A 72089-nucleotide genomic window follows, 5' to 3' on the forward strand; every position below is an offset into this window, starting at 1 on the left:
GGCTCACCACCACCTTCTCAAGGGCAATTAGGGATGGGCTACAAATGCTGGCTTAGCCAGCGAAGCCCACATCCCGTGAATGAATAAAAAAATCAATTCATCTCATTGCTCTTTGTGAGATCTTGCTGTGTGCAAGATGGCCACCGCCTTAGCTGCCATTGCAACAACAGATCTCAAAGTGATCTTGTATGTCAAGGGGGCACTGCGATGTGATAAGCGACCATTCTAAGTGCATGTTTCTCCATTTCTGTCTTAGCCCTTAGCCCCAAGGTGAAAGATCAATGCTGTACAGGTAGCTACCAGCAGCATGCCACAAAGGTCTCTAGATAAGTAAGAAGAGAAGTATGAACATGCATTGGAAATTACTAGACGAATGAAACATTGGCAAATGATAGACCACCAGCACAATATACCGGTCAAAACTGTTATGGTACATGTTTTATTCAGTGCTCACAGGGAGTGTAACAGTGCCATTGAAGACACAGAAACAGTTAAAGGTAACAGCACAATGAAGTTCCCCAGCAATATAAACATGCTAGACTCCAAACCAGATGGTGGCAGGTCCAGGCTTTCCCATCTAAACTCCCCTACCTCCTAATTGGATGGGTTTAATGCCTAGTCGTGGCTGGACCATGACGGGCTAAATGAGAAATATGCGTTCTGGGCCTCTACCAAGGTCAAGCACCCTTCCCACTCTCCCACCCTTGGCCATTTGAGCTGGGTGACGGTAGTCGTGCCATTAGGTCCCAATCCCAGATGGTGGAGGACACTTCGGGGGGTTGAACAAGAACGAGAAAAAGGTTTAATCCCATCCAGCTTTTGTGGGGCACCCTGATTGGCTTTTGCACCCCCAGAGGCAAGAGAGGATGGAAAGCAGCAATGGTGGGTTTGGGGTCGGGGGGTGGAGGGGTGATGGGGGAAGGTGTCCCTGCTTCTGATTAATGTCTGGTGACCCAACACTGGATGAGGGGAGGATTGGACCCAATTGAAGAGGCTCCATTCCTTCCATCTCCTGTCATGCTCAGGAAACCCGCTGACCGTTCTCTATCGGACACCAAAGTTGGCTACTTGGTGAAGTACTGAACAAATAGCAAGTAGCTGGAGTAGCAGTGCCATGTGAGTCAGCACCCTTTGATAGAGTGTGGGGGGAGGGGGGGGACATTTTGGGAAGGCGGGGGCTGGTGGTGGCGATTAGCAGGGAGATACTTAATCAAACCTGCAGAGTCCCAGAGTGCTCTGGAATGGAAATGTGCAATGTGTGCTATGCTCTGTTTGTGAAGTCATATCTCTCTCTCGTTCATAGGAGCTGTAAAATTTGAACCATTAGTTGGTCAAATAAAACTCAGAATTTGAGCAGGAAATCTTGCAGAAATGAAAGATAATTTTGATTTTTTTGCCTCGTTTCCAATAAGAATCTATATTGAGATGTTTTAAGTGTTTTGATGATTCTTGTTATAATATTTCAATCCTGATTTTCCCCTCCCCACGTTTAGGCTTCTTTTTCCTGTAAGTTCTTGCCTGCAAGCTCCAGGGGCACTACCAGGACACTTCCAGGCCCCTTAGAAGTTGCTTGGCTTGGAGGCCTGCCTGTTGTAATATGGTCACTGCTTAAATCTGCAGCAAAGGTTACCTATAAAACATTAATGTTGCAGCCTCCCTTTTACTTCTTTAATGAACCAGACACAAAATACAGCATAGGCTGAAAGAACAAGCTACTCTCACTGCATAAGTACATAAGAAATAGGAACAGGAGTAGGCCATTTGGCCCCTTGAGCCTGCCCTGCCATTCAATATGGCTGATCATCGACTCTAACTCCGCTTACTCGCCCGCTCTCCACATCCGATTCCCTGAGAGGCCAAAAATCTATCTCAGCCTTAAATATATTCAACGATGGAACAAACACGTTGCTCCTCTGAGGTAGAGAATTCCAAAAATTCGCAACCCTTTGCGTGAAGAAATTTCTCCCCATCTCAGTCCTAAATGATTGGACCCTTATCCTGAGACTGTGCCCCCGTGTTTTAGATTCCCCGACCATCGGAAACAATCTCTCAACATCCACCCTGTAAAGCCCCTCAAGAATCTTGTATGTTTCATTTTTTGTCATATTTTTTCATACTTTTCACTGAGGGATAGCCTGATTGAGGTGTACAAGATTATGAGGGGCCTAGATAGAGGAGATAGGGATGTCCTGTTTCGCCTAGTGGACAGGTCAATTACCAGGGGGCATAGATTTAAGGTGATTAGTAGAAGGATTAGAGGGGACCTTAGGAAAAATTTCTTTACCCAGAGGGTGGTGGGTGTTTGGAATTCGTTGCCTGATTTTTGAGGCAGAAACCCTCAACTCATTTAAGAGATACCTGGATCAGCACCTAAAGTGCTGTAACCTGCAAGGCTATGGACCGGGTGCTGAAAGGTGAGATTAGAATCGGCGGCTAGTTTTTCATGTTTTTACTTTCTCGGCCAGGGCAGACACGATGGGCTGAATGGCCTCTTTCTGTGCCGTAATTTTTCTATGGTTTCTCTCTTTCTTTACACCCTTATATTTTCTTCTCTCCTCAAGGTTAGACTTATCCAGGGATACAACTTCAGGAGTATCCTTCACATTTTCCCAATTGACCTTTCCTTATAAGTGTGGGCGGGTAAATCAACCACATATGGCATCAAACCAAACCTGTTCCTGTCATAACGATGTCCCTACTGAAGACCTTAATCATGATATCCTTATCCCTCCCTAACCCTAGGGAGGTCTGAGGCTATCTGTAGAGTGCATCCCAGCTGAGATCAGGGATTGAACGCAGGCTCTTCCAGCTCTGTGTTGCTTAACGCAATCTCAGAGGCCTGTCCTCGCCTTATGAGGCACTAACATTTAATCTTTCAAAATAAAACCTTACAGCCATTAAAGTTAACCGCCGTGAAATAACTTATACCGCAAAAATGAAATAATCTCTCCTATTCAGAAAGGTTTTGGAAATCAGGAAGCCATCCCTTGAAAACAGGTCCACCTGGGGCCGAATGGCCTACTCCAGTTCATACGTATATGATTTACTATTCCCAATAGCATTTTACAGTGTTTTACGTCTTAAAAAAAAAGAACGATATAAGCAGTAAATAAAATTAGGTAAGGCTGTCATTTTGCGCTACCATTTTATTTGGTGAGTGCTGTACAAATTGTTTATTCATTATATGGTAAATGAAACCTTTTCACTGGAAGAGTGTAATGGGGAAGGGTGTGCTGCACAGGTATTAACAGTCCTTGGCCCACTTTATTTGGGGGATGAAGCTCCTCATCTTTCAATTCCATCTAATCAGCAAATAAACATCAAAACATTACTGCAATCAGGTATCATTTCTTACTTTCCCTTGTGTCATCTTATTTCGGGCAAAGATGCTTACTCATCAGAACTGTTACTGCTGGAGATTGGAAGCTTTTATTCCTGTTTTTGTTACCCCGGGGAGGATTACTACTTGTAACACCGTCATAAGTGCATCGAAAAAAAACATGTTTACAACATAAACAAACACATGAGGGAGAGAGGACTAGAAGGACACACTGATAGGGTAAACTGGAAAGGAGGTGGGAGGAGGTTCATGAGGAGGAGCATAGACACCAGCATGGACTGGTTGGGCCAAATGGCCTGTTTCTGTGCTGTTCATTCCGAGTAATTCTATGTACTCGTGTCAATGCGCATGCAGCCTCTGACAAGATGAAGTACTGCCATGTGGGCAGAGCATGTTGAGATGTTGATTAAAGTTCCCTCTGCTCATCCCAATAATGCATTATCCCTGGTCTTAGAGAAACGTCTCTCCTACTGCACCAACATGAGCTTTTCCATCTTTCTGTGCCACCTGGTCATTATGATCCGTGGGTGACAATACCAACTTGTACCAAGTTAAGGGTAGACTTCTAAGTGGACTGAGCTAGGTGGAGCCTGCCCTAACCCATTTCTCATTGGACCCTGGAGTGAAGAAAGAGAGTGAGGCTTTTATCCTCTGGACTTGAGCCACGATTGTCAGAGGTGAAAACAAGGAATGTCTAACCCAATGTACCTTCCAGTCCCGCGCCACCCACACTACCTTCAATAAAGTCCCTTTCACGAGATATCACTCTGCCTGCAATATTAAACGACCCATTTAGAATGGAGGAGGGTTTCATAAATGAAAAGGAAATGATGTCGAATGGATGAGTACAGCCAATGGTGTAATACATTGGAAGTGTTGGATTGGGAGAGGGGGGTGGGGGGAGGGGGCATGGGGTAATTAGGCTTGGCTTCAGGGAGAAGAAATTCTGCCCCCTTCATATTCCAGTACTGAAGCTTCATCTTTCTGTCCCAAAGTCCCAACCCCATCAAAAGCAGAGTGCTTCAAACTTGTGGGATCACCACGTTGTTGAAAGAAGCCTGTGCAGATTTACATTTTCAATTGTTCAGATGGATGAACATGAAGGGATACAGCACTTGTTATCCTGATTTCTTCCAAAAAAGGTTTTTGTTTTCTTTAATAGATATATATACATATATATATATATATATATATATATACACATATATATATATATATATATATTTATTTAAAGCAATTCTGTAAATTCAGGTACAACAAATCTTAATATTTAGTACAGAAAAAAAATAAATGGAAAGGATTTAGCTTCCTTGTCAAATGGAGCCACATCCTCAACACCAAAGGGTAGCGTCTTATATCCATTCAACTCTGGGCAACCACCATCCAAATTTAGAGGGAGACAAAGCAAAAGCCAACGAGTTAAACCAGAACAGCACAGACTCCTGCGTCCATCCTATCTGGATCCATGGCTTAAGTATAAAGCATCCTCCATCTCCTCGAGACAGAAAAACAAACACCTTAGTGTAAGCTGTACTAGGGTAGCAATATAATCTGTAAACATATACTTCCAGAAATTAATATACGTCAATTATATAAGGGCTGTGTATTGTCCAAATGATAGGTAGACACATAAAAAGAATTATTCCATTACGAATCTTTTCATACAATTATCTGGCCTCCAGTTTTTGGTACTTGGATGAATTAAGCTCTGGGTTTTATACCATGTTCATCCTTTGCGATTATGCAATGCATATTATTCAGCTGGGGTCCGGTCACAATGAAACCTCATTAAAAGGTGGGTGAGGCCAGCTTTGTTTTAGGGTTTGAGGAATATGCCTGTGTCGACGCAGAAAACGTCTGGAACCACCATTGCTTTGTTAACCATCGCTCGTCCTCACCAGATAGAGGAATTCCTCTAGGAAACAATGGTGCGATCAAGAGTTTTAGGGTTGTTCCCAGGGGCACAGTTAGCAGCAGGTATGTCAAAATTGACTCCGGGAATGTTTTGTTAAAATATTATTTCCGAGTGCTCTCTCCAATGTAATTCCTGCTGCCTGTAGGTCGTGCGGGAACCCTTATCCACGTCATCCCGTGTTGCCGATTCATTTCCATTGGGCGTATTATTCCAACGATTTCCAATTATATTCCAATGGTCCAAAACAGAATGCCATCCAATAAATCCGTGGTCTGCCTAAGCACATAGTAACAGTATTAATCGCTTGTAATTTTAAAAATTGATTTTTTTTTTGTTGTTTTTTAAAAATTTTTTTGGTCCCTACTGGATTGACGGCAGTGTTAGAATGTTTTTGCCCTTTTCATTACTGGGGGTAGCGGGCTCAACGGATGATGAGGACCAGGGCCGCCAGGAGGGTGAGCCATCCAGCCCTAGGGCAGGGGCTGTTTCCCCCTCCAGCGGGCTGCTGGATTCCGGGTGGGGGCTCCAAATGCGTGCGGCGGGTGCACTTAATCCGTGGCCTGCGCCTGGGCGGGAAGGGGCGGATGGTCTGAGGCTTCTGCCCAGCGTCAGGCAGGTAATCGCTGCCCCACATCCCATCAGGCACCCCATCCGCTGATTTCTTTGGGGCGCCCTCCCCCAGGTAGGTTTTGTCCGCGTCGTCACGCTGGCTGGTGCCGTTCTTGCCGGGCAGCGTGTGTTCCGACCCCGGCCCCAGGCCCCGCGAAGAGTGCCCAGGCTCCAGTCCGTTCTTGACCCCGTGATGGGGGTGCTGCCTAGTTCGGATCTGGTTGAGTGACTCCGACCCTGTGCAGTTCTTGAAGAGGCGGGAGGAGAGGACCTTTAGGTCAATCCCTTGTAGATCCCTGGGGGATTCACAGATGACGCTGCTGCTTGATCCTCTGAACCGCTGGAGCCATTCTAACAAAGATCGAGCCTTACAGGTACATTCCCAAGGATTTCCATTCAGCCTGAGATACTGCAGTGATCCAAGCTCTGCCAGGCATTCCCCAGGAAGCGAGCTCAGGCTGTTATTGAACAAATATAAAGTGGCCAGCCTCCGAAGATCGTGGAAAGCTCGTTTGTTAACCCAATGAAGCCGATTCTGATGCAGCAAAAGGCGATCAAGGTTGACTAGCCCTCTGAAGGTGTTTTGGGACAAACTCAATAACTTATTCCCATGCAAGAAGAGTTGCGTAAGGTTGACCAGCTCCAGGAACAGATCATCCTGAAGATACTCTATGTGGTTATCCTGTAGGTACAGATACTGCAAGTTGTGAAGGCCTTCAAAGATTCCATTGGGCAGAAAGGTCAACCCACAACGATAGAGGTGCAAAGCATGAAGTTTCTCCAAACCATTAAAGGTCTCTGCATCCAGGAACCTCAGATGCCGATTGTCCCCAAGGTCAAGCTCTTCGAGGAGGTTGAATCCACGGAAGGCCTCTGGGTCAATGAACGTGATATTGTTGGAGTACAACCAAAGGGTGACTGTAGACGGGCTGAACGTGTTCCTCAACAGAAGAGTTATCCTGTTATTTTGGAGGAATATTCTTTCGCTGTTGGTAGGAATTCCTTCCGGGATGGAGGTGAATCCATGCGACTGGCATGTGACAGTCATTGGAGAAGGGTAACAAACACAGTGTCTGGGGCAAGAGACTGAAATATGGAACTCCAATCCAAGCAACATCAGGAACAGTTCGAGGTTACAGCCTACAAAAGGAGAAAACACATGTTGAGTCACAATATTACTTATATACATACAGTCCTGAACTTACTTTTAAAACTTTAAATAGTCAAGAAGAAACATTTGAAAATAATTCATTTTGTTCCAGTACAATAGCATAGTTAACCAAACTAGAAATAAGTTCTCCAAGAGCAAAGTACTATGGATGATGAAAATCTGAAATGAAGACAGAGAATGCTGGAAATACTCTGCAGGCACTTTACAGCCTTCCTGACTCCACATTGAGTTTAACAGTTTCAGATTGTAATCTCTGTCTCCATTTTGTTTCATTTTCTTTGCAGGTTTCCTTTTTTCTTTCTCCCCTTTATGCTATTGGACAGTGTCACACCTGTTCTAGGTACGTCTTTTGTTTCTTTTCTTGTCTCATCATGTCAGATGTATAACACAATTGAGAACCAGGCTCAATACAGAAGGTTCAGAGTGGGACTGAGGAAACAAATGAGAGAAGCAAAGAGAGAGTATGGGAAGAGACTGGCAGCTAACATAAAAGGCAGTCCAAGAGTCCTCTATCAGCATATAAATATTAAAAAGGTGGTAAAAGGAGGAATGGGGCTGATAAGAGACCTAAAAGGGGATTTATGCATGGCTGAGATATTAAATTAGTACTTAGCATCTGTTTTTACCAAGGATGAAGACTCTGGAGGTAGTTGAGATACTTGGACTTGGAAGCTTCCTGCATCTAGTGGCACATGAGGCAGACAAAGCACATGCTTATGTCTGTTTCCATGGCCAATTTTCTCTGGAACAGGTCGCCAGACTGTCACCAGAGGTTATAGCTTAAGGGGCACGACTCCACATCAAACATGGCTGACCAGGAGACTCTCCTGCTCTTGCCACCTGCCATTGGCATGTGTTGGAAAGATTTTCAAGTTGATAATTAACCTGTTTGGCCACATTATGAATGCACCTTCCACAGCCATCAAGTCCTAGAGTGGGACTCGAACCTGGAGCTTCTGGCTCAGAGGGACCCACTACACTGCAAGACCTCCTTTCAAGGCTTTAGATAGGCTAAAAATATATGAAGGTGAGATATTAAATGGGATGGCTGTATTTAAAGTCACCAGGATCGGATGAGATGCATCCAAGGATATTGAAGGAAGTAAAGGTGGAAATTGCAAAGGCACTGGCTATAATTTTTCAATCCTCTTTAGATACAGGGGTGGTGCCAGAGACTGGAGAATTACAAATGTTACACAGCTATTCAAAGAAGTGTGTAAGGATAAGCCCAGAACAGTAGGCCAGACGATTTAACCTCGATGCTGGAGAAGCTTTTAGAAACAATAATCCAGGAGAAAATTAACAGTCACTTAGGCAAATGAGGATCAATCAAGCCAGTATGGATTTGTTAAGGGTAAGCCATATTTAACTAACCTGCTTAAGTTTTTTGATGAGTTAACAGAGAGGGTTGCTGAGGGTAATGCAATTATTGTGGTGTTCATGGACTTCTGAAAGGTATTTGATAAAGTGCCACATAAAAGACTTGTCAGCAAAGTTAAAGTTCATGGAATAAAAGGGACAGTAGCAACATGGATATAAAATTGGCTGAGTGACGGGAAATAGAGAGTTGCTTTTTGGACTGGAGGAGGGTATATGGTTGGTTGGTGTTAGGAACCCTGCTTTTCTTGATGCACATTAATGGCCTAGACATGGGTGTGTAGGGCACAATTTCAAAATTTGCAGATGACACAAAACTTGGATGTATTGTGAACTGTGAGGAGGATGGTGTTAAACTTCAAAAGGACATGGACATGCTGGTGGAATGGGCAGACAATTGCCAGGTGAAATTAAATGCAGAGAAGTGTCAAGTGATTCATTTTGGTAGGAAGAATGAGGAGAGGCAGTATAAAATAAAGGTTACAATTTTATAGGGCATGCTGGAGCAGAGGGACCTGGTGTATGTGCATAAATCATTAAAGGAGGCAGGGTAGATTGAGAAAGCGGTTAATAACATAAATGGGATCCTAGCTTTATAAATGGGGCCTTGAGTACAAAAGCAAGGATAAACCTGTATAAAACACTGGCTCAGCCTCAACTGGAGTATTGTTTTCAGTTCTGGGCACCATACTTTAGGAAAGATGTGAAAATATTAGGGAGTGGGCAGAAAAGATTCAAAGAATTTTTTTTTGATCATACATTTATTGCCCTTCTAGAGTCAACCATGTTGCTATGGGTCTGCAACCACATATAGCCCAGACCAGGCAAGGACAGCAGATTTCCTTCCCTAAAGGACGTTAGCAAACCAGATGGGTTTTTACAGCAATTGACATTGGTTTCACAATCATCATTAGACTTTGAATTCTAGATACAAATTTCACCATCTGCTGTGGTGGGATTTAAACCCAAATCTCCAAAGCATTACCCTGGGTATCTGGATTACTAGTCCAGTGACAATACTACTATGCCACCACCTTCCTCTGGTCCTAGGAATGAGGAACTTCAGTTACATGGATAGATTGGAGAACCTGGGGCTGTTCTCTTTGGAGAAGAGAAGATTAAGAGGAAATTTGATAGAGATGTTCAAATTCATGAGGGGTCTGGACAGAGTAGAGAGAAACTATTCCCATTGGTAGAAGGATCCAGAACCAGAGGACACTGACTTAAGGTGATTGGAAAAAGAAGCAATGGCAACACGAGGAAAAACATTTTTACGCAGTGAGTGGTTAGGCTCTGGAATGCACTACCTCTGTGTGTGGTGCAAGCAGATTCAATCAATGCCTTCAAAAGAGAATTGGATAATTATCTGAAGAGAGAAAAATTGCAGGACTACGGAGAAAAGGCAGGAGAATGGGATTAAGTGAGTTGGTGATGTAGTGAGCCAGCAGGGACACAATGGGCCAAATGGCCTCTTTCTGTGCTGTAACTATTCTATGATTCTATGACTACTCACACTGGCCTTGAGTCACTAACTCTTCTGTCATTTAAGCTCTCCTGTCTTCCACCCTATCACAGGCCTTTGCATCTTTTCTTTTCCCCAACCTCCCCTGCACAAACCCTATTACATTTCCCAGTTCTGATGAAAGGTCACTGACCCGAAACGCTAACTGTTTCTCTCTCTCCACAGATGCTGCCTGACCTGCTGAGTATTTCCAACATTTTCTGCCTTTATTTTGGAAATATGTTGTATCAACTGCACCTCATCTAGCATTTATCACTCACTGTGGACCAGATCCTACAAAGCCTCATCATCTTAACATCTTGAGGCCTTCTCACCTGTTGCCTCCAACCCCTCTCTCTCTCTCTCTCTCCATGGCAACCTTCTGTTTGTCAACCAATCTCTCACCCACCATCTCCTACTCCAACCCACTCTTTCACAGGACTTTGAGGGTGCCAGAATCTCAAGCATAAACTCTGCATTACCTCACTGTTATTTCTCAGCTTGCATTCATCCTCCATTCCTGCACTTTCAAACCTGAACATTTTCCACTACTTCTAAACGAAAATAAACTCTTGTTCATTAGGAGGCAGCAGGCTTTATCCTCTTCTCAGTTCTCAAGGTCAGCTACACATTGATAGGGAGGTGAATCAATGGAACATTCTCTGGATCATATAGCAGCTGGGTTAAATTCAAACCGTGACAGAAGTATTTATTATTATTTCCCTTGTCGCTGTTTCATGTTGGCTTTTGGCCTTTGTTCTGGAAGTGGTCCCTCTCAAGGTAGCTTGCAGGGGTCAGCCATTAGCAAGGTTTTCGTATATTTGGCCCATTCAAGCTGTCCCGATAAGCCGTACATATTGACCTCAGACAATGTGCACCGGTGCCTTAAGTACCAGCTGTCTCTCAGTGAGAAGCACTTCTGCTTCTGATTCAGAAGGTTCTGGGTTCAACTACTGCTCCAGAATTTTGGGCACAGAGGCCAGGCTGCAGGTCAATATTTATCCCTCAATCAACCTTACTAAAAATCAGTTTATCTGGTCAGTATCACATTGCTGTTTGTGGGAGCTTGCTGTGTTAAAATTGCTTTCTGTGTTTTCTGCCTCAGGACAGTAACAAGCCACCCAAGGACGGCCTGAGGTTCTAAAAGGCACTATATGAATGCAAGTCTTTCTTTCCTTAACTGAGGGAGTGCTGCACTGTCAGAGGTGCTGTCTTTCAGATGAGACGTTGAATCAAGATAACAGGCGGGTGCAAGAGATCCCGTGATATTATTTTGAAGAGCGGCTGTAAAGTTTTCTGTCCAATGTTTACTCCTCAGCCCACATCGCTAAGACAGATTACCTGGTCATTATCACATTGCTATCGGTGAGATCTTGCTGTGCGCAAATTAGCTGCCGTGCTTCCTACAATACAACAGTGACTGCCCTTCAAAAATACTTTGTTGCCTGTGAAGTGTTGCCCTGAGGTTGCAAAAGGTGCTACGGAAATGCAAGTTCACCCTTTCCTATTCAACCATGAAGGTTGTTCAACCATTGTTGAGGCCAATGCAGCCTTCGGCCCATGTTGATTGGACTGCAGTCAAGGGTGGGAATCCTGATTGGTTGTTTCCCCTTCCCAGCCAACTGCAACCAAGGCAGTTTAGCACACTCTACTGACATCCAGCCAACATAGCGAATCCAGCGCAAAACGGGATCACAGGCTACCTGTGTGCGTGTGGCTCAACCTCACCACGTTTTTAAAAATGTATTCTTTCATGAGATGCGGCTGTCACTGGCAAGGCCAGCATTTGCTGCCCATCCCTAATTACCCTTGAGCTAAGTGGCTTGCTAGGCCATTGCAGAGGGCAACTAAGAGTCAACCACACTGCTGCGGGTCTGGAGTCACATGTAGGCCAGACTGGGTAAGGATGGCAGATTTCCTTCCTTAAAGGGCATTAATGAGCCAGATGAGTTTTTGCAACAATCAATGATAGTGTCATGATCGCCATTACTGAGACTAGCTTTCAATTCCAGATTTTATTAATCGAATTTAAATTCCATCAGCTGCTGTGGTGGGATTTGAACCCATGTACTCATAGCATTAGCTTCTGGATTCCAGTGACATTATCCCTTAGATGATGCTCTTAGCTGCAGAACCATTGTGGGGGGGAAATGCTACTGGAAAAAGAATGGAATATTTTGTAATGATGACTGAGGGGTAGAGAGGCGATGATGGGCCAAATGGCCTTCTTCTGTGCCTTATCTGCCTGGCTTGTGCACTCTCAGTTCCAAGTTGCACACTTCAGCAATGGTGTCTGGTAAACCAGCCACTGCACTTGTAAAGTCTTGTGTAATTTTTTTTTAACTTGTGCAAGGTGGGAGCTGTACATAGGTTCAGTGTTGTTGCAGGAGACTGCAAGTTTAGATAGCTGGATGAGCTAAAGTTGAAGCCTGAATTTTCCCAAATTACTTATCTCAAGGGAAATGCTTAGAAATATATGGCATTGGCATAGCAACGGGCTGTGGCACAGACTGTGAGGATATAAAGGGTCACTCCTGTGTATTTGCGCTGTGTTGTTAATTCAAACAAGGCAGCCTGAGGGGAGAGAGAGAGCGAGAAGAGGGTGGGGAAGGGGGAGGGGGTTAGAGAGTTGTTGGGGGTGGAGAGAAAGGCTCATTATAACAGCACTACCCTCCCACATATGGTTTACCAGAGCGGCTTTCACACAGCTGTACCCCTACCTGGATGCAGGGCTCCTTGTGGAGGTGAGGTGGGGATGGGGAGGGCGATGCAGTGGTAGAAGGTGAACCAGAAAAAGGGGGAGTATTTTTTTTTGGTGCTAAAAAAAAATGTAAAGAAAAATGGAACAGTGTAGCTACAATGAAGATCGTCTTGGGAGTGAAGGAGAGGAAGGAATAACCTGAGACAACAGAGTGACAACACTGTAGGATTAAGCAGCTTCAGAGGGACCAGAAACAATTTCAATTTGTCCCTTTGTCTCGCTCCAACGTGTTCAGTCGTGGCCCTGGCCTTAATTGTGCTGACCAAGAGGAACACGTTGGGGCAATATCCTAAAACAAAAATAGGTTTTAATCCACAGGATTACTCCCTACGTGGAATTTGAAGGCCGCACGAAATGGGTCCTGGCCACTAAGATGGGTCAGGCCTTTCAGGTCTTGGGACTGGGTTCAAACATGATCCAGAAAGCTGCGATTGATGCCTCTTCTGTCCACTGCCTGTCAGAGTGTTTGATCCAAGCCCTAAGTTCTGGCATGCCCCCCGCTAAACCTTTCCACCTCTTTCTCCTCCATTCAGACCACGTTTAAAAACTATATTTCTGACCAAGCCTTTGGCCACTTGTCCTAATGGCTCCTCCTTTGGCCCGGCGCCAATTTTTTTGTCTGATAATGCTCCTGCAAAGCGCCTCGAGACATTTTACCATGTTAAAGGCACTATGCAAATGTAAATTTATTGTTGTACATGCCCCAGGATGATTGGGATTGGGGCGGGGAGAGAACAGAGGGATCTTATTATGGAAGAGCTTTGTGAAGGACATGCCAGGAGGAACTGCTAAGATATTGCTGACTGTCACCATGCTGCCTTTCAGCTCCATGCGCCTTGAGAATCATTGTTCTGAATTATTAAAGAAACATTCTTGGGATTTTTTTCCCCCCTCTCTTACATAGCTTAAACCTGAAATCCTGCAAGAAATGTAAGCAATACGAGTGGTTTTAAAAAGTGATTGAGCATTTTTAACTGGTGAAACAGATATAAAACATAAAAAAGAGAATGCTGAAGCCCTAAAGTAAAAATAGATACCTCTTGGAGTACAGCATTTGAAAATAAAAATGACATGTTGTGACTTTCTAGCCTGTACCCTTCATCGGAATTGATTGAACACACACACGATGCTGTGATCCGTTTTTTTCTCTGTACAGATGGTGAATGACCTGCTGGATTTTTCCACACTTGCATTTATACTCCCGATAATTCAAAGTCCTTGTTGCCCTTTTTTTAAAAAAATTATTCTATCACACGCAATATAAATCATGCAGCAAAGTAGAAACCGAGCCCCCAATGAAAAATATCCACCGGCAGACAACTTGAATGAGGTGACGTTGAGTGAAGAGGGAGAAGAAAGAACCCGCATTTGTGTAGCACCTTTCAAGACCTCGGGATGCCCCAAAGGATAATGGACCAAGAGCTGGAAAGTGGGATTGGGCTGGATTGCTCCTTTTCGGCCCACATAGAAACAATGGGCCAAGTGGCCTCCTTCTGTGTCATAAGCGTTGCGTGTTTCAAAGTGCTTTACGGCAAATGAGGGACATTGGACGTGTATTCACGGTTGTAATGTACGAAATGTGGCAACCAATTTGTGCACAGCAAGCTCCCGGAGCAGCCACGCGATGGTGGCCAGACAATCTGTTTTTTTCCGGTAATGTTGGCTGAGGGATAAGTAGGAGCAGAATGCATCGGGTCAAGGATGGATTCATCAAGCAGTCAAAGGCTTGAAGATTTACTAATGATTAAATGCTGCACAGGCTCATGACCAAACACCCGAGGTTACAAAGGACGGTTTGCCACAGAAGATACTGCTCACCCTTTCTGATACATTCCATCTTTATCTTGCTGCCTATGGCAATGATGTTACACCATTTATACAGTTTGTAGCTGCGCCGATCCTAGAGGCATCCTCATTCTGTAAACCCTTTACACGGTCTCAATATCTGTTCTCAAGTCTTTTTGATCTCGAGTTCTACAGAAAAACATCGGTGTTTAGGGTCAGTGTGTGACCAAATGGGGTCACTCCACAGTATTGAGTCTTCAGTTTAGAGCAAAGAAGCAAATCTAAATGTAAACATCGGCCTGGCCTCTTGAACAGATATGTGTATCGTTAGTTGATTTTCTCAGTCTTTCATTCTAAGATTTATCTGCACAATATAAAATGGGAGCTAATTTAAGAGATTCTTCTGTGTAAAACGGTTGTCTTTAGTATTCCTCAATCTCATTCCCTTAAGAGCAGGCAAAAGCAACAGCCATTTTGCCCACAGCATATATTCCACAATTAGCAACTGGGTTTCAACTTTTTAGGGCGATGAATGCTGTTCACACCACCTCCCTGCTCTTCCTTCAATAGTGCCATGAAAGCCTTTAACAGCGTCCTGAACCACTTGGACAGGCAAATGGGGCCTCGGTTCAATGTTTCATCCAAGCGCTGGCACCACCAGCTGTGCAGCCCTCCCTCAGCACCGCATCGGGAGTGTCAGCCCAGATTATGAGCTCAGGTCTCCGGAGTGGGGCTTGAACCCCTGCCCTCCTGACTCAAAGACAAGAGTGCTATCCACTGACATGTTCAAACATGTTCTTTCTAAACCATTTGCTATGTTGTGGGCAGTACAAGATGTAGCAACTTTGATTTGGTCCACTCCTCAGTTCCTGGTCAAAACTGACTTCCACCGTGGGGCAGCACTGAGCAGTTCAACATGTCAGCCACTCTAGGTAGGAGCTCACCTGCATCCCCCATTAAATTTGTCAGAGACTGTCTCACATTGATGGCCCCTAGTTTTGGACTCAGCCCACGAGTGGAAACATCCTTTCTAATCCTACTTAACCTATTGAACACCTTCGTAAATGTCGACATTCAATGACACCGCCTCCCTCATCCCCAGCCTTCTCTTTTCTAGAGACAAGAGCCCCAGCCTGTCCAATCTAACTCTCAGTTCTCCAGAAAGGTGAATTTGACCAAGCGGGCTGACTGAACGAGTGCCTCATCAGTTGTTTCACACACTCCCCCCACAACTTCTCCACCTCCCTGCTCTGCAACTGAAAGGGAGGTGAAAAAAAGTGTCTGAAAACATAGTTTTCAATGTGGGTAAGTTTCTGTGAGCAAGGGTCAAAGGCCAGGTTATATGAGGACTGGGTGCCGCAAGGGGTCATACTGACCTTTGTGGGTGGGGGGGCGGGGGGGATTTCATGGAGGCATTAGGTCTCGCTTACCGGCTGGAGAGCCAGCGAGAGACCCCCATTACCACATCCCTGAAGGCCTGCTGGCACTAAAGTGCCGGAGAGACGGAGAGGCTGTTGTTCTACGATGGAAGCTGAGACAGATTGCTGGGGCATAGGTGAGAGCTTTCTTCTTTCTGAGTCAGAGGGTTGTTGATTCAACCCCCACCACGGAGACTTGGGACACAAAATCTAGGCTGACACTCCTAGTGCAGCGCTGAGGGGGCCCGCTGCACTGTTAGACGAACCCCACTTTGAGTGAGATGCCGGCCCTCTCAAATAGCTGTCGAAGATCCAATGGCACTGCTTTGAAGAAGATCAGGGGAGCGCCCCCTCGTGTGCTGGCCCAATTTTTATCCTTTAACCAACATCACTAATAAAACAGATTATCCAGTCATTATCCCATTGCTGTTCATGGGAGCTTGCTATGCATAAACTTTGTGCCGCGATTACAACAATGACTACGCTTTGACAGAGCTTCATTGGCTGTAAAGTGCTTTAGGACTTCACGAAAGGAGATATAGAAATATTTTTAACTTGTTTTTTTTTAATTCATTTTTTTGTTACTGGGATGCTGTACAATACCTGACTGAGCATTCAATAGATTGTTGGCTCAAGGGCACTCTCTAACCTCCCTCCTTTCAGTGAGTTCTCTTGCATCTCAGCCAGATGCGCGATGCACTAGAGAGAGTGTCGGCCAGGGTTTTATAAATAGTGCAAGGCCAGCACATTGCGAGCTGTGTGCATGTGGGTGTTTCTTCACTAGCGGGGCCAGAGTGCAGCGGTTAAGAAGCTGTGCGGAAGAAGTTTTTGTGGCGGGTTCGTTTGGTGGCTAATTAGCAGAGAGTTTTCGCTTTAGTCACAGTGAAGCCCACATTCTCTGTTTACATCTGCCACTGCCCACGGGAAGTTAAGTAACATAGAAGCACACCTCTTCCTATTAGCCGTATGAGTAATTCTTAACAATTATTTGTTAAACACGTGTTAGGAGTCCGCGTTTTACAGCAGTGAGTGGAGAGCATGTTGCTGTATGCAGCCCACTTTACAGGCAAACACGTCAGCTTCTCGCTACGATTAATGTGACAGTAACTTCTCCAAGAGTTTAAAAGTCACTTTCTTGCCTCAACAGTCTCACTGGAAAAGAAAAGAAAGACTTGCATTTATATAGCGACCTTCACAACCTCAGGATGTTCTAAAGCACTTTGCAGCCAATGATGTCATTTTTGAAGTGCAGGGCTGGATTTTATGTTGGTGGGGGGGGGGCGGTGGGGGGAAGGCAGTGGGGGCAGGGTGGGGGGGAGGTCAGCCTGCTTGTTCCCTCCACCATGCAGAAGGAAAGTCAGCCAATAGCTGACGCATCCAAAAGAAGCCCCCCCCACCCCCCCAACAGCCATAATGCTCCCGTGGGTGGGCTAAGCTGGATGACAGTGGGACTTCTGCCCCTCAGCGGGAAGTCCCGTCCTCTAGAGATGCCGGACTATCAGATTGGCCGGCAGCTACAGCAGTCCCAGTGGCGCCAGAGCTCAGCGGTGGGCACTGCCGGGACTGCAAGCAGGCCCAGGTTGAAGAGAAGATGAACGTCCAAGGCAGGAAAGTCGGGCCTTTTTGGGTGGGGAGGGGTCGGGCAGCCTAGGGAGGCGAGCGGGGGTTGGGTGGGGAGGGGCATGCTGGTTTTGGAGGCCAGGTAGGAGGGAACAAAGTGGGGTGGGGGGGTGCCTTAAAATTTTGCAGGCGTTGCCCCCGATGGACTCAGGGCACTTCCCAAAGGATGTACCCCCTCTTCCTTCCCACCTTTTAAACACTTATGCATAAAAGTGACGGCCCACTAAGTGACCGCCCACTCCCGCTTGCCTGCCCACACCAGCTGTATTATGGCCTGGGCAGTGCATTATCCGGGTCAATTGGCTTGAAACAAGCTCAATTGACCCTAATTATTTATTTAGGTATGGCTGGTGGGCTGCCAACTTAGGTGCCCACCCAGCTAGCGTTTTATTGGGGACAACGCGGCCGTGGGCAGGAAGGTGGTGGGCCTGCCACACTGCGTAGTTTACATGTCCCCTCCAGAGGAGCCAGGAATTTCAGCCTGAAGTCACTATTGTAACATAGGGAACATGGCAGCTAATTTTTGCACAGCAAGTTCCCACAAATATGTATGTGGTAATGACTAGATCATTTGCCCTCCCCTGCTCTTCTTTGAAACAGTACCATGGGATCTTTTACTTCCATCTAAGAGCTAGGGCACATGGCCCTTGGTTTAATTTTTCATCTCAAAGAAAGTACCTCTGATAGTGCTGCACTCAGAATGTCTAGCCTAAATTTTTGCACTCAGGTCTCTATAGTGTTAATTGGATCCCAAACTAGATGGTGAAGAATGAAACTAGACACCTATTCCTCTTCTTGATAATAGGTTTATTTACAGAATGCAGCATTACATATGTCTGCCTTCTAACTACTCCATCCAATGTCCCAACAGTCTTTCCTTATAAGTGCCCTAGGTACTTAATTAAACAATGCCCTTCACCAGTGCATCTTGACAAACAATTAACATGCCTTTAGCATGGATTGTGACTTAAAAACACAATCTTCTGACTCTGAGGTGACAGTACTATTCACTGAGCCATGGCTGGAACCCCACGTGGGCTATGAGGTCCACGACTCTGATTCTTCTGGTTTGAGATGAGGTCCTGAGGGGGCGTCAAGTGGAGGTCAGGCACTCTGCCACGGGGAGAGAAAAACCAGAGGGCACCACACAACAGGGAAGCCTGGAGCTTCCAGAGCAGGGGTGTGAATTTAGAAATTGAATTGAACGAGGGGGAAAAGATTTTGGGAAAGACTTTTGGAAAAGATGTCGGGACCCTCACTGCCGAATCTGTGAGAGGATTTAAACAAAATAGATTTGTGTCCATCTGATTTTTTTCTTTTTGGTTAAGAATGAAAATTTGACTTTCCTAATGTGAATGATTTGGATATTCAGTGCAGGAGGGTCACCTGTAAAACTGTTGGTCAGTATTAAGCTGGTAGAAAGCTGGTGAATATTATAACTGCTGGCCAGGTCCATGGGCGAAGGAGGGAAAATAAATCAGCCAAGGTTCCCACTCTAGATCACTATATAAAGATGCCTGTGGAAAGTGTTTGTGCAGATGCCCAGTGGAGGCAGGGTCAGGCTCAGTTGTAGTGTCCTCCCACCTCCCCCCACCCCCAACCACATGCACGCCCAGCTCCCACACCCCCACTTTTATATGCAATAACCAGACGGACCTCGATACCCAGGCTCACGGGTGAAAAAAAAAAACACTTCTGGAAGCAGAGGGTTGTCAAGACCTCCAAACTGCACACCAGGAGCTGCCCACACCCCACCTGCCCAACTTCCCGCAAACCTCAACTCCCCGTCACACAACCTCCACCCCCCCATCCAGTCGGCAACCCAACATCATCGCGCCACTCTCCAGTATTCCGGAAGGCGAGCGGCTACAGAAATCAGAAGCCCTCCCACCGTTTTGAAATAACCGATGAACGAGCTATTGAATTTTGCACTGCCCGCTCCATTTCTCGGTGGTCTGATGGGAAAAGAGCGTGTGAGTGCTTTGTGCCAGGAACGAAGAGGTGGCACAAGGGCAGAAGGAAAGGCCGACCAATGTTACCACGGCTGCGTGTAGCGGCAGAGCCTGTTTGCGGCTGGAGGGGACAGCATTTGTTTCATTTTAGGCTTTATCTATTCACTGTTTTCAGGCTGCCATAAGAAATAAGGAGAGAATGAGAGGGCAGGGAGCCGTTAAATTGACAGACTTCCGGTTCACATCGTAGCCCCCGCTCCTGCCTGACCTCTCGGCCTAGATGCCCCATTGGGCTTGGGCACCCCCTCAACGCACTGCTAACTGGCTGCCTTCCTGCTGAGCAGCTGCTAATGGGTCTTAGATGCCTGATTTATTGCGCTGGGATGGCGGGGGCGGGGACAGGAGCAAGCGAACCACTCAAATTTCCATTCCGCCTTCTTAACCCCACTGAGAAATCCGGCCCCGTGTGTGTGTGTATGCATGTGTGTGTGTGTGTGTGCATGTGTGTGTGTGTGTGCGTGCGTGTGTGTGTGTGCGTGCGTGCACGCGCACGTGTGTGTGTGTGTGTGTGTGTGCGCGTGCGTGTGCGCGTGTGTGTGCGTGTGTGTGTGCGCGTGTGTGTGTGCGCGTGCGTGTGTGTGTGCGTGCGTGCGCGTGTGTGTGTGCGTGCGCGCGTGCGTGCGTGCGTGTGTGCACGCGCACGTGTGTGTGTGCGTGTGCGCGTGTGTGTGCGCGTGTGTGTGCGTGCGTGTGTGTGCGCGTGTGTGTGCGCGCGTGTGTGTGTGTGCGCGCGTGTGTGTGCGCGCGTGTGTGTGTGCGCGTGTGTATGCGCGTGTGTGTGTGTGCGCGTGTGTGTGTGCACGTGTGTGTGTGCGTGTGTGTGCGTGCGTGTGTGTGTGTGCGCGCGCTTGGGCGGGTGTGTATATATAGAATTATTGATGATTGGGAGCAAGTAATAAAGCTGTAATTTAATCTGAGTTCTTGGTTGACAGATTTATGGATGACATCTGAACCCCTCGATTAAATTACTGCCTTTTACTCCTTCCTTATCACCGGTTATTCTTTTTGCAATATATAACGTGATCTGGAAAAAACCAAAACAGTGCTAATGACAGTTAAACGCAGAGCTGGAATTACATGGATTGAAGGTGCAGCAGCTAATGTGATATCAGGATTAGCTGTTCAGTTGCTGCATTAGTTGACTCAAAGGAACCCACAGGGGACACAGGCATATGGCGGATGGCTGGTCACAAGGCTGAAATAGCCAATGGTCTCAAAGGACAGCATAGAGAACACAACTGCTCTCATGCGGGCTCTTTTTAAATGTATCCTTTCATGGGATGTGGGCATCACTGGCTAGGCTAGCATTTATTGCCCATCCTTAATTGCCCTTGAGAAGGGCTTCTTCAATAGTCTTGAAATGGGGCTGACCTTAAACGCCAGCAGGCAACTGACCAACCTGAAGGCGCGGTTCTCTTACAAGTCAGCAATTCCTGTGTTAAAATTCCATTTTAGTCTGGGCGGTAGGTGTGCAGTCAGAGGGTGAAAAGCTTTCACTGGCAGTGTTTTTGTGAACTTCGGCTCAACTGCCAACGACTTCAGGAGCAAGAGGGTGAACGATGTGCAAACCACTGTATAACTGGCCAGTTACTTAAAATCTCTCCGTTGCTCTCCAGCACTTCTCTTCTGGAATGTACCAGTGGATTTTGTGTCATTATCACTGCAGTTGGCAAACCACTGCGGTACCTTGCCCAGCACAATCAGGGACCAATCCAATGAAAGTCCATGGTCACTAACACCCTCTCAGGGCCTGGTACCTGAAGGAGGAGGAGGATCACTGCGGTGACTTGGACTCATTGTCCTATAACATGGGCAGGCCCAGTCCCAATTTCCACCATCGCCTCCCTACCCCGGTAAAAGCAATACTCTCCCACACTCCAACACCCTAGGGTCACCAAATCTGATTGGGCGTATTCCTGGAGGTGACATCACATGACCTCTTGCTGCCCCTCTGCCCTATAAACCTGCCATTGGTTGCTTGACATGTCAATCATCAGAGTGCCCTGCCTTCCCGTGTCGATCAGAAATCGAGCAGGCTCTTCATTACTAAACTGGGCCATTCTTGACTGCCAGCTTTCTCTTCCACATCTGATATTTGTCGAACTGGTAAACAGAAGTCTTCAAAGAAAATTTTCTTAAAAGCACAATTTTTTTTGATTGCCCCACTGATTTTTCTTCAGGGTTACTGGCAGCAGTGACCTGGAGATTAATCTTTAATTCCTGGAGACTCCAGGGCAATCCTGGAAGGTTGGCAACCTTACAACACCCCCACCAAATACTTCTCCCCTCACATTCCTACCCCTACAGGATCGGTCTCTCTCTCTCTCTCTCTCTCAATCTGGTCACTTTCTGTCCCGGTCACCCTAACAAAACCTCTCTTTGTCTCTCCACCAGCCCTAACCAGGAGCCCAGGAGGTTACCTCTCCCTTCTTCCCTACTCCTCCACTTAAGAATATCTTTCTCCCTTTCCCCCCCTCAACACTCACTCTCCTTAGTCCTTTTCTCTCACTCTTTTCCTCCAGTCTCACTGATCCAGCAGGAAGTGTGATCGAGAGGCAGCTGCTCCAAGAATCAGGAGCACGGGGTGGGGGGAAATGGTGGCATAATGGTAATGTCACTGCATTTGTAATCCAGAGGCCCAGGCTAATGCTCTGAGGACAGGGTTTCAAATCTCACCAAGGCAGTTGGTGGAATTTAAATTCACTTAACAAATCTGGTATTGTAAAGCTAGTGTCAGCAATGGTGACCATGACAAATATCAATGATGTTGTAAAAACCCATCCGATTCACTAATGCCCTTTAGGGAAGGGAATCTGCTGCCCTTACCTGGTCTGGCCTACATGTGACTCCAGACCTACAGCAGTGTGGTTGACTCTTAACTGCCCCATGAAATGGCTGAGTAAACCACTCAGTTCAAGGGCAATTAGGGATGGGCAAAAATTGCTGGCCTTGCATGAAAGAATTCAAAAAAGGTGTGGAGAAAGGTAGTTCAGTTGCTTGGCATGAGACTAAACTATACAGACTATGAAGGGCCCAGCTTTAATCCCTGGTTTGAGGCCTATGCCCTGACAGAAGCAGGGGTGCAATAGCTGGGCTGCAAGGAGTTAGCCTTGAAAATAGGCCAGTGTTTCTCTTCTTGATTTCTGCCAGGCGACCCCTCCCCTCTAGCCCAGAAAGTGTAGACACGTGGGCACAGGATGGCCCTCTGTTAAGATAATCCCATGGTTGAATAGGCTCTCGCCTGAAGAAATGTCCTTTCATTGATGTGCCGGAGGACTGCTGCAGCTGTGATTACACCCTCCAGCCAGTGCTGGCACTGCAGTGCCTTTATTGTGAGGAGAGTGCATTCACAAAGTTTACATTGGAAGCTTCCATTATTAATGTGACCATAGGAATTTAGAATGGAAAATAGTTAACAGGAAGTACCTGCAGATATTAAAAATTTTATATTGATATAAACAGTATCTGTATATATCTGTAAAAACCAGACAGCAAACATGAACGAGGGAGCACATTTTAACTGCTTTCCATTCCCCTTCTGAACCCAAGCCCCAGATTAGTGTCTCACTGTAGATAAGGGATGTGTTATTTCCTTATAAATTAAGCTGTGATAAATCCTGATAGCCCTGCTGGTCAAACAGCCTGGCACATTTCCAAAACTGAAGTGCGTGCACTATCGGTTTTATCTCCAGACATGCTATAAATGGCAAGGTGCTCTCACCCCCTGGTGCCCACCACCACCACCTTTAATAGTTGTCTCTCTTTCATTGCTGAAAACAATATTCTATTTTCTGTACTGCAGTTCCACGGAATCCTCCCGACTGTCATCTTTCTGATGAGACATTAAACCGAGGCCCTGTCTGCCCCCTCAGGTGGACCTAACAGATCCCATGACACTGTGTCGAAGAAGAGCAAGGGAGTTATCCTCGATGTCCTGGCCAATATTTATCCCTCAACAGGTTAGCTAATCATTATCACATTGTGCTTGTGGGATCTTGCTGTGCGCAAGATGGCTGCCATGTTTTCTGCATTGCAACAGTGACTACACTTCATTGGCTGTAAAGTGCTTTGTGACATCATGAAAGGCGCTACATAAATGTTTCTTCGTTTTTTTTGTGCCCCAGTGACCACTTATTCACTAGCGAACCTTGACGGTGAGTCTTGGCAGGCTATTCCACTGCAGATGCATCACTGCTGGGCTATGTAACTTAGTGGTTACGACACTGAGTTCACAGTCACAGTTGTGCGTTCAAATCCCACCATAGCAAGTTGTGAAAATAAATCTGGTGATTAGCACTAGGAAAGCGGATTACGAAAGGTACCTGGTTATTGTTTTGAACTAGTTGGGGTTTTAATGTTGCTCAGGGAGGGGAACCTGTGATTCCTACCTAATCTGGGCCACACACACACACACACACACACATTCATGCACGCATGCACACACACACACACACCAGCCATTGCAAGGTGATTTTGACTGATTTCTCCTCCTTAACCCAGGGATATTGAGGTCAATTTTATTTTCCCAACTGTTGCCCATAAGATTCTTGATCCTACACAATGCAAGTCAGGATTCCTGATGGTTCTGAGTAAAGTCTTCAACTCTGACCACGCAAAACAAGAAGATCCCAAGTTCAGTCACAGATCTGTGCTGTCATAGCTGGCCTCACTGAGGGCTGATATCCTCGACTCCGGCACGTCTGTCACAGAGCCAGAAAGTGAGGTGTCAACCCAGAACTTTCTGACTTAGAGGCAAGGTTGGGAAACGTTTGTTCCTGCTTTGGCAAAGCCTCAATTTCAAAATTCTTAACCTTCCAATCCCTCCAAAGTTTCATTTTCCCCTCTCCTCCCCGTCTCTAAAACCACATCCAGCCTTACGATGCTCTGACATCCCTGCACGCATCTTACGCTGGCCTCTTTTGCATCCTTGATTTTTATTCCCCCCACCTTTGATGGCCATGTCTCCAGCTGCCTGGGCCCTGAGCTCTGGAATTCCCTCCCTGAACCTCTCCCCTTCTCTACCTATTTCTCCTCCTTTAAGATGCTCCTTAAAACCCAGCGCTTTGACCAAGCTTTTGAGCCTTAAGATGTTTTATTACATTGCAGGCGATTTATAAAGGTACATATTTATTGTTATTCAGCAACATTTTGGTGGAAGTATCCCAGTGAGAATGGGAGCAGGCTCAACTGTTGATACCATTCTCAGTGAGATAGGTTCTGAAATCAGATCACATCAAAGCTCACACACATGAGGCCTGACCACTCAGGGTGAGGTTCCTGAGGACTCAGACTGCCTGTAAAACCATGTGCAGGGAAGCTAGGGAGGAGGGGAAGGGAAAGGTCTAAACAGGGGAGAAAGGGGAAATAAATAATGAAATGACAATTCTGTAAGGGAGTTCCATTGACTTGTCTGTTGTAGTCTATCATGCCACCTCAAACCCTTGAAATAAAAACAGAAGATGCGAGAAAGGCTGACTTTAGTACAATGTCTTATCAGGCCTCACAACCTCACCTCTTGTAGGCAAATGTTCGTTGCCCCAGAGTGAAGTGAAACATTTTGAGACATATCAAGGCGTCATACAAAAGAAAGTCTTTAGCACACACCCCAGTATCTCGCCAACAGCAAAGAGGTGGTTGGGCAGTTGCTTGAAAGCCAAGTGTTATCCATTCTGTGGCAGTCTTCCCTGCCCTTGAGATATCACCATGAAACCATTGCTGTCTAACCACTGAACTCTTCACTCAAAAGGATGACACCTTCAACAATGCAGCCCTCCTGCGTTGGGGTGACTGCTGGCTCAATGAGTTCAAGTCAACCAACAAGCCAGGTTGACCCTGATAAGTTGCTCTGCGTGTGAATAGATGAGATTTATATCAGAAACCTTAACAGTTGCTGATGGGCCTATTTTTAATCTCCAGTTCCCAGAGTCTGTGTCATTACTATATATGACTGCCTTGGAATAGACTGTCATTCTGTGTGTCATTCACCTGCAAGCAGACATTATTCATTGCTCTCTCCAGCCAGGATGTTCCCATTGAATGGATTTTGTCATTAATTTTGAGTTGCTTTGTATATTTTATTATTTAAATCTGTAAAGTTATGGATTTCCCCTTAATTGAATGAGCCCCACTTCCTTTGCTGAGAGTGCAATGTTTAATAGTTTGGTCATAGGTGACACCTCCAGAACAAGACTGTTTACTGTAAAACACATGACATCTTCAATCCTCTTTGAAGGCAACACATTGGATTATGTTACAAGAAACTGTTGCAGAAAAGCAACCTGCCTACCAATTCACACCTACCACCCTTCTCTCCTGATGTTGTTGTTCCATTTGGGGTATGTTTCCGCTGGCCATTGCCAACCCTTCTGTCACTTTGTCCGTGTTACCATTCATGTTGTGTGAGGCTTGGCTGTTCAGAGCAGGGAACCTGATCCATAATCCAACCTGATGTCTGCAATCTTGCTTTCTCCAGCATCATTCCCAGGATAACAATCAGGAGTGGGAATCGGGGAGGACTTTCACAACCTTCACTGACAGCCATGTCTCAGTGGATAGCACTCTCACCTCTTGGGTTCAAATGTTGAGAGATCAGGTCCTGCTCCACAGACCTGAGTAGACAATTGTGGACTGACATTTCGAGTGCAATACTGAAGGAGCGCTGCACTGTTGGAGGTGCCGTCTTTTGGAAGAAGCATTAAACTTAGGTCCTGTCTGCCCATCGTTGAATACATTTAAGACTGGGATAGACAGATTTCTGGTCTCTCAGGGAGTTAACGGATATGGGGAGCAGGCGGGAAAATGGAGTTGAAGCCCAAGATCAGCCACGATCGTACTGAATGGCGGAGCAGGCTCGATGGGTGGTATGGTTTACTCCTGCTCCTATTTCTTGTGTCCTTATGCCCTATTGGTCGAATGTTAAGCGAAGTAGTGCAGCATTCTAAATAAAAGCAGGTGAGTCCTCACCGGAATCATGGCCAATATTTATCCCTCAACCTAAATCATTATTAAAAATTGGATATCTGGTCACTTACACCATTGCTGTCTGTAGGATCTTGCTGTGTTGTGCATTACAACAGTGTTAACATTTTCAAAGCGCTTCATTGGCTGTAGAGCACATTGGGAGGTCCTGAGGTCATGAAAGGCGAAACATAAAAGCATGTCGTTCTTTTTCTTTCTCTCCCTCCCTCCTTTACCCTCTATTTTTGAAATTAAGAGCCAAGCCGTTCAGGGGTGATGTCAGGAAGCATTTCTTCACACACAGGGCAGTGAAAATCTGGAGCTCTCTCCTCCAGAAAGCTGCTGAGGCTTGAAGGGTCAATTCAAAATTTCAATATTGAGGGGTTTTTTTTAAGGCAAGGGAATTAAGGATTACAGAACCAAGGCAGCTAAAAGGAATTGAGATACAGATTAGACATGATCAAACTGAATGGTAGAACAGGCTTGACCGGCTGATGGGCCTCATCCTGTTCCTACACTCCTAATTTTTTAAATTTAGAGATTGGAATTTAAGGAATAGAAACAGGAATGGACCATATGGCCTATCAAGCCTGCTCCACTATTCAGTAAGATCAGGGCTGATCATGTACATCAACTCCATTATGCTGCCCTATGCCCATATCCCTGATTTTAATAATGCCCCAAAATCTATCGATCTCAGGTTTGAATATACCCATCGACTAAGCAGCCACGGGAAAAGAGAGAACTCCAAAGATTCGCAACTTCGGAATGAAGAAATTTCTCCTCATCTCAGTCCTAAATTGCCGACTCCTTACCCCTGGGACCCACCCCTAGTTCTAGACTCTCCAGCCAGGGGGAAGCATCCTCCCAGAGCCTCCTACTCTGTCAAGCCCTCCGAGAATTTTATGTGCTTGAATGAGATCACCTCTCATTCTCCTCAACTCCAGAACTCACCAATAACAGAACAGGTGCTGAGGTGTTTCAAGTGATTTTTTTTTTGAATGTTAAGTCAGTGTTGCTTTGTGTGTGAACTCACAGCAGGAGACTCACTAATTGTCAGACTACACTATGTTTGCACCTTGCCTGTGTAAATCCTGTGGTGTCATCCTACAGAACACTTAATGAGCTCTTATCAAATTCTTCCATCTGCTGTTTCAATGGAGCCATGAAGCTGATTATATTAAGTGGGTTCACACCTGTTAAACGACCAGAAGACGGAACTCAATTGGAGTGTGTTGGGAAAGTAATACTGGATGGTGAAAAAAACAAACAATCCCCAGCCTGAGCATTGGTTGAAAGCCTCTTGCTATCTGTACACCCCCTCCTTTGTTCTGCTGGTTTCAAACATTCAGAATCAGCTGGCTGTGCGACCTCTGTGAAAAGACAAGATTATTTGAACAACAGAACCAGCTTCAGAAGGAATTCCAATAATTGTATTTTTTTTTAGGAGAAAGCTGGCTTTCAAAATAGGAAAAAAGTGTCCCCGATGACAGCTCAGCTCAGCGGGTTAACTGTACCATGCAGTGTTGCACTGAGCCATAAGAAGAGCGAGGCCGCTGGTTCACTCTCTCCTTGGTCTGTGCAGGCCGAACCAATCACAAGCCCAGTTGTATGGGGCACAGCCCCTGGAATCTGGGAGCAGTGAGGCAATCATCGCACCCCAGCTCCAGGAAGCCGGGAACAGCAACACCCCAGAGGGGGTGAGTTTTGGAGAAGCCTCTCCAGCAAAGGTCATCTCAAAACCCGCTCTCTACGTGAACCTCCAGATGCCACCGGAGCAGAACACTGCCAAGGAGATCTACCTCAGCCCATCCAAAGTGAAGGAATTTGAGCTCACTACGGGTATGAAGGAGCAGACTAAAGGTCTGGGACTCTCAGAGACAGTGGGTTTGGTAGGAGAATAAATGCTTTAAAATGGGTTTAAAGATTGTATCCATAAATGTGCGTAGCATTAAATCTACTACGCGATGTGTTGCGACCTTGGACTACCTAGCCAAGGTCAAAGCTGACCTGTTGTTTCTGCAGGAGTGTGCGATACCGCACCTCAGCTCCTACAGGCAATGGTCACGATGGTGGTCCCATGGGCCATCGATCTGGTCGGGCGGAAACGACTCTCGTTCCTCTGGCCTGGGTATTCTGCTGCGGGGAGGCAACTTCACCGTCTCCGAGGTTAAGGAGGTGGTGGGCGGGCGACTCCTCGTAGCAGACGTAATGTACAAGAACGCTCCACTCCGGTTAATTAACGTGTATGGCCCGGCACAAGGGGCTGAGCGGCTGGAGGTTTTTCAGCAGCTCCCACTGCTGCTGGCGACCTCCAGGCCGGTCATTCTGGGCGGTGACTTCAACTGCATCATCGATGCGGCTGGACGATCCGGCAGGGCCGGCAGCAGATTGGACGCTACGTCCAGATCCCTGATGGAAACAGTTAAGGATGCCAAGCTGCACAACGTCTTCAGCAACCCTGCAGACGGAGCGCAGCGTAGATACACCTGGTCGCGGCCAGACGGGTCCATTCGTTCCAGGATAGACTTCCTGTTTGTGTCCCGTGCATTCACAGTCAGATCCACCGAGGTCAAGCCGGTGTTCTTCTCTGACCACTGCCTCCTACTGGCGGACTGCCACTTGGAGAAGGACCTGAGGGTGGGCAGGGGGGCATGGAAGCTAAATGTGCAACTGCTGACCCCAGAGAACATTGAGGAGCTCAAGAGGGATTACAAAGGTTGGAGAACCGTGAAACCCCTCTTTGAGTCCCTGACACACTGGTGGGAAGCGATCAAGGGAAGCATCAAGAGGTTTTTCATCCTCAAAGGCACCCAGAAAGCTAGAAAGGAACAGAGGGAAATGTCCCGACTCCAGAAAAACATGCAGAATCTGCTCCGGCTGCAGTCGATGGGGGTCGATGTCAAGGAGGAGCTCCAAGAGGTGAAGGGCCAGCAAGCCTCGCACTTTGCCTCGGAGGCCTCCAAGATCATCTTCCGTTCCAGAGTCCGCTCCGTGGAGCAGGATGAGACGTGCTCACGTTTCTTCTTCCAAAAGGTACACAGAGAGCGCTCTGTGATCAGCAGCCTGAAGGAAGAAGACGGCTCAGTAAAGTCATCACGGTCCGACATTCTGAGGATCAGCAAATCCTTTTATGCCGGATTGTATGACGTGAAGCCCACGGACAGCACGGCCTCCCAGTCCTGCCTGTCCTCTATCACGGAGGTCTTAGACGACAGTACGCGGGAGAGCCTGGACAAACCGCTAACTCCTGATGAACTGACTAAGGCCCTTGAGTCCTTCGAGAAGAGTAAGACTCCCGGAAGCGACGGCTTGCCGGCGGAGTTGTATTCGGCTCTGTGGGACTTGATCGGCCCAGACCTGCTAGGAGTGTACGAGAGTATGCTCCTGGCCGGTAGTATGTCAGAATCCATGAGGAAAGGCATCATCACCCTCATCTACAAGCACAAGGGGGAAAGGGAGGAAATTAGAAATTGGCGACCCATTTCACTGTTGAATGTGGACTATAAGATTCTGTCCAAGGTCATCGCCAATCGGGTCAAATCCGCTCTGGAATTGGTGATTCACCCTGACCAGACCTGCTCTGTGCCAGGCAGGAAGATCTCTGACAGCCTGGCGCTGCTCAGGGATACGATTGCCTATGTACAGGACAGGGGTGTGGATACCTGCCTCATCAGCTTGGATCAGGAGAAGGCCTTTGACAGAATATCGCACACCTACATGGGGGATGTGCTCTCCAAAATGGGGTTTGGGGAGGGAATTCGAAATTGGATCCAACTGCTCTACACTAACATCAGTAGCGCAGTCTCAATCAATGGGTGGGAAACAGATAGCTTTCCGATTAAATCTGGAGTCAGGCAGGGCTGTCCTCTCTCGCCTGTCCTTTTCGTGTGTTGCATAGAACCCTTTGCCGAGTCCATCAGGAAGGATCCGGGCATAAGAGGAGTGACGATCCCAGGCAGTGGAGGCACTCAGGTAAAAGCCTCCCTGTACATGGACGACGTCGCCGTCTTCTGCTCGGATCCGCTGTCGGTGCGCAGACTGATGCACATCTGCGACCAGTTCGAACTGGCCTCGGGAGCCAAGGTAAATCGTGGGAAGAGCGAGGCCATGTTCTTTGGGAACTGGGCTGACCGATCCTTTGTCCCCTTCACTGTCAGGGCTGACGGCCTGAAGGTGCTGGGGATATGGTTTGGAGGGACCGGGGCATGCGTTAGAAACTGGAAGGAGCGAGTGGCTATGGTGAAAAGGAAACTGGGCATGTGGGAGCGACGCTCCCTCTCCATTGCGGGTAAGAACCTGGTCATCAGGTGTGAGGCACTCTCGCTGTTGCTGTACGTGGCGCAGGTCTGGCCCATTCCAGACTCCTGCGCGATGGCGATCACTCGAGCCATCTTCCGCTTTATCTGGAGGTCGAAAATGGATCGTGTCCGCAGGGACGTGATGTACAAGCCTCTAGATAAAGGGGGAAAAAACGTGCCCAACATCGCCCTCATACTGATGGCCACCTTTGTGTGTGGCTGCATCAAGCGGTGCGTAGACCCTCAGTACGCAAACACCAAGTGTCACTACGTGCTGAGGTTCTACTTGTCCCCGGTGTTGCGAAGGATGGGTCTGGCCACGCTGCCGCGGAACGCTCCAAGTAGTTGGACCGTGCCGTACCACCTGTCCCTGGTGGAAAAATTTATGCAGAAAAACACCTTTGACCACAAGTCCATCAGGCAGTGGTCAGCACGTAACGTCCTAGAGGCCCTGAGGGAAAAGGAGAGGGTGGACCCTGTGGGATGGTTCCCCGAGCAGACTGTCAAAGTCATTTGGCAGAATGCCTCATCACCAGAACTTTCCAACAAGCACCAAGACGTAGCTTGGCTGGTGGTGAGAAAGGCCCTCCCCGTCAGATCCTTCCTACACGCCAGGAGTCTCACCCCCTCTGCATGTTGCCCTCGAGGTGGCTGTGGTGGGGAAGAGACCGTTGTTCACCTCCTTGTGGATTGTGCCTTCGCAAAGAAAGTCTGGAGAGAGATGCAGTGGTTGCTGTCGAGGTTCATCCCGAGCAGTTCTGTGACACAGGACTCTGTGCTCTACGGGCTGTTCCCAGGGACACACACCGAGACAAACATCAACTGCAGCTGGAGGATCATCAACTCGGTGAAAGACGCGCTTTGGTCTGCCCGAAACTTGTTGGTCTTCCAGCACAAAGAGTTGTCCCCGACCGATTGTTGCAGACTGGCACAATCCAAAGTCCAGGACTACGTGCTGAGGGACGCACTAAAGCTTGGGGCAGCTGCCGCAAAGGCGCAATGGGGAAGGGTCGCTGTCTGAGACCTTTCTGCCACAGCGCACCGAGAGACTGGGAACTGTTTAGAGCCCCTCGGGCTGTACAGCTCCAAATGAAAGGCTGTAAAGGATTGTAATATTGTTTGTACTGATGCACCTGGTGATACATTTTGTAAAAGTTTAACCTGGATTGTACCCTTGTAATGGTGTTTTTGAAATGGTTTGGAATGTGATTGAAGATATTTTATGAATAAAGTATATTTTTACAACAAAAAAAAGTATGGGGCCGCTGTAATTGCTCTCGCAGCTCGTAGGCCAGAGAGAGAGAGAGAAAGAGAAGAGATTGTTCCGGGCTGGTGATTGTGGCGTTCCGTTGGCACAAGTGTCGGTCGCCAGGGGACACTGGAACTGGAACGTTATGTCCAGTTCTGAGCACCATACGCCAGGAAAGAGGCGAAGGCTTTGGAGAGGGTACGGAAGCGGTTCACCAAAATGGTTCCAGGGAAGAGGCATCATACTCACGTGGATGGATGGGAGAGACTGGGTTGTTATTCTTAGAGCAGGGAAGGAAGGCTAAGGGGAGATTTAAGAGAGATGTTTAATATTTAGAAAGAGTAATTAAAGAGAAACGGTTTCCAATGGTTGAAAGATGAATAACTAGAGGACGCAGGTTTGAAATGATTGGCGAAGCAACCAGAAATGAAATAAGAAAAAACTTCTTTGTGCAACAAGTGGGAGCAGAGATTTGTCAGAATGTCTCCAGCAATGAGGGATTTTAGCTACATCGTAAGTTTGGAGAAGCTGGTTCTACTTGGAGCAAAGAAAATTGAGGGGAGATTTGATGGAGGTGTACAAGATTATGACAGTTGTTGATAGACAAAGAAAAGCTGTTCCCATTAGCTGATGGTACAAGGACTTGGGGACACGGATTTAGGGTTTTGGGTGGAGAGATGGAGCGGGGAATGTGAGGAAAAACTTTTTTACATAATGAGTGGGAATGATCTGGAACTCACTGACTACGCTGGTGGTAGAAGCGGAGACAAAATGAATGATTTCAAAAGGAAATTGGATGGGCACTTGAGGGAATTAAACTTGCAGGGCTACGGGGATAGAAGAGTGAAATGGGACTGACTGGATTGCTCTACCAGAGAGCCAGCATGGACTCAATGGGCCGAAAGGCCTCCTTCTTTGCTGTAATGACTCTATGGCCAGAATTTTATTCTGGTTGTGCGGGCGCGCGCCCCACCGGACAGCACGTGAAATCACGCGAGAAGACATCGGGTGCTCATCCAGACGTCATCGTGCACTGGCGGGATATTTCGCTCGGGTGCATGCAGCAGTTGGAAGTGTGTCCACTAACAATTAAGCAGGCAATTAAGCCTGTTAAAGAAGCAATTGAGATCCATTTCACCTGGCCCATCCACTTTTACAGTTGGTGGATGGGCAAATCGGCCAGGCGGCCTTTACATTTTCACTGAAACCTCAATCCGGGGGAGGCGGGGGATGAAATGTCTGGGGTGAAATACAATAAAGAATGATATCTGGGGGCTGATGTTTTTTGAGTTCTGCTGTCAGGTGCTTGAATGTGTTGAACAGACAGAGTTTGGTGCACTTTTTCTTCTCATTTAATCTGTCCAGGCCTGCAGCTCCCTGAGGCAGCTCCGCAGCAAATGTCTGCCTTCAGAGAGCTCACTACTGCCTCCTTCCCCACACCCTCACTTTTGTCGGCGCCTGCCCTCTCCGGCAGTGCTGAGGCTTTCTCAGCGCCGTTAATTGGCCAGCCAGTGTGAAATTGCATTTCGGGGGCCGATCGTGGGCAGAAGCGCAATTTTGCATCTGCTTCCGGGACCACTGCTCACACGCGCCTGACGAACGTTAAGATTCAGGCCTATGACTCTATCAGTGGTCAAGATAAATGAAAAAGGAAGTCTTACTTTTATATAGCGCCTTTCACAACCATCAGACATCTCAAAGTGCTATACTGTTAATGAAGTACTTTTTGAAGTGTAATCACTGTTGTAATGTAGGAAATGCAGCAGCCAATTTGTGCACAGCAAGCTCCCACAACCATCAATATGATGACGATCAGGTAACCTGTTTCTTGTGATGCTGATTGAGGGATGAATATTGGCCAGGACACTGGGAATAACTCGCCTACTTTTCTTTGAAACAGTGCCTCGGGGTCTGTTTACATCCAGGCAAGATGGGGCCTCAGTTGAACCTCTCATTCCAAAGACACATTTGAAAGATTTGGACAATACTGCCTGATAAGACTGGCGAAAACAGATTCACCTTCGAAAGGGAATGGGATAAATACTTGGAAGGGGAAAGAATTGCAGGGATAGGGAACAAGAACATAGAATGGGACAAACTGGATTGCTCCTCAGGAAAACTGGCACAGACTCAATGTGCCAAATGGCCTCATTCTGTGATTCTATGATCAGCATGCAGCAATTGCCACTGTACCATGCACACACATAGGTGTTGGCAAGAAGCATCAGATTGCATTAGTGATCTGCCCTCTCTTGGACAAATAGCTCAATTCTTCCAGTCTCAGTGGGCATGGGGAGAATGGTCACATGGGCAAGGCACTGGGAGGATTGTCAGGGGACACATTTAATTTGCCCTCAAATGGTGTTAATGTTTTCAGGAAAAGAGGGAAGGTAATTCAGTGTGTTATTATACTTCCCAAAGGTGTGTCAATGTTTTATAGTTAAAGAATGCCATCGGCTGATAGAGAAACTATAACTTGCATTTATACAGCATCCTTATTGTAGCAAAACATCCCAATGTGCGTCACAGAAGCATAATCAGATCAAAGTTGACATTGAAAGAGCCATTAGGAGGCATGATTAAAAGCTTGGTCAAGTAGAGCAAGAGGTGGAGGTGAGGAGAGGTTTAATGAGGGAATTCCAGAGTTTATGGCCTAGACAGCTGAAGGCACAGGCACCAATGCTGGGCTGAATGGAGTGGGGGTATGCATAAGAGGCGAGAGTTGAAGGAATATACAGATCTTGGAGAGCTCGTAGAACTGTAGCAGCTTTCAGAGGTAGGGTGGGGTGAGGCCATGGAGGGATTTAATCACAAGGAGGTGAATTCTAAATTCACAATGTTGCCGGGCCAGGAACCAATGTAGATCAGCAGGGGTGATGGATGAACGGATGGATGACTGGGTGCAAGTGAAGTAACAGGGTTTAGGATGAATTCAAGTTTATGGAGGATTGAAGATAGAAGGCCAGCAAGGAAAACTTTGGAATAATCTAGTCTGGAAGTGGCAAAAACATTAGATGAGTACAAAAAGGTGTAAAGAATGGTATAAAGCAGGCAATATTAGATAGACCACCCATTATTCACTCTACCTGATTTTTCCTTCAGTATATCAGGTCAGGTCACTATCCATCCCTTTTATAGGTACAACCATGGGGGATTATCACTACCAAACCTGAGTCTGCCTTTGCCCCACAGTCACCTGGGCATGCTCTAACACAAGGCAATGGATTCTGACCAGGATAGCAACCTGGGCTGTTATTTTATTCCCTCGCCCTAGCTCAGGGACTCAGTCCTTTTTTTCTGCTTACTTCCCAGTCTTATATGTGGAAGCATTAATTATTTAAGGGTTTCAATGAATTTTAATCAGCAGCAAAGCAAACATCAGAACTCAAGCCATGAGCAAATCCCACCACCACCCCACACCTCACCTGCACTTTGCAAAAATTGACAACTCTAATATATTACTTGGGCTTTTGATCACGTACACGGAGAGTAATTGTTTCCACTGGCTGCAGGGTTGATAACCAGAGGACACAGATTTAAGATCATTGGCAAAAAATACAGGGAGGAGACAAGGAGACATCTTCTGTGCCAGTGAGTTGTTATAATCTGGAATATACTGCTCGAAAGGCTGGTAGAAGCTGATTCAACTGTAACTTTCAGAAAGGAACAGGATATATACTTGAATAGAAAAAAAACTGCAGGATTATGGGGAAGGAGCAAGGGTGTGAGACTAATTGGATAATCCCTTCAGAGAGTCAGCACAGATAAGAGGGGCTGAATAGTCTAACTCTGTAGGTGGTATTTCCCAGCTCAGTCCCTAGCCAAATGACAGGACCACTGGTGGGTTAGAACCCCGAATTGTGAAGGGGCAGACTTTGCTGAAGGTCATTAACTGAGCCAGGGTATTAGCATCCATCTCCCTGGGGTTACCCAGCCAATCAGAGATCACTGAAACCCCCACTATTCACCTCCTGGGCACCACCGTTAACCAGAAACTTAACCGCATCCACCATATAAATACTGTGGCTACAAAAATAGGTGAGGGGCTGGAAATCCTGCGGTGAGTAGCTCACCTCCTGATTCCCCAAAGCCTGTCCACCATCCACAAAGAACAAGTCAGGAGTGTGACAGAATACTTTCCGCTTGCCTTGCAGTCCCAACAAGAATCAAAGAGCTTGACATCATCCAGGACAAAGCAGCCTTCTTGACTGGCACCCCATCCATCATCGTCAACATTCACTCCCTCCTTCACCTACAGTGGCAGCAGTGTGTACCATGTACAAGCTGCAGGAACTAGCCAAGGGTCCTTCAACAGCACCTTCCAAACCTGCGACCCCGACCACCTTGAACGACGAGGGCAGCAGGCGCATGGGAACACCACTACCTGCGAGCTCCCCTTCAAGTCACACACCATCCTGACTTGGAACTATGGGCTGAATAAGAAGCGGGACTCACACAAGAAAGTGGGCGGCTTTCAGACTCCCGGCCCCATCACCCAAACTACACCGTATAAAATGGCAATTGTGCAAATTCGGGCCTGAGGGCGGGTTTCCGGCCTGTGAGGCAAAAGTCAGTTTGAAGCCTGCCCAATTGCTGCTGGAGGACGGGATGTCCAGTGTCCAAAGCCGTTGACCACACCCCAGATGGGGGTCACAGTCACTCATTTAAAGAGCACCCCGGCACATGGCAGCATCAGGTTAGCCAGCAAACGGTGTGCCTCTCCATATGTCTAACGAATTTATTTCAAGGATACAGTATCGAGCTTGGGTTTCAGGTAAGTGTGAATGTTTTTAATCTTTCTCTGAAATATCCATAGTCTAAGATAAAAGCAAAATACTGCGGATGCTGGAAATCTGAAACATAAACAGAAAATGCTGGAAAAACTCAGCAGGTCTAACAGCATCTGCGGAGAGAGAAAAACAAAGTTAACGTTTTGAGTCTGTGTGACTCTTCTTCAGAGCTGAAGAGAAGTGAAGATGTGATGAAATTTATACTGTTTAAGGGGGGGTGGGGCAGGTGGAGCTGGATAGAAGACCAGTGATAGGGGGAGGCAAAGGAGAGATTGACGAAGATGTCATGGACAAAAGGACTAAGGGAATGTTAATAGTAGTGGTGAGTGCTATTTATTAGAATCCACTATTAGCACCTTTATTTAGCACTCACCACTACCATTAACACTCCCTTTATCCTTTAGTTCATGACATCTTTGTCAATCTCTCCTTGGTCCCCACCTATCGCTGGCCTTCTTTCCAGCTCCACCTGCCCCACTCCCCTTAAACAGTATAAATTTCATCACATTTCCACTTCTCTTCAGCTCTGAAGAAGAATCATACAGACTGGAAATGTTAACTCTGCTTCTCTCTCCACAGACACTGCCAGACCTGCTGAGTTTTTCTGTTTTTGTTATCCATAGTCTAAGGTTGTTTTTTTGCCACTGATCACAGGTGGCCTTCAATTTGAACATGCTTTTGAAATCTTTACATAGAGGAGCTGTCTACTTCTAGCATGTTGTCCTCCACAGATGGCTGAGGCAAGGGGAGGAGGGGGGTGGTTGGCGAGGAAGAAGGGCAAGAATAGATTATGAAGTCTCAGCCTCAGAGGTGCATGTGCTGCATGTGTTTCCACGGGCGGGGTGAGGTTTCCAAAAGCAAATAAAAATAAAATATAAGTTTCCCAACTGAATTAATAACACGTCCTTGCTAATGCGACATGAGCGCCCATGTTTTATTACCTTTTTTATTTTCTTTCTTTTTTTTTAAACAGCGCTTCATCTCCTTGAGGTAGCTCTGCCACTTGGGTTTAAGGCTGGCCGGCGTGAAACCGCTCTCCGGGGCTGCTCACGGGCGGCGGTCAGCTCCCTGACTGCCCCCGACCCGCCCCTGCTGAGCCCGTCCGCCGGGGGCAAAATTCTGTCCCATGGGCTTTAATAACTGGAGGGGGGACGGGGGCAGGATGCATGGAATGTCAAGGGCTGGACCTGGCAAGTGTGCTGACGGGACATTGATGTGAATCTCACATTCCATGCGGAATGACATTGAGACACATGCACCTCTGAGGCTGAGACTTCATAATCTATTGGAAACTCTGTCTTGTCAAGGAATCCCCTGTGTGACAGCCATCCATGCGATCTCATCCATGGCCTTGCAACTCAAAGTCAGGTTGTTACCTCACCTTGTCTTCCCCCTCATTGTCAGATGAATTCCCGCTATCTGGCGTACCCTCTTCCTCACGGGCATCCCCTCTCTAGATAGCGAAGTTAGGGAGGATGCAGCACCCCATAACCATGAGGGGCACACGTGATGGGGCGTGCTGCAATGATTCTCCTGCTCGGTCAAGGCATCTTAACCTCATTTTTAATAGCCCGATTGTCTGTTCGACAACGGCCCTGGTGCTTCCGTGGCTGAGTAGCTCCTTTCCGTGTCTGTTCTCGGCGCCCTCACTGGAGTCATGAGCCATCTCTTCAAAGGCTGGCCCTTGTCACCTAGAAGCCATACATCCAGGGCATCAGAGCCACCGAACAGGTCTGACACCGGAGAGTTACGCAGAATGTCTGTCGTGGCTGCTGCCCAGGTACCTCGCGCATACCTGCAGCAACCATTAACTGAGGTCCCCGGCCAGCTGGAAGTTCAATGAGTGAAATCCCTTCCTGTTAATGAATGTATGGGGCTGGCCAGCTGGAGCCTTTATGGCAACATGAGTGCAGTCAATCGCTCCCTAGATCCTGGGGAAACCTGCGATTGCCACAAAGCCTCTGGCTCTTTCGAGCTGATTCTGGCGGTCCATTGAGAAATAGATGGAATGACCTGCCCTTCTGAACATTGCATCAGTGAAGACCTTGCTACAGTGGTGTGCAGCAAGCTGTGTAACGCCACTGAGGTCTCCACGTGCTTCCTGAAAGGATCCTATTGCAAAGATGTTCAGCGCAACAGTTACCTTTCCAGCTACAGGCACTGAGTGACCACCAATGCAGTTGGAAGATATCTGCCTGGCAGCATGTCACAAAGGGCAGTTGCTGTGGCTCTTGAGGGCCTCAGCCTTCTCTGGCACTGTGTATCAGTCATCTGAAGGTAACTCAGTCTCTGCCTATACACTCAAAGGACCACATAAGCCCTCCTGCACCTCTGTTGATGCATCATGATGCATGCATCAGCTTCTTGGTCTTGTGCAGCTCTGCCACCCTCATGCACCACCAGTGCATCCTGGGCCTCTCAATCAGCCCTTCTTCCTCTCACTCTTAATCTCCTCCTCCCCATTGCAGGAGGCAACTATTCCCCATCTTTTCCCTAGTAAGAAGGCCGAGGTGCAGGTGAGGGTCAAAGTTCATCTCTCTGCAGGAAGAATAAGGCCTTGAAATAAGAGAAGTATAAAATGGAAACTCCGCTTTATATATCAAGCACTGCCAACAGTCAGAACGCCCTGAACTGCTGAGTTCAAACTCAGGATTTAGCTGGAGACTCTAAACCCACCCTTATAAGCCAACTGTTCCAAAAACAAGAAACACACCTAGTGTGAAACGTACTCTTCAAGCGTTTATTGCTCCCACCATGTAATATTTAACTCAGTCGGAACATTAATGAGCTTAAATATCCAATTTAATTCAATTTGAATAAGGTGGGCGGGCTCCCAATTTCTAGCCCCGCCCACCCACTGTATTATCCAGATTGGCCATGCTGATGTAAGGAATGCAACCCAACTTCATCGCGTGCCATAATACGTTACCACAGGTGAATGATAGTCCCATTTTCTGACTGTATTATTCACCCCCAGATTGCTGTTCCTTCAGTGTCGCTGGGTCAAAATCCTGGAACTCCCTCCCTAACAGCACTGTGGGTGTACCTAAACCACATGGCCTGCAGCGGCTCAAGAAGGCAGCTCACCTCCTCCTTCTCAAGGGCAACTGGGGATGGGCAATAAATGCTCGCCTTGCCAGCGACGCCCACATCCCACAAATAAGTACGGAAAACTTTTGGGAGAGGCAAAGATCCGTGGGGGTGTTAGCCTTCTAGTGACAGGTAAGTTGATGGCCACTGGCAGTGCATGTCCACCTGCACCACTGGGAAAGAGGTCCTGTTCCAGGAAGCTGCAGATGTCAGCAACGACCTGCCATGAGTGCCTGAGTCTCCTGAAACGTTGAGAGAGCTGATCCTCTGCCTGTAGATCCTGTGCTGGGATCTTACCTTCCTTCAGCTGAATCACTGTGTCCATCCCATCTGCCCTGTGGAGGGACATGCAGCTGAGGAGATGGCAGCTGGTGCTGCTGCTGCTGGTATTGCTCCTGCTGCTACTGGATGCCATTGGTTTTGGTGTTGTTTTCCCTCGTGTTCCCTCATTATAAGGGCAAGGTTCAAGAGGATAACCTGCTCCCATATTGGACTGAAGGCTGGCAGCAGGGAAGTTGCAGATGAGGGTGAGTGAAGTGCAAGCTGACAATCACTTGTCAAGCAGCGATAGCTCTCTCTCAGGGGAGAAGTGATTGAAATAGCCACCTGGCATTGGCTGGGGCTCTTCAGTTTCATTGATCAAAGCCTTCCCAGCCTGTCAGTTCCACTAAAGAAGCTCTTCCTGCTGAGTACTTACCTCATTCATCTTGGTAAGTTGCTGACAGGTTGGGAAACAGGTGCCCTGGCTGATAAAGCCAGAATCAAGGGTTAAAAACAGAGCTTAATTACTTATTATAATATTTACATGCCTTACCCGACAGCTGCGCAGATGTTCCCCAATCACCTTCAATCCCATCCCAGTGAAAGGTGGAAAAGGGCGGGATGATGTCAGGATCCCAAATGGTGTCGCTTTCGAGGGATTGAACACCCCATGCACACCGAAACCTGCCTTCCTTTACCTGGGAAAACTTCCCCCCTATAACTCTAGCTGCGTCCTTCCAGAAAGTGCCTTTGAGGCTTACAACTATGGGTGTGTGCCCATAGCCCATAGTCTCATAGTTTGTACCCATACATCTCCTGATTTCTACCAATGAGTCTGGCATTTACCCATTCATACCTCTACTGAACCCATATTTGTCCTGGTGTGTACCCCTATCTATACTGCTCCTTGTATGTGCCCAAACAACTCTGGATATGCATAGATATGGGTGTGCCCATATCGCTCCTGGTATGTATTTATACAGTCCTATTATATCCCAGCAATAACAAAGATTCGATCGGGTACTATTCCCTATTTATTGATGTAGTTAACATTTACCATTTCAGATTTTGAACATTTTTCTCTGGTACAGATTGCATTTTGAAATGAAATATGAAGCCAAAGCCTTTTCTTTTATGTAAATAATGAGCTTTTCTCTCTTCTATTGGATTTATATGAAACACAAATCTTAACTGCCGCCAGCCTCTTGAACAACGGCCTTCATACAATCTCCAGGTCAACTGATATTTCATGCTTTGGTTGTTTTCTCTCTTATCACAATATTCAAGCATAGCAGTGTTTCGGATGGCTTAGAAAAAGATATCTACCTTAGCAATGAATGAGAAGCTTTCAGATGACCTCCATACCTTTGTCTCACAGTCATTTGATTTTCAGGATAACTATTTGCTTCATCTATTGGCTGCTACACTGATGAAAGGGAAGCATATAAGCATACAAACAGGAGTAGGCCATTCGGCCCCTCGAGCCTGCTCCGCCATTCAATAAGATCATGGCTGATGTGATTGTACCTCAACCCCACACCCCCACCTACCCCGGATAACCTTTCACCCCCTTGCTTATCAAGAATCTATCTAGCTCTGCCTTAAAAATATTCAAAGACTCTGCTTCCACCACCCTTTGAGAAAGAGTTCCAAAGACTCACAACACTCTGACAGAAAAAAATTCTCATCTGTTTTAAGTGGGCGACTCCTTTATTTAAACAGCGACTCCTAGTTCTAGATTCTCCCACAAGAGGGAACATTCTTTCCACATCCATCCCTCAGAATCTTATATTTTTCAATCAAGTTGCCTCTTACTCCTCTGAGCTCCAGCGGATACAAGCCTAGCCTGTCCAACCTTTCCTCAAAAGACAACCCTCCCATTCCAGGCGGTGGTCAAGTAAACCTTCTCTGAGCTGCTTCCAACACATTTACACCCTTCCTTAAATAAGAGGACAATACTGTACATAGTACACCAAATGTGGTCTCCCCAGTGCCCTGTACAACTGATGCATAACCTCCCTACTTTTGTATCCAATTCTCCTCCCAATTCCCCTCCCCCTTTGCAGTCCTTGGCTCAGTACCTCATTGCAAGAGTGGGACTCAGCCCCATTTTAACTCCCAAGAAAATAAAGCAAGGGCAGCGGAATTCCTAACATCGGAAACGAATGAGGTGTTTAAGGTGGTCAAAGGAGTTGATAGGGTAGATAGAGGGAATTACGTCCTCTGGTGCAGGGAGGCTGGAACAAGGAAGCATCCATCACCTTAAAATTAGAGCCAGTCCGTTCAGGGGCGATCTCAGGAAGCACTTCTTTACACAAAGGCCGGGTGGGACCCACCGCGGGCGAGGCAGCGCCCCAGTCAGAAGTCCACGGACTTGCGGCGGGACCGGAAGATCGCGGCAGCGGGCGGGTGCGGAGAATCCCGCCGAAAGGGTGGTGGAAATCTGGAAGTCCCTCCCCTAAAAAGATTTCGAGGCCGGAGGGGTAAAGTGAAACAAACTTGTTTGGGTGAGTTGTAACAAGGGGTGAAGTTAAGATATCTCTCAGCCCCTTAAAACGACGGAACAGGCCCGAGGGGTCAGCTTCAATAGGTTTCCCAGCTTTTGCCAGTTCTAGAACCAAGCAGTTAGAGATGTGGCCTTGGCTTTAATTCTAGATTTGGATGTGGAAAATACATTGGAAGCCTCAAGAGTCGTAATAATTAATAATTAACGGCTCTGCCTAGTAAGAGGCACAGTAAAAGTGGGCAAACTGAATTTTATAGAAACGGAGAGACATGAGATGGCCGCTTTTCAGGCGGACCACTCAAAACTGGGCGGGTAGAAGCCCGATTAGGCAAATTATGCAGCAGGGTTAAGGAATGTGTAGAATCATGGAGGCTTACGCACTTTAAAGGCAGACATTGAGAAATAATGCAGCCGTGGCATCTTTCCTGCCACTGAACATGTCCTGGTGATAGCAAGATAGGGACTTCGATTACCGCCAAAAAACAAAGGACAAAAGACAAAAAAAGGAAAAACAGAAGAAGGAAAGCACAACAGCTGGGACAAACGGGTCGCGTGCACGAAGCACGCATCCTGTCTGTTTGTACCTGAAACTTACAATCAGACAAACAACCGGCACAGGAACCCTGATTTGCAGATTTAAGCAGTCTCCTGCCTCTGTGTGGAATGTTTGTGATCACTGAAGATCAAAGAGATCCTGGCTTGATAAATGAACAGAGGTAAAAACAAAAAGCTAAAAGCTACTGCGGATGCTGGAAATCCAAAACAAAAACAGAATTACCTGGAAAAACTCAGCAGGTCTGGCAGCATCGGTGGAGAAGAAAACAGTTGACGTTTTGAGTCCTCACGGCCCTTCGACTCGAAACGTCAACTGTTTTCTTCTCCACCGATGCTGCCAGACCTGCTGAGTTTTTCCAGGTAATTCTGTTTTTGAAATGAACAGAGGAGTGAGTTCAGGGAACATGAACAGTCAAAATTACCAAGGGAAAAACAACAATTACCAACGTGTGCAATCGGGTACGGAGCTACTCGTCCTAGGGATAAAAAAAGGAAATGGGAGCTTTCTTCGAATAGCATCTTACAGCAAAGAATGAGGCCACTTGGACCATCATGTCTGTGCGTGCTTTTTGAAAGGGCTAAATTAAGGGGGAGGTTTGGGAGGATGGGCTGGATAGAGAAATGTTTACTGTGCATTATACCCTGTTGCAGAGACGTTGCAACCCCAGTCCACAAACCCTAAGTCTAAATCTACTGAGTTGTTGGAACTATTTAAAAGCTAGTGAGATGTTATTCTTTTCTCGTGGAATTTCTTGTATTTAGAAAAGGACTGTTTTTAAGCATCAACCCCACCCAGCTTTTGGCTGGATGACTAATTTTATAAATTCACATCTGTACGGTGTTAACACCCAGTGCCACTAAGCGTGTGTGGATGCAGCTGTGAATCTGCCCCCCACAACTGTAACAACTATGGGAGTCCCTTCAATATTTTTGGAAGGCTTTTTTTTTGTCTCCATCTCCCAAGAATTTCCCTGATATACCCCATCTCCTCATACGTAGATGCATCTTTGCCGTGATGCTTAGATCCCATTTTGAGCTGCAATGAGTACGGACTTTCCAAGTCCCATCTGGGTGGCCCCTAGTGCTGCCAAACAGTAAGCTGCTGGGGGCGATGGTGAGGGGCGGGGGGGGGGGGGTTGGTGGCACAGTGGCTATTGTAGGCAACTCGAGAGTTGGTCAAGAAGAAAGGGGAAACAGTACAGGGAACAGAGGGACAATTCCCAGAATCATGTGATTTTAAAAAGGACTGAAAATTCCTGAGGGAGTTTGTAGTTTTTAACACAGGCCTTCAAAATTGCATTCAGAGACGGTAATTTTCCATAAAATTGAGTCTGCAAATGAAGCAAACAGTTCAAAAAAATCTGGAACAGTTCTACAAGCCAGTTAGCGGCAACAATCTGGAATAGTTCCGGAGATGGTTAGCTAGAAATTTCTCTAGAATGGTGGGTTAACTGCAACTAATCTTGAATTAGGTTAACTAGAAATAATTCCACTGGTTCTTTAATTACAAAATAACGGAACTGGCAAAGAAGTTGGTTTGTTTCCAAAATCTGGAACAGTTCTACTTGTAGGTTAGCTGAGCACACTGCACACTGCTTTCTAATCCTGGTTCTCAACAGGAAACTGGAACAGTTCCAGAGTTTGGTGAGCATTATAAACCTGGCACTGATCTTGAGGCTTGTTAACAGCACAGATCTAGACCTGTAATGGCTGGGAGTATAGACGGCTCATTTTAGAACGATTCTAGAAACCAACAACAGCCTGAGGTAGCTGCCCCTGTGCCTTTAATGGTTTACTTCATTATTGTCCCACGTCTCCAGAATGAGCATTGCCACTTGGGAAGGTGGTGTGGGGTTGGACTTTTAAGTATACCGCAGGACTTCACATTACAAAGATGTTTGACCTTTCCCACTAATAATGACAAATGTGTTTTAAACTAAAATGCAAATAAAGAGAGACAGTCAGGCACATGGTAAAATAAAACACACAGCAGTGTTGAATTACATGGATGCAGTTAATTAAAAAGCAAATCAGCATGTCAATTAGAAGAAATTGGTGGGGGAGGGGTTGTAGAAAATGCTGTATCTTTTATCTTGCACAGTAGCAGTCAGCAGAGAGGGGGTCTTATAGAGGTATGTAACCCAGTAAATGGTGTCATTCCAGAGCATCGCTTCAAATTAAACCATGACAATGGAACAAGCAAAGGCTAGTCCCAACTAACAAAAGGCAAATTGTTCATCGATATCACAAAGTTTGTCATCACTCAAAGGTTCAGGGAGACATTGAAAGGACAACCAGGTAGGGCAGTGGAGGTAAAACCACTGGAATTGTTTAAGAAGCAGCTGTATCGTATGATGGGTGATGTAGGAAGGGTGGGGTGAGAGGAAATGTTGGATTTCTTTTTGGATGGACTGGTTAAATTGAACTAAATGCAGCCCCTCCTCTCTATCCATCTTGTGAGCTCCAACATTTAGTACCTCTTTTCTGCTGTAATTGCTGACTTTGGTGTTAATCTAATAGATCAAGAGAGAAAATATTATCTTCAAATAATAGGGGACTTGGTATTGAAGAGGTAGAATCCGTCTCTGCACCATCGGTATGTGGCCAGAGCCCCTCTGCAAACTGCTGTGATGGCTGCCAGCAGTGTGTTTGAAAAAAAAAAATTCAATTGGGTAAAAAAAAACCGCACAGCAGAGTTTTTGCATAGCAAGAGCTTCAGTTTTAAAAATTCAGAGTTAATCCGCAAGTTTGCTTCAGAGGCTGGATCCTGTTTGGCTGACCTACATACAGCCTTCCCCAAACTCACACGTTAAAAAAAAACCTAATCAGGGCACTGGTTCCATCTGCAATCCCCTCTGCCTGAGAGACTGCTTCATACTCTTCCACCCCAGTCATTTCCCAGGCAGGTTTTGGTGACAATGAGATGACACACTTAGGAAACAAGTCATGGAGAATGGTGTGTAACAGCATTGTACGAACAATGACAACTGATGCTGCCAGTGTCTATCAGATCACTTCTGTGGCACCATGTGATGTGAATCATTCCATTATAGAGGAACTTATGTAAATTTCTTTTACAGTGAAATTTAAGTTACTGAGAAGCTAAACCCAAAGGACCAAATAAAATGATTCAGAAACTGGGCTATTTTCTTCCTTACGACAGAGATTTATCCCATCCTCGGACAAGGATCCCCACCCCTTCTCTCCCTCAGGGGATTTAAAAAAAACCTTTTTACTTTCTACTCCCGATAATTGAAAGCCATTTTCTGCACTAAAAAACAAATTGAATTATCCAATTATGTGAATTAAACAAAGCACTGCAAAAAATGGGGAATTTAGAGTAACTAGTATCACATTATCAGTTAATTTGAATTACTTGTCTTTGAGTTAGAGGAAATGGATGTTGTCGGTGAACATATGTTTTTTTTTTAAAAAGAAAGACCAAAAAATCAGATCAGACAGGAAGGTTGCTTCAGAAATGATTTCTAATTCATTTGAAACAGACCTAGCCTGACCATTCTCTTTAAAACTTGACTGATTTCCCAGTCAGAAGTTTGAACCCCGGCAGGTGGATGGTGAGGAGAAGCCAATGATGCTGAAAGATTTTTTTTCATTATTGAAGAACATAGATCCACTTAGGTGTCCTGATGCTTCACTGGTGAAATAATTAGAACCGCCTGAGGTTTTTTTCTTTGTAACTGCTGCAAGTGATGTAGACATGACTCCCGGTCCCTTTAACATTTTAACATCCCTCTTTCCTCTCCATTCTCCAGCTGTCCAAAGTGACCTTGTTAAAAATAATGTATTATTCTATCTCGATCACTCTTGCTGCCACCCGATTCAGTTCAGAAATCACAACCAGCCCTCACTCCAGCAGTAGTCCCACCTTACTTACATTGCTGTATTAATAGTGTGGGTTATGCTGTTTGATAGGTAAATACAGTAACACCCCTCCCCAGCTAAAAATATACACACCAGGTCCACTGGTTGTCTGTCTCACTGTGAAATTCAACATGGTTATTTCCTCCCTCTGTCTCTCCCTTATCTCTGAATTTAAATGCAATCTTCTGACTGAATTGAGATGTGGAATATTTTCAGACAACTTGTATTTAAAGAGGAAGCATGGGAATGGTTGGTGGGGGTGGGGGGGTGGGGGGGGTGCGGCAACAGCATTTTCCAACTTCCCTTGGGACCCTCTGCCCCAGTTTCACACACTGAACAGAGCTAGTGAGTGTCTGGAAACTGGGAGAAAACAGATTGTGAGAGGCATGAAAACGCCGTTAAACTCAGTCCAGCATTTGACCCATTTTACAGCAAACTGCGCTCTTCCTGATGGATAAATAAGTTGCAGTGTCGCATGGCTGATGCCTGGTTCTTGTTCTCCGCTGACCTGGGCTGTCTGGCCCCTCTCTTCCCCCTCTCCTGTTCCACCCCCATCTTACTTGCCACGACCCACTCCCACTGCCGGCTAGTTAGTTTCTGAAATTGGCAATTCACCACTTATTGGGGGAGGAGGAAGAGGCTGGGGACAGGGGTTTCAGCTGTGGAATATGCATGTACATCGTGTAACATGAGCCTGTTCGTCCTCATCCAGCTAACCCTTTCCCTGCCACAACCCTCTACATCTCACAACAATGGGCAGAGGTGCAAACCTATTGTGCGAAGACCTGCTTTTCTAAATAAGGCTCCTTGCGAACAGCCTGGGAACAATTGCATTGTGCACTCACAATTGTTATAATGACACTGAACTGAAAAGGCGTATCATTCTAATTCAGGGAGTTATTGACACCAACTATTGTGTGTGTTTTATTCTCAGATGCAGTGAATATCTTTTTTATTGTTGAAAAAAGATGTTGTCGAACCTTTTCTTCTTGCACTCACCAGGACAGGTGCAAGAGTGCCAAATTTCAAAGGGAGCAACAATTTATATAAGATGTTCCTGTGTGCGTGTGTTCATTGTTATTGTCTCTTGTGTTCTGCTTGCAGTTTCATTTTAACCATTCCCCCTCCTCAGAGCAGATTGATCAGTCAGGAATGATCTGCTCCAGTTCTGTTGCTGTCTGTATCTTCCTAGCTGACCCTGATTCTCCTGAGGTGCAAGGCCCCCTCCCCTTCTACTCACACCCAAACCCAATCACCTACTCACCACCCATCCAGTTACCACAACGGAACAACGGTGGAACACTAGTCTAGCGGAATCGTCCAACCCTAGCAATTCATTCTGCATTAAACTGCACTAACTCTCTAGGAGTTCCAATTCTAGGGCTGCTCATTGTGTACCCCAACCTGGCTGCGATTGCCTTACACAAACTCCCAAACTGACTGAATGCAAGCACTGACAGCTGGGAGTTCCTGGTTTAGCAATTGCAACAAAAATGAATGGAAGAGCAGGTGCCACGTGTTATGAACTGCGTACCAGTAAAGATAGGGCGCTTTATAGAAACTGAGTGGCCGACTAAAAACTCATCCTCAGAAATTGCTTTTGTTTTCATAATATGTTCTCCGGCAAGTTTTAGTGGATAACTGGATCTGTAGAAATACCAATTTTAGTAAGCCATATACACTACAGTCTACATGCACTGTTTAAAAACGGTAGCCATTTAAAATACTCTCTAATACAAAATTGTAGGGGGCATGAAGCCTCAGCGATTTAAATCTATGTTTGTGTATCTCTCAGGTACTGATTGCTGTGATTTAAGATGAGGCCGCAGTAATGATATGAATTGCTCTTTCCAAACCTCAGGGCCCACAAAACTCCAACAGGACAAATAAAGGATTAAGGAGTATGCACCTGTAGAGGTTTGTATGCCTGGGAGGCTAGGAGGGGCCAAAAGCAGCTCATTGGCGCCAGCTTGGGCTCCATTACACCATAGAGCACAACATCACATGCCACTTAATCCATTCGACACAATCTATTACATTATACAATATCTAATAGTTCATAGAGATCAGAACGATGGCACTCCACCAAATGGATTTTACATCTATGGTCTGAACACTCCTCTGTTACTATAACTTCACCACTCTCCACCATTCAGCACACCCACTATTATTACATAATTTAATACATCTCATTCATCCCTCACATCCTACTGTTATCAACACCATCTAACAAACTCCACTGCAACCCACAGTATCTCCCACACTCCACTATTACCCATGCCCTCCTTCATACCCACCTTTACCCTCACCATCCCTCATGTCCCAGTATTGCCCATGCCCTCCCTCACACCCACCTTTACCCTCACTGTCCCTCATGCCCCAGTATTGCCCATGCCCTCCCTCACACCCAACTTTACCCTCACTGTCCCTCATGCCCCAGTTTTACCCATGCCCTCCCTCACACCCACCTTTACCCTCACTGTCCCTCATGCCCCATTATTACTTACAGCCCTCCTCACACCCAACATTACTCTCACTGTCCTTCATACCTAACTGTTCCCTACATCATCGTTCACAGCCAACATTACCCTCACTGTCCCTCATGGCCCACTATTACTTGCACCCTCCAACACTGATTTCTGGGATGAGAGGCTTGCCCTATGACCAGAGCTTGAGTAGACTGGTCCTATGTTCTCTGGAATTTGGAAGAATAAGAGGTGATCTCATTGAAACAAATAAAATTCTTAAGGAGTTTGACAGGGGAGATGCTGGGAAGACATTCCCTGACTGGAGCTGTGAACACAGGGGGCACAGTTTCATGATAAGTGAATGGGTTGGCCATTTAGGTTTGAGATGAGGAGAAATATCTTCACTCAGAGGGTTGTGAATATTTGGAATTCTCTACCCCAGAGGGTTTTGAATGTTCAATAATTGAGTATATTCAAGATTAAGATGGATAGATGTTTTTGATGCTAAGGGAAGTGGAGGATACGGGGTTAGCCTGACAAGGTGGAATTGAGGTAGATTAGTCATGATGGAGTAGGGTTGAGGGGCTGAATGTCCTACACCTGCTTCTACTTCTTATGTTAACACATTTCACCATTACCCACACTCCACTGTCACCATGCCATCCAATAAGATTATCAATATTACATCATTCAATACACAATGAACTAGATTGCCCTATCTATTGCCACCATATAGTTCTGTGTTGTTATAGTGGCACTAACAGAACACTTTCCACCTTCATTCTGACTACCGTGTGCAGTGCCCAGCACCCATTCAGGATCTTCACTCCCCAGAGGGAACAATAGTGACATATATTAAAAAAAAGCCAGCCATTAACCTGGAACCAACGGAATCCCTCTTTAATAAACAGCCTGATCAGTATTGTGTGTACACAAGGAACAAAAAGCTGGGTAATGAAATACAGATCCATGATTCAAGCTCAATTTTCCGAGAACATTGCAAACTGGATGAACTTCCCTCTCTGCCATCAGAACCTCCACTGTCTCAACCACCGCCCTTGAGTCTCAAGTCAGAGGCAGCTCTTCTTCCCTTCGAGGCTTTCCGCCTCGTTATGTTTTTAAAGTGCTGGACACTTCTTTGCTGCTGTTACTAAATAGCCGTTCGGGCGAAGATAGGAACTGTTGATTTCCCCCCCTCCCCTGGGTCTAGCACTTTAAACTTTGTGACATTTATATACTCATTGCCCAGTCGCCTGCGCTGCTTCAGGTTCCATTCAGGAAAATCTACAATTTTTTTTCAAACAAATTCAGGCTCGGATGTTGCTGCTCGGTGTTGGTGGTGGTGGGTGGGGAGAGAGGGAGGGAGGGGAGGGGGTGGGTGGGATCAGTGAGGTTCGGTCTGAGAGATGAGCAATGATGGGCCTCGCCCATATCTATGTTAGCATCTTAAAGGTCTGTCTGCAGTATTGGATTTATACAGAGCAATATTTACGCCGCTGCCACTATCAAGATGTACTTTTGACAAGATCACTGTATTCCCTCTCTTTTAACATGATCAAAGGTTTAAGGCGACAACCGCCTGACAAAGATATATATTTTTTTTTTAAAAGCACAAATTACAGCATAAAATCACTCCCTTTTTTTTCCCCCCCACACAAACTTGACCAAGGTGCGGGGGGCGGGGGCGGGGGGTGGGGGGGGGAGAGAACATTTAAACTGTGTAGATCAACAGAACAGGTTTAACCTCTCCACAGGCGAACCGTGGCTCAGGGGAGGTTTCGCGGAGCCGCTTTGAGGCAGGGAGAGTGAGGTCAAGAGTGCCGCCAGACCCCTGAGAAAGAAAACCCCTTCAGCTTTCCGTCTGGGGGGGGTGACCCATATTAAAACACTCGAGTCGCCGCCACCCACCCCGACTCCGGGTCTGTTTTGGCATTGACAGCTTCTCGGAGCCCCTGTTCCATTGTCAGTTCCATTTGCCTTCGCTTTGAGCCTGAGCTCTGCGAATTAAAGGGGTGGGGTGGGGTGGGGGAGAGACATCGGCGGTCACTAATCGATACTCAAAAAGTATTTCCATAACCGGTTAGTCACATCGAAGGATCCTTTTGAGGGTGGGGAGGAATAAGGTTAGATGCTCCTCTTAAACTTAACGTTACGTTTTAAATATAATGTAAATATATATATATATGTGTGTGTGTGTACATATCTTTACATGCACATATAAACCATTATCCAAAAGTCTAAGTAAAACTGAATGACTGAATTATCCCCACCAGCCTTTCCATTATATCCTGGGCTGAGAGACAGAATTGCGGCAGTCGAATTTTCCACCTATAAAACTTACATTAGCAGCTAATATTTAACAGAAGCTTCTGTTTAACTTTTTTTTATACTTAACCAACATAAAACGAGGTGATTATTTTTGCCCCCCCCCACCCCCCCGAAGGTTTTTTTTTAATGTACCTCCCACCCCACCCAGTTCACGCTGTCGGGGGGCAGCCTGCTCGGTTTGCCAGGAGTTAAGCGCGGCGGCAGCTGTTATTTGGGTTAATCGCGCCTTTATTTATTTAATAATTTATTGTTGCTGTCTGCGCACTGGCCGAGGTTCTCAAGTGTCTGGAGGGTTGCAATCTGTTCTGGGTTGCATGAGGAGATCAGGGGTTGTTGACAAACAGGATCTGCCCCCCCGTACAGACCAACTTTCATCCACCTAATCCTCTTCTTCGACTGGAGCATTATAGCCACTGCAGGCGCTAGATAACCAGAGAATGGCAGATCAGAGCCCGCGAGTCCCGGGCGACAACAGCAACAAAGCTACAACATGAGAGTAACATTTAAAACACACACACACAATGGGATACTTGCTGATGGGTAGGTGACACCTTGATTCAGAGAGAAAGAACTTGGGAGTTGGGAATGAAATAGTTTCTTTCAAGCCACCACTCACCCCACCACTTTTCTCCGTTAAAAAGTGAAGCAGGTGTCACCTAACGATGAGATATATAAACACACACATAAATATTAAAATAACAGCTTCAACATCGACTGTCTTGTCATCCGCCGCTTAAAGCGAGCGGCTGTCCCTTCGCCATCTATTCTAACGCGGAGAGAGTGAGAATATGACAAATGAAAGGCTGCCAATTGTGTGGGATTTTTTTTTTACTGATTTGACCCATGAAATGCAACCAGAGGCGATAAAGGTATTGGAACAAAGAGAGGGATAGACAAATCATGATTTTTTAAAATATATATATATATATAACACGGACACTAGATCCCGTTTCAACACATTTTCAACGAACTGCTTGTAAACGGCTCCCAAACAGCCTGAAAACTTCTATTAAAAGTCCGCAGTCTGTCTCCTGACGAGATTCAAATATAAATTCCGTGCAATCTTAAAAACTCGCATTGCGGCGATCCTTGCTATATTTAATAAATGTTACGTATTATATATATGAATATTTTATGCACTGAATCCTGTGTGTGGATCTGGAAAGAAAAAGGTTGGGGGGGGGGGAAAAAAACCCACAGGAGCTGCAACCACACCAAAAAAAAAATAATTCCCAATCTCCCCCTCCAGATTTCATCCCCCACATCGTTTGCAAATCCCAACCAAACAAAACGGGAAAATGGAACTCACCTTTCCTGCTCATTTTCGCCCCTGTTGTCCGGCCCCAAGAAAAGTTGGCGCTTTTTTTTTTATATTTGCGGAATAAATCACCTCGAATTAGTAATGATCCGGGAGAGGGAAGCGAATCCTGGATTGTTGCACAGATATCCTGAACCAGCTCTTCCGCATCCTGGGAGCATTAAATGTATATATGTATATATATATATACACACACACACAAAAGGAGGAGAGACAAGCAAGAGAGAAAGAGAGAGGGAGAGGGAGAGAGGGGAGGAGGAGGAGGAGAGCGACCCGAGAGCCGGTAGCTGCAGCCGACAAGAGGCGCAACGAAGCCCGGCTTACAGAGGGTCTGCGACCGGGCGTTGAGAGGGGAGGTGGTTAGGGAGGGGAGGGGAGGTGCGGGGGGGGGGGTGGGTTGGTGGTTGTCAGATTAAGAGGAGGGACGAGGAGGAAAGAGGGGAGGAGGAGGGTGGTGGTTTTGGGGGGGTGGGGTGGGGGGGAAAGTGGATAAGGGTTGTTACAGAAATTAAAAAGCTCAATTTCTTTCTGGTTTTCTTTTTGGGCGGAAAAAAAAAATGAAACAAAAATATAAAAGCTGATGAAAAGCGGCTGGTGTGACAGGCGGAGTGTAAACCCTGTGTTCAATGCTGAAATGTTTAATTCAGACTGGGAAAGTGTGTTGGAGGGTGGAGGGTGGGAGGGGTGGGGGGGGAGTGTGGTGGAGAGAGAGCTGCTAGGCTGACGTGCAACCCTCGCCTCTGTAGGGGAGAATCACGCTTCTCCTTATAAGGAGGATTGGGCACCTCTGCTTTCTATTAAAAAAAATATACCAACACACACACATACTTCTCCCCATGCTTCCGACTGCACCCCGAGTTCCTGGCCAGCCCAAGGCCAGGCCACCTGCCCTCGCCCACCCGCCCAGAATCACTGAAAATTGGGGGGGGGGGAAGAGGGAGGGGGTGGGGGGAGAGATTATTCCAAGTCCCGATAGATAGATAAATGAGAAGAGAGAGAAAGAGAGAGAGAGGGTGGGGGCGTGAGGGGTGGGGGAAGGTTCTGACCCACTCCCCTTACCCTGCAGCACTTTTTAACATTCCGCGCGATCTATGGCAACATCGCTGCGGGGAATTCAGAAATATTAACGGATTCCCTCAGAAATCTGCACACAGGCATGTGACTGTGGGAGAGAGAACTGTCTGTCTGTGTGTGTGTGTGTGTGTGATTCAAGAATCGTGGATTTAGGGGCAGAGGTAAATTCTATTTTTAAAAAGTTGAGAAAGTTATCTGAACTTGACTAACTCACTCCCCTCCCTCCACAGTCCTGTTTTCAGCCCCACATTCTGCACACTTGTGACTGTATGCCACTGAACACATTCTCATGCCCTTTTCGCCTTTTGACTCTATTGCCACTTCTGCTCTTTTTTTTTAAACTTCTTTTCTCTTCACCCCGCCTAGAGCCATCCCTGCTATTGTGTTACCTCCTTTCACTTCTTGGGTACCCTGCCCTTCCAATTCCCTACCCCAACTCTTCAGTGCTCCTCAACATTCCTGCTGCTGCCCACTCTTGACTCTCTCCTTTGGGTAAGCTTACAGCTCCCTCTCTGCCTCTCTTGGCATCCTCCCACGGGCTCATCAAGGCACTCCACGCTGACTCATTATGAGCACAATTATCCCTTCCCACTCTCTCATCGACCTCCCTGCCCGTTGGGGGTTAATCTCGCCAACCTTCTCCCGGTCCAACTCACTCCTCCCACTGCTAACTCTGTCAACACTGCCAGCAAAACTGCTTTCACCACCCTCTAGGCATCTCCATCCAGGGTAGTCATTCACTTGTGAACAAGGTCCTTGTCATCCTGGAACTTATTGTGGAGGATTACATCGACATCATAGACTTAACGGAGCCGAGCTGAGGGCTGGTGACACCTTTTCCCTTAACGAGGACTCCCAACCTGGCTTTACCTTTGCACCACTTGCTCCATCAAGACCACCATGGTGAGGGCCTGGCTCTTATCACAACATCACACTTTGCCCTGACCCCCCCCCAATTCCTCTGGCACTTTCTCCTACTTTGAGCAAACCACCCATCCCACTGACCCCCTCATTCAAAATCATCATTCTCCCCTTTTTAAATATGAAGAAAAAATTCTCACCGAGATATCATCTCTGCTTTCTTCCCTCAACCTCTGCACCAAGCAACTTCACATCCTTCGTGATTTCACCCTTCTGAGCTCACTGCTCTGTTAACCCCCACCTAAATCCCCTCCTCCATGTAAACTCCCCAACCCACATTCACAGATCCCCCCCTTGATCTTTGTCATTTCACATAGTCTTTAATTCTATCATATCAATTACAGGTAAGGTCATTTGTTGAATCACTCACCACCCACGCCCCCTTTCCACACCCTAACCCTACCTCCTTCTCTATCCGTCCCTGGAAAAACATCCCACAATTCATGTAATACTGCAATTTTGAAATCCCAGCTCTCTAACCTTTGGCCCTCCATATACAACATTTCTGCAACTACTGACTCACTCTACGACACCTTCTCCTCCACCTTTGATGCTCTACTCCTCAATAAAACCATTACTCTCCTTCATCCAGGTTGTTCCCCTGGAGCCTCATCTCCACCCCCATAAGTCCAAGAGACACAGACTTGGGGGATATGGTGGACATGGTCTAGCCATTCAGCGACAGATCTGGTGGACACATATAACACTATCGGGCTCTGTTCTCATCTGCAAACTCTGCTCACCCAGGATCATCCTGGAATATAAAGATAACCCAGCTCCTTTTCTATACTACAAACCAACTCCTTAACCATCTCTCCCTGTGCCCGCCACACTCTCCTCCTACAATAAGGATTGGGAACTAATGGATTTATTTGCCATTAAGATCGAGACCATCCGATTAGCAGTCTCTGTCACATCCCTCCCATCCATTAGCCCGCCTGGCCCAACCTTCTCTAAAGCCTTCCCCTAGCCTTGAATTCGGAACTTTCTCTAGTTTCCCTCCTATCTCCCTTCATATCCTCTCTGAGTTCATCTTGTCCATGAGACCCATTTCCTATTTCCACAATCCTATTCCCACTAAACTGCTGACCTCCCAACTTCCCCTTAAACTGGTCCTTACCTTAGCCAATATTTTAAACAGTTCCCTCTCTTCAGATGTTTATCCCTCTCTCCGTTTCATCTGCCGTCATCGCCATCTCCTCAAAAACCAACCCTTGACCCCCACTATCCTTGCAAGCTACCATCTGATCTCCAACGTCCCTTTTCTCTCCAAAGACCTTGAGCGTGTTGTTGCCTCCCAAACCTTTCCCGGAAATCCATGTTTGAATCCCACTAATTGAATCCCACCCCTGACACAACAGCAAAACAGCCCCTTATCAAAGTCACAAATGACATCCTATGTGACGGTGATAAAGGTAAACTTTCCTCATCCTCTCGACCTGTCTGCAGCCTTTGGCATGATTGGTCACGCTGTCCTCCTCCAATGCCTTTTCATCGTTATCCAGCTGGGTGGGACTGCTCTTACCTGGTTCTAGTTTTATCCATCTAATCATATCCAAAGATTTTTAAAAATTCATTCATGGGATGTGATGTCACTGGCTAGGCCAGCATTTATTGCCCATTCCTAATTGCCCTTGAGAAGGTGGTGGTGAGCTGCCTTCCTGAACCACTGCAGTCCATGTGGTGTAGGTACACCCACAGTGCTGTTAGGGAGGGAGTTCCAGGATTTTCACCCAGTGACACTGAAGGAACGGCGATATATTTCCAAGTCAAGATGATGAGTGGCTTGGAGGGGAACTGCCAGGTGGTGGTGTTCCCATCTATCTGCTGCCCTTGTCCTTCCATATGGTAGTGGTTGTGGGTTTGGAAGGTGCAGTCGAAGGAGCCTTGGTGTGTTGCTGCAGTGCATCTTGTAGATGGTACACACTGCTGCACTGTATATCGGTGGTGGAGGGAGTGAATGTTTGTGGATGTGGTGCCAATCAAGTGGGCTGCTTTGCCTTGGATGGTGTGAAGCTTCTTGAGTGTTGCTGGAGCTGCACTCATCCAGACAAGTGGAGATATTCCATCACAGTGCTGACTTGTGCCTTTTGATGGAGGGCAGGCTTTGGGGAGTTAGGAGGTGGGTTATTTGCTGCAGGATTCCTAGCCTCTGACCTGCTCTTGTAGCCACAGTATTTATATGGCTAGTCCAGTTCTGTTTCTGGTCAATGGTAGCCCCCAGGATGTTGATAGTGGGGGATTCAGCGATGGTAATGTCATTGAGTGTTAGGGGGCGACAGTTAGATTCTCTTTTTTTGGAGATGATCATTGCCTGGCACTTGTGTGGCGTGAATGTTACTTGCCACTTGTCAACCCAAACCTGGATATTGGCCAGGTCTTGCTACATTTGGACATGGACTGCTTCATTATCTGAGGAGTCGTGAATGGTGCTGAACATTGTGCAATCATCAGCGAACATCCCCACTTCTGACCCTATGATGGAAGGAAGGTCATTGATGAAGCAGCTGAAGATGGTTGGGTTGAGGACACTACCCTGAGGAACTCCTGCAGTGATGTCCTGGAACTGAGATGATTGACCTCGAACAACCACAACCATCTCCCTTTGTGTTAGGTATGACTCCAACCAGTGGAGAGTTTTCCCCCTGATTCCCATTGACTCCAATTTTGCTAGGGCTCCTTGATGCCACACTCGGTCAAAAGCTGCCTTGATGTCAAGGGCAGTCACTCTCACCTCACCTCTGGAGTTCACTTACAATGTATCACTTACAATGGTTTATCTGTCGGCTCTGACAGTGTTATCTCTAGTATCTCCCAAGGATCTATCATTGGTGTCTTTCTATTTCTCATCTATATGCTGTTCCTCGTGTAAGCACAGCATATTATATCTAATGGTGTGTTTAAGCCTAACCATGTTCTGTCTAAAGGTGTGTTTTAAACAAGGACTACTAACTAACAGAGTAATCTTATGATTAGGGGACAATTTTGGGGTTAAGGGTAAAGTTCAGAAGATTGCTGTAATAGAGAAAATGCAATTATAGTTTGTGCAAACCATCTTGTGATGGCTGTCTGGAGTTGACAACTGGGAACAGAGATTGAAAGAGGAAGGAGTGGTTGAACTTTGGAAAAGAAATGGCATGAGGATAAGAGCACCAGACATGTGTGGTACCGTGGAGCAGGCTTCTCTCTGAGCAAGGCAGCCGATAATAACGGTAAAAGGAGAAGTCTAGCAGAACCAACCAGTTGCAGTGGAGATGCTACCCATGCGTTCCCCACCCCCCCCAAGGCCAGAAGTCAGTTAGGAAGGACCAGCTGCATAAGCGAGACTGAAGTCACATACACACATAAGCAGAAGTGGAAGTAGAGCAGAAATGGCAGAGGGGCAGTGTACCAATCTGAAGGTAGCGTACCAGTGTTTTGTGGAAGAAAAACAGAGGTTGACTATCACCGGGGAGATCATAGGACATGTTAGGACAAACTCCGCAGGCTAAAAGAGACCTTGGCAAAGACCAATCTGTCGACAGACTGTGGGTGGCATACTGGGCGTCAGCCCCTGGGGATATAGAGAACCGGACCAACCTGGACGGGCAGGCCCTGAGCCATTGGCTCAGGACCTTGATAGCCCATTCACTCCCATATTTGCAGATGGCATTCGAGGTCTTCGATCCCGAAGTGACCACCAACACTGAGGCCGGCGTGTTGAGGAAAATGACCCTGTGCTTTAAAAGGAGGCAATGGGACAAAAAAAATGGGAGCGGAACAGAAACCAAAAGGGAAAGTCTGTGAAGCAAAAGGGGAGCCCCACAAAACCTTGGAGATAAGAAAGGAAAGGAGGGACCCAGGAGTGGATCTACAGGCACCTAAGGAGAATGTTATAATTGTGGGAAAAAGGGGCACTTTAAGAGGGATTGCAGGTCCTCAAAGAGGCCCCAAACAGATAAAGAAGGGAATGCCGGAAATGGTAAGAGCGTCAATGAAATAGAGGATTTGCGCCGCGGTCTCGCAGAGTTAAAGGAAAATATGGGGAAAGCTCATGCCCAGACTGGGCAGGAGGCATCCCCCTCTGACCCCATGTCCAATACCTGGTGAAGGGGCCGCACTCATCCCGGGTACCTGTGCCGGCTGGAATACGATGAGTGGGGAAGACGCTGTGTCCACCTGAGCGTGGAAGGCGTACAGAGAATGTCTCTAGTGGATACGGGGGCCTCCGGTACAGTGACCCACTCATTGAAACCACTGGAATCGCCCCTTTCCAGTGGAAGGGCTTACCAGCTGGAGCGTTTCACAGGCAACTCGGCAATGGGAGCAGTATCGAAAAAATTGAGTCTGGGATTGGGGCCCCTGGAGACTCAATGGGAATGTATATCAATGAAATGGGGGGATCGGACGAATGGAGTAATAGGAGCAGATTGGCTCACTACATATTGGGTGGCAGTAGATATGGCTAACGATTGCATTTGGGGAAGAGTGCCATGGGAGGTGAGAATCGCCGCGATTCCTTGCTCAATCAAGGACATTGGATGGGTGGCTACGAAGAACGATACCACCGAACTGATAGCGAAGGTACCAATCAGTACTGAGACCCAGCCCGAAGGAATATAGACATAACCCCAACACATCAGCATGATTGGGGAAGGATGAAAGGGGTGGAGGTACAGATAAGAGAGGATCCTATGAGTAGGCCCCCAGAAGCAGTGTCCCTTTCCAAAGGAGGCAGAGCGAGACCTAGAGGGTGCAGTGGGATCACTGGTGGAACAAGAGGCCCCTGGCCACCAGCGTAAACTCACCAATTTGGCCGGTCCGGAAATCTGACGGGTCCTTGACCAGAGATTATCGGATACTGAACAAGAACATCCCAGCCAGTGCGCCCACAGTGGCCGCAGTAGCCGATCTTACAGCGGCCATTCCAAGTGACGCAAAGATATTTACAGTATTGGACATTTCGATGGATTCTGTTCCGTACCCATGAGAATGGAGGACCAGTATAAATTTGCGTTCATGTTCCAAGGCCAACAGTACACATGGACGTGCCTGCCACAGGGGTTTTACAATAGCCCCTCGATATTCCATCACTTTATGGCTGAAGAATTAGAGGAATTCAGTGCCCCACACCAATTAGTGCAATATGTGGATGACCTATTACTGTTTTCAGTTACTGAAGAGGAACACGTGGAATACTTGGGGGAACTATTGGAACTGTTGGGGGAAATGGGCCTCATGGTGAATCCCAGGAAAGCACAGATTGGGAAGGAAGAGGTGCAGTTTCTGGCCCTAACCATAGCATCAGGAGAAAGAGCCATAGATGGAGAAAAACGAAGGGCAGTGCAAGAACTGAAGTGGCCCACCTGTGTGACAGGGGTCCCGGTCACTCCTAGGATTGGCCGGATATTGCCGGGCATTCATCGAGGGTTATGGAGCCACGACCTCTCCCTTACTCAGACTGCTCCGAAAATGGGTGGAATGGGGATGGACCGGTGAGTGTGAGCACGTGTTTGTCTAGCTGAAGCAAGATCTGCAGACTGCGCCAACCCTTGGAGCAATAGACCCCAAGAAGGATTTCACCTTAGAGCTGGCAGCCACAGACTCAAATCTTAGCGCAGCACTAATGCAGGAGGTGCAGAGTCCAGCCTGACTGGCTGTTTTTGCCTCCTGCATCCTGTCGGACATAGGAAAGGCCTACTCTACGTGCGAATGGCACCTCCTGGCCCGTGAAACATTTCCCAGTGTACACAGGCACCGGGAAGGTAACCTTAACCACCCACCATACGCCCACAAGGCTTCTGTTAGAAGGTAGGATTAAGGATGGCACCATAAGCAGTGCACGGGTGGCCCAGTGGTCTTTGCTCCTCAACAGAATGGATTTGAAGGTTGGGCCACTTACTGACCCAAAGTTAGCAGGGAACTTTGACTAGGAGGGGGAAGCCCATGCCTACAACATGGAAGGAGTATGGGATACCAAGGATGAGATGTGGGCAGGAATCCACCCGGAAAGGAGAGGCATATACGTTGATGGTTCTAGTTCAGTGGTGGGAGGGGAGTGAAGAATGGGGTGCGGTGTATAAGATCTGGAAAGGAGGGTGGAAATGGCCCTAAAGCTTCCCTCGAGCCTAAGCACTCAACACGCTGAATTAGCAGCCGTAGCCTATGTGATCACCCAACCCCAGGAGTTTCCCCCGCCATACACAATTTGTTCGGACTCTATGTTCACCTGTAACTCATGTACGGAGTATTTAGCTATATGGGCCCGGAAGGGGTTCACCTCAGCAGAAGGAAATCGCTTGGGACGGAGCCCCCGCTCCGAGCCATACTGGAAGTAGTCAATAAAGATCCAGAACAACAATATTACATCCACAAGTGAGACCAGATGGGAAGGGAACAAAAGGGGCGACAAATTAGCTAAGGAGGGTGCGGAAGGGGGTGTTCCGTGGTATCAAGAGTCAGGAATAATAGCAGCCCTGACAGGTCAGGAGGAAACCAACCAGATACCCCTACCCCCGGACTTCACAGAGGTCCACAAAGGGACCCACCTGGTTTTGAAAGCCGTGATATAGGCAAAGCTGGTGGGAGAGGAACTGGAAAGGCCATTGCCAGTTAGTGACATAGAGGTAAAACAGGGAATGTTGTTTAAGGGGGACAAATGGGTAGCACCTGAGGGCTACAGGATGGGGGTGACGCAGCTAGCCTATGGGGTGCAGAACATCGAAGGGACTTGGGAATTTATTAGGCAGGTAGGATGGTGGCCAGAGATGAGAACAGACATGGAAGAATATGTGCAGGGATGTTTGGTGTGTTTGATGAATAACCTGGATTCAAAAAAAAGGAAGGCTCTTGACAACCAGAACTAGTAATGATTGTAAGAATAAGAATTTGGCAGTGACTCACTAAAGTTCAACGTGATTTTATTCAAACTTGCCTAGTGTGGTTGAGGGGGATTTGACTTTGGGCCACTGATACCAGGAGTAAGCCTGTGAACCTGGGTGGGTGCTGTCATAAGGAAAGGACAGCCTACGCTCGGCAACATCATTCAAAAGCACGGTGTTAGTTCTCACATACATGCTGGCAACACCCAGCTCTACTTCACCACCACCACTCTCCACTGTTGCTAAATGATCAGACTGCTTATCCAATATCCAGTACTGGATGAGCAGAAATTTCCTTGAACTAAATGTTGGGAAGACTGAAGCCATTGTTTTCAATCCCTGTCCAAACTCCATTCCCTGGCTATCAAACCCAGGCCTCTCTGAGATTAAACCAGTCAGTTTGCAACCTTGGTGTCATGTTTGACTCTAAGATGAGCTTCTGACCACATATTCATGCATCAGTAAAACTGCCTATTTCCAACTCTGTAACATCAGTCAATGCTGACCCTATCTCAGCTCATCTGCTGCTGAAACTTTCATTCATGCCTTTGTTACTTTTAGGCTTGACTATTCCATTGCACTCCTGGCTGGTCTCCTGCATTCTACCCTCTGTAAATTTGAGGTCAACCAAAACTCTGCTGCCTGTGTCTTACCTTGCACCCAGTCCCGTTCCCCTATCACCCCTGCGCTCGCTGACCTACATTGACTCCTGGTCAAGCAACATCTTGATTTTAAAATTCACATCCTTGTTTTCAAATCCCTCCATGGTCTCACCCATGTCTACCTCTCTAATCTCCTCCAGCCCCTCAACTCTCTATGATTTCTGTGCTCATCTAACTCTGGCTTCTTGAGCACTCCCGACTTTAATGGTTCTACCACTGGTGGCCCTGCCTTCAGTTGCCTAGGCCCAAGTGCTGGAATGGCCTCCCTAAACCTCTCTGTCTCTCTACCTCGCTCTCTTTTCAAGATATTCCTTAAAACTTACCTCTTTGACTAAGCTTTTGGCCATCCAACTTAATACCCCTTTTTGTGGCTCTGTATCATGCTTTGTTGGCATAACGCCTTATGATGATTCACTGAGTTAAAGGCGCCATGTAAAATAAGTAGTTGTTGTGTTCACAGCTCTCAGGGTTAATAGTCATTGTTCCAAATATAGAATTACTGTAACTGGGGAAGAGTGATTGGATTGATGGTGGCTGGGCTGTGAACTTGCTTCTCTCCTAGTTCCAAATTTGAGTCTCTTAACTGCTGCATGACTAATAGCAGGTTAAATAGATTCAGGAATAACACTAAATATTGATGAGTTTAGAAGTTCAGACCTTGTAAATGCACAAGGGCAGTGGTTGTAAAACAATAGCTAGGGACATCTAGTGGTGGGATACCAATGATTTGCCACAAACCACGTTGTGCAACAATAAGTTGAATTTATATATGGCCTTGGTAGCAAGCAATCCATGGCACGTTCCAATTGGCAGCGGCAGTGGTGGGGGGGAGGGTGAGGAGGACGGAGGGGGAAGTGGGGGGGGCGGCGCGAGGGTGGGGGATGTTGGTGGTCTTCGGGCAAGAGAACATTTCCTCTTGCGGGGAAGAGCATAACGAGAGGTCATCAATATAAAATAGCCACCAAGATATCCAACAGGGAATTCGGAAGAAAATTCTTCACCCAGAGAGTGGTGGGAATGTGGAACCCGCTACCACAGGGAGTGGTTGAGGTAAATAATATAAATGCATTTAAGTGGAAGCTAAACAAGCAAGGAATAGAGGGTTACGATGATAGATTTAGCTGAGGAAATTCTGGAGGATATTCGTGTGGAACATAAACACCGGCATGGAATGGTTGGGCCATATAGCCTGTTCCTGTGTCATATATCCTATGTAATCCTATGTATCACAGTATAGACATTCCCACTTAACCTCAAACCATGTGATCTCCTGTGGGAGGTGAAAATCCAGGTAATAACCCAGGCCAAATGTGGGGAGGGGGTGGGGGGGTGGTAAAAGAGTCTGGGACATTCCTCTTTGAGCCATCCAGGCAATAAAAATAGTTCAGATCAGGAGTGGACACTCAGTGATGAACAATACGCAAGGAAGATAGAGGAAGAGGTATTGCAAGCGGAGAAGGATGTTCCTGAGCAGAGGATAAGGAAATATCAGCCCCTGGCTTCAATAGTGTGTAGATGATGATCTCAGCAGTCCTGCTGTGAAAGCAAGGATGCTGCCAGAGCATTAGACTCATATGAAGATACAGCAAAAGCCGCTCTGAAAATGTGTAACAGATGGCAGGGCTGGCGTCAGAGTCCATTGCCCTCCTTTGTGGTAGCGTCAGCGAAGGCTCCTCAGGAACACAGAGGAGCTTGGAAGGACTGGCAACTGCACAAGTATTTGTTGGCATGACATAAGAATGTAGTAATGGGAAGTGGCCATTCAGCCCTTTGAGACTCTTCTGCCATTGAGTGAGATCATGGCTGAACTGTATTTTAACTCCCTGCACCTTGGCTCCACATCTTTTTAAAGCCTTGCCTAACTGTTTGTCTTAACCACTCCCTGTGGCACTGAGTTCCACATTCAAATCACTCTGAGTAAAAACATTTCTCCTTATTTCCCAATTGGATATATGAGTAACTATCTTGTTGTTATGGCCTCTACTTTTGGATTCTCCCACAAGTGGAGGCATTCTCTCCACATCTACCCTGGGAGACCAAACAATTCATAATTTCAAAGGCCTTTGTCAGATTTCCTCTAAGACTTTTCCTTTCCTAATAGGAGGAAGCCACAAACTGTTCAATCTCCCCTATTGCCATACATTCACAGTCTAATATTACTCTTGTTTTTTTCCAGCACCTCTCCTCCAAGTACCATACCCACAGACTTCATCCATGATTATACTCAAGCACGGTACTGTAGTGGTTTACCATTGCCTTCAGTACAGCTGACCAGGAAACACTCCCACTCTTACCACCAGACATATTGAAAGAATTTATAGGCTGATAACCTACCTGTTTGGCCAAGCTACAAACACACCTTCCATGGTTATTAAGTCCTGAAGTGGGATTTGAACCCAGAGCTTTTGGGCCAAAGGCAGGAACACTAATAACTGCACCACAAGACCTCCACATGGCTGCTGTTGCCTTTTTTAGTATGAAGACTAGAACTGTGCACAGTTACTCTAAGTCTTGTTGGACCAGGGACCTATACAAGCTTAACATAACAACAATACCTTTGAATTCCATACCCCTAGAAATAAATCCCAATACTCTACTCGTATTTTTAATAGCTTTGCTGACCTGTGATGCTGCTTTTAATGATTTGTTCATTGATATTCCAGGATGCCCTTGTTCCTCTACCCCATTGAGTTATTTTTATTTTCTGAAGTGTTGGCAGTGATGTCTCTGCTTTTCTGTTGAATACACAAAGTTACAATAGAAATTGAAATTTTTTTGTCAATTTGGGGCTATCATGGGACTTCTTTTAATGATGAAGAAAATGTTCTGAAGGGTTATGAATATAAATTACATCGATCATCCTTGTTACAGGCATTCTACAAGTATAATCTAATAAGATGCTACTGAAAGTCTCTGTGCTATGTTTGCCTTGTAGCCCTCCCTCAGCAGTCATCTATTACTCTGCTCTACCCTCCTAATGTTCACGTTCCTGTCTTGGGGTGTTCAGCTCCAACTCCATCTCCTCCAGCAATCACAATTTTCAGGCCCTCTTCTGAAGTGCAAAGCTGTGGAGGATACCAGAGGTTACCACAATATTGGGAGCACATTGGATGGGGCTCCAGACTGACCTAGGCAGCAAAAGCTTCCTTTTCAGCAGGGCACTGACCTGTTTCCACTCATACTTGAGCAGGGCATTCAGCTCACTGGTGGTCACCTTCAATGCAAAACCAACTGAAACCAGCTGCTGTAAAATTGGATATCTCTTGACTTTAAGCAGTGCATTACCCTTAATTGCGAAAGGATGCACAGGCAGCTGTCTGCCAAAGGATGAATGATTCATGGTGTCTGCCTGCATTCAACAACATTAGTATTGCATCTTACATATAGTAAAACACCCTAAGACTGTTCACAGGAATATCAGAAAAGGAATTTGATACTAGGTCACATAATGAGACATAAGGAGAGGTAATCAAAAGCTTGGTCGGAGGTTTTAAGGAGTGTCTTAGAGGAGAGAGAGGTTAGGGCGGAATTCCTGAGCCAGGCAGCTGAAGGTATGGCTGCCAATGGTGGAGCGATGGAAATTGGGGATTGCTCGAGAAGTCAGAATTAGGAGTGCACAAATGTCTTGGATGATTTTAAGGCTAGAGGATGTAGCAGAGATATGGAAGATTGAGGCCATGGAGGGATTTGAAAACAAGGATACCAATTTTAAATCAGCCAGATCGGCACCCAATGCAGGTCACTGTGCACAGGGGTGATGAGAGTTTGATATGAATTAGGATATGGGCAGCAGGGTTGCAGAGGAAGTGCTCAAGTTTATGAAGTGTGCAACTTTGGAGACCAGTCAGCAGAACATTGGAGTAGTTAAGTGTGGAGGCAATAAGGACAAGGGTGAGGGTTTCATCAATAGGTGAGCTGAGGCTGAAGAGGACAATGAAATGAAGAAACCTACACCTGTAAACACACACTAATTAGATGTTAGGGAGTCAGAACCTCTTTTGTCAAAGTTAAGTTGTGGGCTGAGAGTAGGGGCTCCAGTGGCCACATGAATGCAACTTGTAGCTCTAAGCATTCACACTGACTCTATGATCTAATGAAAATTAATGGCGCATTCACTCAATTAACATGCCCCTGTGCCATATGTAATGGCAGTCCTGCCAGACAGGGTGATAATATATTACCATATGCAAGAATGGACTGCAAATTGACTGGCTAGCCTGATCTCACCCACCGCCTCTTGGAATGAGCCAGCGACCAAGATATTAAATGTTGCAGTGGCATTCTGAGTCACAATAATCACTATCCTCTTCCTGGAGGAAGTTTACCCACCTTACTTTAAGATGGAACGAAGCACTTCTTGGGCTTGAGGAGTGGACTGCAGCTTCTTTACACATAACTTCGGAGATATATTCAAATAAGATCTTCTGGGAGTCTACACTCTGTTAGCTGGGTATCTGTGGAAGAGCGTGGGTCTCCTAGGCTGTGTGCCCTATGAGCCTGATTTCCTGAATTACCCGCTGTTCCTCCTCTGACACATAAATGATCAAGATGGGAATATCTACGGAGAAAGCCATTTCTTCAGTCCTCCCGTATATTTTAGGAAATTTGGCAAACAAGAAACAGGTGTAAGGGTGACTTCCCAATGAAGTTAGGAGCCTCCAAAATAAAGAAAACAAGACCCCAAAATTTAGACGTAAAGCAATATAGAGATGGGATGAGGAGGGTTTTTTTTATATGCAGCCGGTTGTTATGATCTGCCTGAAAGGGGCAGTGAAAACAGATTCAATAGTAACTTTCAAAAGGGGATTAGATAAGTACTTAAAGAAGAAAACTTGTCAGGCTATGGGGAAGGAACAGGGAGAGTGGGGCCAATCAGATATTTCTTCCAAAGAATCAGTACAGGCACAATAGGCTGAATGGCCTCCTCCAGTGTTGTATGATTCAATGGGCAGGATTTTACTGTGGGCTCTGGAACCCTGATGTTGCTGGGAGCCAGACTGGGGGCACTGTTTTCCCGGAGTTAGCTTCCCAATTGGCCGCCTTTCCGCCCACCATTCTATTAAGGACAGTGGGCTGGCTCTTGATGCTGCTGGCCGAATCACAAGGCCAACAGCTCTACAGTCTCAGTGGCTCCACTGGGAGAGCTGGGCACTGCTGAGGCAGGTAGGAGACCTGGAGGGCACCTTAAAATGGTGGTACACTGAGAGGCGTAAAAATAAATAAACTAATCAGAGCGGGGTGTCAAGTAGGCCCTTCTGGTTGGAGTGAAACCACTCTGTTTGGATCACTGGGGCAGCCTTTCCTCCCCGCATATCCTCTTTGGAAGATGGAGCCTCCAGCTCCTATGGACCACTGGACTGCCACAGGAAGGCTACCGCCATGGACCTGGCAGCCTCCATATGGGGTGGGGGGTGGTGGGGGCTGTTCTACTGTCAGTAAAATGCCAGCAAGTCTTCTAAATTGCCCTTAGTTGTTTAAAGTGGCTGCCTGTGTCGAGCAGCCAATCTAGGCTGATAAGGTCAGTACTGAGAGAGTGCTACACAGTCAAAGATGTTATCTTTTTAATCTGACTTTAAATTGTCCTCTTGGGCGAATATGAAAGGTCCCACAGAACTATCAAATGAATGTCCTGATGTATCCATTGTTGGAGTTTTGGTACAGTCTTACTCCTGATAAATAATCAGATTGTAATGTTACAAAACACACAATTGCCCAACAGTATGAATTAAACAATTAAAATAAGTCAGTCTAAAAAACCTAAGATTATTTGATTAAAGTTACTTTGAGTGAAGTGGAGTAATCTATACCCTTCTGTACCTGTTGGCTCACAAGCGGATAAATCCCTTTACAAGTAAAAATATTTTCTGCCATCATCGGCCTGTCTTGAAGTTGGGACAAGGGTTCACCTGCAATGTATCAATATATGCAGTATACGAAATAAGGTAAATGAGCTTGTGGCGCAGATTGAAATTGGCAGGTATGATGCGGTGGGCATCACGGAGACATGGCTGCAAGGGGATCAGGACTGGGAGCTAAATATCCAAGGATGTACATCCTATCGAAAAGATAGGCAGGTTGGCAGAGGGGGTGGGGTTGCTTTGTTAGTAAGAAATGAAATTAAATCAATAGCAAGAAACGACGTAGGGTCAGATTTTGAAGAACTTGTGTGGGTAGAGTTGAGGAACCGCAAAGGTAAAAAAACCATAATGGGAGTTATGTACAGGCCTCCGAACAGTAGTCAGGATGTGGGGCACAAGATACACCAGGAGATAGAAAAGGTGTGTAAGAAAGGCAAGGTTACAGTGATCATGGGTGATTTCAATATGCAGGTACACTGGGAAAATCAGGTTGGTAGTGGATCCCAAGAAAAGGAATTTGTGGAATGTCTACAAGATGGCTTTTTGGAGCAGCTTGTGGTGGAGCCCACTAGGGAACAGGCAATTCTAGATTCAGTGATGTGTAATGAGGCAGATTTGATAAAGGAGCTTAAGGTGAAGGAACCCTTAGGAGGAAGTGACCATAATATGATTGAATTTACCCTGCAATTTGAGAGGAAAAAGCTGGAATCAGATGTAACGGTATTACAGTTGAATAAAGGCAACTACAGAGGCATGAGGGAGGAGCTGGCCAGAATCAACTGGGAGATGAGCCTAGCAGGAAAAACAGTGGAACAGCAATGGCAGGAGTTTCTGGGAGTAATTTGGGAGACACAGCAAAAATTCATCCCTAGGAAGAAGAAGCATACTAAGGGGAGGACAAGGCAACCATGGCTGACAAGGGAAGTCAGGGACAGCATAAAAGCTAAAGAGAAAGCATACAATGCGGCGAAGAGCAGTGGGAAACCAGGGGACTGGGAAGCCTACAAAGACCAACAGAGGATAACTAAAAAAGAAATAAGGAGGGAGAAGATTAAATATGAGGGTAAACTAGCCAGTAATATAAAAGAAGATTGCAAGAGTTTTTTTAGATATATAAAGGGTAAGAGAGAGGCAAAAGTGGACATTGGGCTGCTGGAAAATGACGCTGGAGAAGTAATAATGGGGAACAAAGAAATGGCGGAGGAACTGAATAGGTACTTTGCGTCAGTCTTCACAGTGGAAGACACGAGTGACATCCCCAAAGTTCAAGAGATTCGGGGGGCAGAGGTGAGTATGGTGGGCATTACCAAGGAGAAGGTGCTAGGAAAACTGAAAGGTCTGAAGGTGGATAAATCACCTGGACCAGATGGATTACACCCCAGAGTTCTGAAGGAGATAGCTGAAGAGATAGTGGAGGTGTTAGTGGTGATCTTTCAGGGATCACTGGAGTCAGGGAGGGTCCCAGAGGACTGGAAAATCGCTAATGTAACCCCCCTGTTTAAGAAAGGAGTGAGGCAAAAGACGGGAAATTACAGGCCGATTAGCCTGACCTCGGTCGTTGGTAAGATTTTAGAGTCCATTATTAAGGATGAGATTTCAGAATACTTGGAAGTGCATGGTAAAATTGAGCAAAGTCAGCATGGTTTCATCAAGGGGAGGTCATGCCTGACAAATCTGTTAGAATTCTTTGAGGAGGTAACGAGTAGGTTAGACAAAGGAGAGCCAATGGATGTTATCTACTTGGACTTCCAGAAGGCCTTTGACAAGGTGCCGCACAGGAGGCTGCTCAGTAAGATAAGAGCCCATGGTGTTAGAGGCAAGGTACTAGCATGGATAGAAGATTGGCTGTCTGGCAGGAGGCAGAGAGTTGGGATAAAGGGGTCCTTCTCAGGATGGCGGCCGGTGACTAGTGGAGTTCCGCAGGGGTCAGTGTTGGGACCACAACTTTTCACTTTATAAATTAATAATCTAGATGAAGGAACTGAGGGCATCCTGGCTAAGTTTGCAGATGATACAAAGATAGGTGGAGGGACAGGTAGTATTGAGGAGGCGGGGAGACTGCAGAAGGATTTGGACAGGCTAGGAGAATGGGCAAAGAAGTGGCAGGTGGAATACAACGTGGGGAAGTGTGAAGTCATGCACTTTGGTAGGAAGAATAGAGGCATAGACTATTTTCTAAATGGGGAGAGAATTCAGAAATCTGGAGTGCAAAGGGACTTGGGAGTCCTAGTCCAGGATTCTCTTAAGGTTAACTTGCAGGTTGAGTCGGTAGTTAGGAAGGCAAATGCAATGTTGGCATTTATTTCGAGAGGACTAGAATATAAAAGCAGGGATGTGCTGCTGAGGCTTTATAAGGCTCTGGTCAGACCACATTTAGAATATTGTGAGCAATTTTGGGCCCCGTATCTCAGGAAGGATGTTCTGGCCCTGGAGAGGGTCCAGAGGAGGTTCACGAGAATGATCCCAGGAATGAAAGGCTTAACATATGAGGAATGTTTGAGGACTCTGGGTCTATACTCAATGGAGTTTAGAAGGATGAGAGGGGATCTGATTGAAAGTTACAGAATACTGAAAGGCCTGGATAGACTGGATGCGGGGAAGATGTTTCCATTAGTAGGAGAGACTAGGACCCGAGGGCACAGCCTCAGAGTAAAGGGAAGACCTTTTAGAACAGAGATGAGGAGAAACTTCTTTAGCCAGAGAGTGGTGAATCTATGGAATTCATTGCCACAGAAGGCTGTGGAGGCCAGGTCATCGGGTGTATTTAAGACCGAGATAGATAGGTTCTTGATTGGTAAGGGGATCAAAAGTTACAAGGAGAAGGCGGGAGAATGGGGTTGAGAAACTTATCAGCCATGATTGAATGGCGGAGCAGACTCGATGGGCCAAATGGCTTAATTTCTGCTTCTATGTCTTATGGTCTTATGGTCTAATATTTACAGATGTATTCATGAGAATATCTTTTCAACTAGGGCTCCCAGGATTGTTTCAATATTTCCAGGGGTTCCCCAGGAGTATAGCAATGTTTACAGGAGCCCCTTTCAGCCCCCAACCCAGACTGTGTCAGTATTTGCATGGGCCCCTCAGGAAGGTATAAATATGTACCTTTCATTATTTGTAGGTGGTGTGAGGAGTATATCATTATTTACAGGACTCTGCAGAAGTGTTATCAATATTTAAAGGTGGCCATTAGCAGTGTATCAATATTTGTAGGAGTCCCTAGGACAGGAAAGATAGGCTTAATTGGAGTAAGACATAGTCACGTTAGCATGGCTCAGGGTGTAGGGGAGGGGGGTGGGTGTTGAATCTGGACCCCACAAAATCTAATGACTGCGGGTCAGCAAGGTCAGGGCATGAGTTACGTCCCCCTCTTCTCCTGCCTCAAATCCAGGAAAGTGTTCCTTGCTTCGCCCCCTAACCCGTAATGGCTGTTTCACACTTCATACCCACTTTGCCTCGGAACAACGTGCACTGTGAGTGGGGCTCGGGTGAGGGGAGAC

The 72089-nt window shown here is 46.6% G+C and overlaps 1 protein-coding gene across 1 annotated transcript; it reads right to left on the reverse strand.

The window, feature by feature from the left end:
- Positions 1 to 5541: 5541 nt before the first annotated feature.
- rtn4rl1b (reticulon 4 receptor-like 1b) lies at positions 5542 to 53368 on the reverse strand. The gene is made up of 2 exons (XM_078548193.1): positions 53206 to 53368; positions 5542 to 7004 (listed from the first exon to the last, which is right to left on the reverse strand). The coding sequence occupies exons 1-2, from the start codon at positions 53216 to 53218 to the stop codon at positions 5677 to 5679; spliced, it is 1341 nt and encodes a 446-aa protein (XP_078404319.1). The 5' UTR covers positions 53219 to 53368; the 3' UTR covers positions 5542 to 5676.
- Between the last annotated feature and the right edge of the window lie 18721 nt (positions 53369 to 72089).

This window comes from Cetorhinus maximus, chromosome 9 (assembly GCF_964194155.1).
Source record: "Cetorhinus maximus chromosome 9, sCetMax3.hap1.1, whole genome shotgun sequence".
NCBI classification, from domain to species: domain Eukaryota; kingdom Metazoa; phylum Chordata; class Chondrichthyes; order Lamniformes; family Cetorhinidae; genus Cetorhinus; species Cetorhinus maximus.